Source organism: Aplidium turbinatum, chromosome 2 (assembly GCF_918807975.1).
Source record: "Aplidium turbinatum chromosome 2, kaAplTurb1.1, whole genome shotgun sequence".
In the NCBI taxonomy this organism is placed as follows: Eukaryota; Metazoa; Chordata; class Ascidiacea; order Aplousobranchia; family Polyclinidae; genus Aplidium; species Aplidium turbinatum.
The window spans coordinates 52,040,508-52,101,457 of record NC_137473.1 but is presented as its reverse complement, the minus strand read 5'-3'; the positions used below and the strand labels follow the sequence as shown (position 1 = coordinate 52,101,457).

General features: G+C 37.6%; 2 protein-coding genes across 2 annotated transcripts; one reads left to right on the top strand and one right to left on the bottom strand.

Moving 5' to 3' along the window:
* The first annotated feature begins 28,738 nt into the window (after nt 1–28,738).
* Nucleotides 28,739–34,718, top strand: LOC145764401 (uncharacterized). Its single transcript, XM_082576017.1, has 4 exons — nt 28,739–30,112; nt 31,176–31,387; nt 31,951–32,083; nt 32,786–34,718. The coding sequence occupies exons 1-4, from the start codon at nt 28,739–28,741 to the stop codon at nt 33,797–33,799; spliced, it is 2,733 nt and encodes a 910-aa protein (XP_082432143.1). The 3' UTR covers nt 33,800–34,718.
* A 3,913-nt stretch (nt 34,719–38,631) lies between these two features.
* LOC145787602 (beclin-1-like) lies at nt 38,632–47,872 on the bottom strand. Its single transcript, XM_082599376.1, has 9 exons — nt 47,663–47,872; nt 47,252–47,458; nt 46,118–46,254; nt 45,277–45,384; nt 45,065–45,157; nt 42,934–43,080; nt 42,274–42,484; nt 40,898–41,037; nt 38,632–40,023 (listed from the first exon to the last, which is right to left on the bottom strand). The coding sequence occupies exons 1-9, from the start codon at nt 47,837–47,839 to the stop codon at nt 39,858–39,860; spliced, it is 1,386 nt and encodes a 461-aa protein (XP_082455502.1). The 5' UTR covers nt 47,840–47,872; the 3' UTR covers nt 38,632–39,857.
* Nucleotides 47,873–60,950: the final 13,078 nt, after the last annotated feature.

The following is a 60,950-nucleotide window of genomic DNA, read 5'->3' as shown; positions in this document are numbered from 1 at the left end:
ACCTTTCAAATTTTGAAAAAAAAAAAAGAAAAAAAAACTGTAATAGTTAAATTTTGCAAACGTTTTATGAGGAAAAAAATAACATTGTTTCGTTGTTTGGATCAATATTACTTTTACTGCTGGTTGTAAAATAATTGCTTCCATTTTGCCATGAAATTACTTTGTATGAAGGATTATACAAAAGCACATTGAACCGGGATTTACTTTTATGTCTCTCTTAATGGAGCAAGTTGTGATATAAAATGAATGGCCGTTTAAATAATTCAGAAAATAAAATGTAATATCACTTGCAAGCAAGAACAGGTGAACCAGAAAACGTCGTACCCATAATTAATGCCATTAATTATTGAACGGTACAAAAATGCATTGCTGTACATCGCCCTTCCATTAATAAGGCAAATTTCTAATTATATTGCAGTATAAAGTACGGTATTTTGCTTGATGCCGCCGATGCTAATTTGAGCACAAATAGACAGTGTAGGTTCGAAGATGCTGAACACAGTTTGACTTGCATTGCATACCCAACACACACTTTATGATGTTTTGGCATTGATTTTACATCATTTAATGTTGTGAGTACAGATGCGAATGTTCGCAAATAAAAAGGTCGCGATCTCGTAGACTACAAGTCCACTCATACATGGAAGAAATTATTGTTTAACCTCCTTTTTATTTACTTTTACTTTTTCTATCCATTGGTGGGTCTTTAATACAAAAACTGTAAAAAAAACAGCTTTGTAGAACAATGCCGGATTTTTAAAATTATATATTGTGGGTTTTATACAATAAATAAGCTACTGTTAATACTACAAAAAGTGTGCAATGCCGAGCAAAAAGATTAGCAGAAGAAACTTCTGATGATCCTCCTTTTAGGGTGAAACAGGCTGTCAAGGGTTTACAGAGTAAACTATTGTGGATTTTATGTGAATATTGAGCCTTTGGCATAGTTGAGAAACAATATGTTGTTTTTCTATTACAGGGCTGAGTTTCGAAGATTTCAGAACATTCATTTAAAACACATCACAAAATTACAGATAATTTTATTTACAGTTAAATCTAATATGTATCTGCTGGAAGTACAAATTAGAAGTAAAACTTAATCACAACCACAAGTTCTTCGCTGCCAAGCAATCGTAATTCTAAATGGCTAATTCTTTTAACAAAAGCCTTGTTCTCCAATAAACTCGCAACAACTAATGTAACATTTCAAACAAAATAAAACAACTTAGCTTCTAAGTGCGATTGAAATGTTATGGTGACGTACATATATTGGTATTCGAGGCTCTTCATGCATATTTAATTCCACCACTGAGCCGCCTTTTTTACAGTTGAAGTTAAAAGTTTAAACTAATTTGCTATCATGACGTCACAATTTGCAACAGAGCAAATGTAAACGTCACTTTAAAACAACTTTGGTAAAAAATTGCTTTTAGTTATTTTGTCTAAAGTAAAAAAAATGCTGTGAAGCTTCGTAGGAAATTGTCTTCAACAAATTCCTTGGTGATTCTGATGCTGTCCGCAGTATGTTGAATTTAAGGAACATTATTGAAAGAAATTAACAGGCTAAATTTATAAAATTCTATCGTTTTCAGAACTGTCTTTATACAAATGTTGCAAACAGTTTTGAATCAGCCTATAAACTGACAAGTCGGACTTAGTCGGCCTATAAACTGACTGATTTTGTTAAAGCATGAATTTATAAAGATAGGTCTACTTTTAGTGTTTTTGCTTCGTCCTTTATGCTAGCTTTTTTTTTCTTCTCATACTAACTTACTTTTGTAGGACATGATATTTTTTGATGTTACAATGAAACCACAGGAATCCACTTTTTTGTTTACATTTTTGCGGAACTTAGCCCATGCTTATCTTGTTTGCAACGTAATGCCGATGCTTTACATTTGTCACATTAAAAACACGGAAGCAGCTGACTCGATGACTAATAGCCTATAGTCTTTCGCTGCTTCCTGTCTGTTGTTGAATATATTTGTACCGGTTTATATTTGTACCGTATACTATGTTTCGCAGCAGACAAAATAAAAGGTTTCTCTCTTTCCCTCAGCGTTTACCGAACACGTCATTGTTGTTTGGCCGCATCAATGCCATGGTAATGAACTTCCCTCTTAAGCCATGTTTTCCGCTGACGTCACGTCTGCTACGTATCATTTTATGAATTGTAGAGCACTTCTTTGTTTACTACCGTACTTTCAATGTAGCCTACCGTACAAAAATTTTAAGATGAAGCGAAAAAAGCAAATCAATTGTTTATGCAAGACACATAACGTAGGCCTATTCGGCTGCTCCTCGTTTCTACCTACGGTACATGCGCCTCTGTGATCAACCAACTACTATGTAATCCTACCGAGGACAAAATTGTTCAAATTCCTTGCAGTGAACAACACTTCAACTACAAGTGGAAACGCCACACGGTAAATCTTAGTAACCAGAAGCTATGACCCGTGTTAGCGGTTCACAGCTTTTACCAGTAGCCTATCCCGTAGGCTACTATTTGGATTAAAAGGCTTAGATTTTATTTTATATATACAGTATGTCCATAACATTTACCTCAAAAACTGACACGGACTAGTTTTGTTTTACAAAAGATTTTGTGTTATTCTATTTGAATAAGTTTTACGCGTGATGATTATGTTTAACATAAAACGCTAGATAGCGCAGACTGGCAAAAACATGATAGTTTTTGTTCTAATATGTTTAGCTCTGCTTTCTGCATTGAGTAGGCTACTTTATTTGCAACAGCTGCATTTTGTCTCCAGAATAACATATACATGATATATTTAGGTTTGCTTCGGAAAAATATTTGAAGATATATTCCTGTTTACTTTAATTCAAGTATACCGTTAATTGTATTGCCAATACACAGCAGCCTCATGCTTTCATGAGGCGTAGAATTGACGCTCTCTTGAATGTCAGGCAAACGCTTTCACCACACGTCATGTATATAGGCGTTAATGACTTGAATGATATTTACATACTAAACTTCAGCATTGACCTTTCATAGGCGAATGTATAAGTACCCTACATATAATCCTAAATTATAAGCTCATAATCCGTTAAAATGTAGCCTACTCAATGTTGAATTTTCACATTTGTGTGAGTGATTTATTTCTCCTAGTCTGTTTTGTTACATTAGAAGGGTATCACGAATTCTGATTTCTAACATTGCTTACTGATTTAATATTCTCACTGCAGTCATCTGCAATTCCACATTATGACTTTCAGACTATATCAATTAGAAAACTTTCTAAGTTTTTCTCCAACAAAACAAAGTCACTACGGTAAGAAAAGGTCACAAACCTTACAAACACTTCCTCAAGCAAACTGCAAAGCTTTCTAGCTCAGCAACAACTTCTTAGTATTTTATTGCGTTCAACTCAGAAATGGAATGGACAACAGTATGGTCCTGTTCAAAGTTATGGTTAATTATTAATGAATTTCTAATTTCCAAAGCAACATGCTTGATACAGAAGCCTAGAGAGGCCTTGCGTCAGCAGTTTATTGACCAACTTCCACGTACGCTCAACAACATTCATAGCGGATCGGAAGAGATCACACTTAGTCACGCTCACCCACCACCAAAAAGAAAACAATAAAATCATGAAATTGTTTTTCACGTTTTGCAAATTTTCTCAGTTGCTTAGCTGGTTTAATTACTTTTATGAGATTGGAATTTGGTCATGTCCGCCCCAATAGCTCAATGATTAGTGCGTAACTTTAACGAAGAAGCTTCAAGATCAAGCGGAGCTGGTTCCATTCTCGGGGTGTGCGCTTTAACAACGCACGTTAAGGACTGCTCTCCATTCAGCGGCACCTAATGGATGGAATAATTCCCGGCAACAAGACTTCAACAATCGGAGACTTCACTCTGTCAATCTCGGTGACGGGCCTGCGTCAGTGATTCAAAGCCTCTACAAGTATGCAAAACTGCAAGGATTAAGCTCTGCAAGAAGCTTTCCCAGTCCGAGGATAAACATTCAATCAATCATGTGCCCTACAAAACAAAATTGGTAGTTCCGAATCGTTGATATTGAACACTCGGCTACAACAAGTAAACATTGAACTAAGGATAAGAAAGGTATGACGTAGGAGATAACAAGCTATACTTTTGTATCATTGGACAGAATTTTCAATTCAACTTCTAAGGTAAGAACTATGGTACTGACCAAACTTTTTTAACTTTACTGCTGACTGGATATCGGTAAAGCATAAACAAAATAAAGAAAACGCTTTATTACAAAGATTGTAATTTCTTGAATTAAGTTATAAGCTTGCAAGTTGTTTACATACAGAAGTTAAAAAACAATGAAAACTATTAATACTACAAAAAGTGCTCAATGCTAAGCAAAAAAGCAAAGCAGAGCGAATTAAACCAAATATAGTTATTACTATCTAAAACCTTTACAGCCTGTTTCACCTAAACGGATCATCAGAAGATTCTGAAAAACGTGCAAAAGAAAAAATCGGTAATTCCTGAAAAGATATTAATATTATATATTAATATCTTTTCAGGAATTACCGATTTTTTCCGAAAGCGAACCGAAATCAATTAAATTGGCTTGATTTTAGCATTTTTTGCAACAGCTGCACTTTGTCTCCGGAATAACATATATATGATACATTTAGGTTTGGCTCGGAAAAGTATTTGAAGAAGGATAATCTTCCTGTTTTTCTTCATTCAAGTATACCACTGTTAGCATTTTTTTAAATAATATAGCGCACTGCAGTGAATTTCATAAGCAGTGGCCTCAATAAATCCAGTGTTAACAAAAATGAATTATCAATTAAACTGGAATGATGTGATACATTAAACAGTCAGTGTACAATAACAACACATGAGTGATACAGTTTGGGTCGTGTGAATAGAAGATATTTCACCAATTTTGGATTCGAGATCAGCTAAATTTTGCCTTGATTTCGCTTTAGCACAATTAGTGCTGAATCACAATTAGATCTTTTAGCGTAAGATTAAAAGCACTAATGTTATGTTAAAAGACGAAAAATTGATGTTCTGTCGATCTACATGAATAGTATTGGTCCAAGATTGAAAGGTAATTAAAATTAATAATAATATCAATAATATTAAACATAATTAGAAAAGACAATTTAGAAATGAGGTTATCAGAAACAAAACACATGTCAAAGATGTCATTGAAACAGCAAGAAATCTGAAGTGGCAATTGGCGGGACATGTAGCAAGGATAACAGACAGCAAATGGGCCAAAATAACCACAGAATGGACACTAAGATATGCAAAAAAGAACTAGAAAGAGACCGAAAAGAAGATGGCGGGGTTGCATTGGAGAAAAGATTGGCATCACCTGGTTGAAAACAGCGAAAGACAGAATAGTGTAGAAACACAAGTGGAGGTCATCTGCCAGCAGTGGCATGACTGGTGATGATGAATATAAATTAGCCGATTTGTCACGGTAATGCAAATGCTGAAGCTTCTGGAAAACGGACTTTTTATTTTGTATCATTTTGATGACGTAACTGTGGCATTACTTCAGCTCAATCTTGGTGCTCCACGCAAGAGAACACAACCGGTCTCATATTCCAAGTTATTGATGTAGCCCAACCTGGAATCGAACCAAGAGCTATAAGAAGCAATAAAAAATACACACATCACCTGATTGCTAAGTTGAGGCAGACTGCAGGTTTAGCACGAATGGTCGCCTCATTTACAATTACTTTCATTCCTGATAATTCATTGTCGGTCACCAAGCGTTTGTCTTTCATTAATTGCCAACTTTTCTTTAGACTGAAAACCACAAAACAAAAACGTACCCTCAGGCTTATTGAGCGGATAACATGCTTTTAAATAGAGTTTGAAATGGTTGATCTTTGAATGCTAATGCGATTAGTTGGAACAAACATTTCTTTTCTGTTACATTTTATTTTCATAGATAATAAGCAGTAAACAAAAGAGCCAAAGTCTAAAAAAAGGATGTAATTTCAGTGCAAATTTAATGTTTCTTGACCTTAAAAACACAAAAAAAATTTAATGCTGAGGTTGTACTTTCATGGTTATCGACTTTGTTTACATAACCGTCAACAAACATGGCTATCAAGGAAATAGTACCGATGCAAGCAGGCGCGAATCTAAGAGTTTTTTTCGGGGGGGAGCCAGAAAATTTGAAAATCAATTAAAAAGAAAGAAAAAGCTAAACAGATATGAACAATGATACTACGACATATACGATATGCTAGAAAATAGACATTAAAACAACCATATTCATCAATTGTGATGCCGAGAGACTAATATCAGCTGTTTAGAAGCATATCAAACCATTTGATGCGGAAACATACAACTTTTCACAAAATTTCGGGGGGGCCCGGGCCCCCTGGGCCCCCCCCATAAATCCGCGCCTGGATGCAAGGGCAAGCAATTTTTAACAGTAATTAACCAGATTGTTCATGAAACACCATGAAAAGATGTTGAACTTAGAAATTACTTATAGTTGAAAAACTCTTTGCACAAACCGTTTTATAACTAAAATCAAAGCCTAGAAAATATATAGTAAGTAAAAACAAAAAGCATTTGTTTACAAATCAGCAAATTTGAAATAAAGTGTCATATTTACTAAAAAAAGCTGACTGTTGATACAAAGTATCAATATTGCATGTAGTAGTAGACTTCTAACTTTTACATACTGTAATCTGCATCTTGTTGAATGACTAAGCATGGGTTAACCTTCAACAGACTTTGATTGCTTCAACCTTTCATAAAGCAAAATCGTAATAAAATCGAAACAAGCAAGATTTGAAACAATTGCAAAAGTGATTTCTGTGCATTTATACCCAGACAGCAAAATTCGTCATTTTTACATTGATTAGACGTTGTATCAATGTAAAAATGACGGATTTTGCTGCTTGGGCATGGCAACTTCAAGACTAACATTAAAGAATTTAATCGTATCCGTTTGACGAAACGTCAGAATAAATACATGACCACAAATTGTTCTTGTTTACTACATCTACTGATAGCGTAGCAGTTGAGCTCATATACATGTATAGTACATCAAAACAACATATTATGCTTATAAATTGATGACAAATTATTACAAGAAAACTACTTGGAGATTCATCATTGTGATGCTCACTGTGAAGCATGCAACTAATCATTTTGAATTCAATAAATATTTGATAAATTCTATTTCCTTTTTAGTATTCCTGTTATTTCCTGTTCCTGTTCCTGTTCGTTTTACGTATTTTTCAAATTTTCTTTTTTACATGTGCTAGCTGAAGATGCTATTACTATAGCGAAATCGATTCTTAACTTGATAAATTACACTAAGAGGTTAGATTGTTGTGCAAATGCCAGCATTTGATGAATGCAAAATAGCAGTACCATCCTTGTTTACAATGCAGCAAATAACTATCTCCCACTAACTCTGTGTCATTCTACTTTACATTGCTTAGGTTCTTAACCTTTTTGCTTTCTTTTCCCTTTGCCCCCTTCTTAAAAGTAAATTTACCGCTGCCAATTGTGTCCGATTAAATGTTGGACATTTATTACGCAGTCTATCTTTTCTACTTAAGAAGGTTTCCTCCATTGCGGATCATATTTATCTTTGCCGGGTACATTTAACTCAGATTGAGAACCGCTACTAAACAAAAAAGTGTTATACTCAGAAGTTTGTGTATTTAAAGGGCAACAGTGTAGCTAAACAGATTTAACTGGGGTAACATGTTTTTGGTGGACTGTGGCAGGGGTTCTATCAACTTTTAGAATTCGGGGGGGGGGTGATTTTTGGATGGTGGGCTAAAATCGTCTTAATTATTCCAACCACTCCAATAAGTGGGGGGGTGATCACCCCCCTCACCCCCCCTTGGATAGAGCCCATGGACTGTGGTGTTAGTGTGATATTTAAGTAACAAAGAAAGAGCCGGTTTTCCTATTTAGTTTTGCGAGAAAGCGGTTTGCAAACTGCTTTTTGCCGGTTCGCTCTTCGAGTATGGCACACCACCTGTCGTCCATTTGAAGTTGGTGGTCCTACATGTTGCAGTTGCATTAAAACCTCAAAATCATGATAAACTAAAAATGTTTTTGCACTTTCACAAGAAAAGTACCGTACAGCGGTTGAGAACTATGTGGCAGGAACTAGTGGTGCGGTACTGATGAGCCCAGCCTCATGGGCGAAACACGTGTCTATCGCTGAGTTCTTGCTACACTTGACTGCCGAGAAACAAAAGTACGTTATTTGTGAAAGAAGAGTAAAAAAATACTTTCTGCTTGTGGAAATCAAAAGAAGTTTTTCTGACAGATGTCAAACCCACAGCAATTCTCGATCTGAACGACTTTGCTACAAGTGTTGCAACAAAAATCAAGTTGTTTTCACTCGAATAAGTTCAATCATACTTGTCTACCACAGGTGAGATTGGCTGATACTGATAGGCCATTTGTAAACATATTTTAATATTTCATGAAAACGATTCAAAAATAGTTGTAAAACTGTCTCGAACGAAAATAAATTCATTTATACGAAGCAATTTGTAAACATATATTCCTAACCTTTCCAAGCTTTCATACGGTTTGGAGCAGTATTTTTGACGGTACCACATTATAAATCCTTTGGTGAGAAAACCTACTGCTGTCAGTGCGTATGCATTAATTTGTATTGAAATATCAGGGTGCAATTGTACAAGTTTCTATTTTGAAAACGAATTCAGTCGCACTGCATGCATAACACGATTAAGCATATTATCTAAAGCAAAACCTTTTACGTAAACTCTGAAGTGTATTTAAAACAACATAATCTTTCTTGTTGTAAGCAAGTATCACTAGTGGACATAGAATATTTTTAGTACGTGTAGCATTGCATGCGGTTTGGATTTTTAAGAATTTTGTGTGAAATCCCTTTGGTTCATGTCTGCTTATGCGGAGGCCTGCCATTATTGATGCTGCCTACCTTTACAAATTGGACCGAAAATTTTAATAGAAGAAAATCAAGACTGCAAGAATTACAAACGTCCACTCCTAGTTATAACAAACTAACAAAGAGAGTTTTTTTATAATGTAAACGATGTAAAAAGCTCATGCACATGATGTACATCAGTCTCAGTGGCGGATCCAGAAGAAGGGGGGCGATTGGGGCAATCGTGTCCCCCTGAAACATAGAAAAGTAACTTTATTCACTGTGTATTTGCAAGATCGGATTAATGTAGCCCTGCACATTATTGTATTTTGTTGGAATTCCCCTCTCTAAGGTGTCTTGCTGGATCCCTGATTAGTCTTCTAAAACCATTGGTTTTTTACATTTATCAAACAATCTATTTTCTTCATACACCTAAGCAATTTTTGATTCATATAAACAATCATATCAGTAAACCGTTTCTCCCTAGCTTTAAAAACAAGAATTTGTCAAAATCACAAGAGCCAATATAATCTTTCCTGAATACCCTGCTCGGAGGATGCAGTTAGAAACAGTATTGCTCGAAATTTAGAAACGGCTTTCAGCTTTTATTAGCTGGTTAAAAACTCAATACTCGGATAACCAAGCATCAATCCTTTTACATTGTTTCAACGTTTGCTTACGCTGTTGTCAGCTTTTTAAGCGATTTCCCAGACAGCAAAATTCGTCATGTTTACATTGATTCAACGTCTGCAGTCATTGAATCAATGTAAACATGACGAATTTTTCTGTCTGAGTTTATGCTCACCTAGCTTAAAAACGACTTATTCTCACATACTGAACTTATCAATAAATGAGAACATGAAATTGCGTCAACGTTTTTTGCACTTTGCAGCCTGAGGCTACGGTTTTAATTGTGTTAAAATCCTTGAATGTTGTGGCGATTAAAGGATTAGAGATGTATTGACAACATGAGCAGCTTTTGACATCAAAAACTTGTGTTTTGTTTTTATGTTGAGGAATGTACATATGAAGAAAATTAAAAGAACACAAGCATGGTAAACAAAAACGTTTGAATCGAGTTAATCAGGTATTTAAATGACGTGTAACATGATTGTTCGTGGTAAGACGTCAAAAAGTAACATTCTTTAGAAAGCTGATTACCCGTTTCCTCAAGTTATCGAGTAGGCTGCGATAACATCACTGCATAAAACTTTACAGGCTGTTTTGGATATTGCTGGTACTGTTCCGCTCGGTGGCGGAGTCAGTGGATTTTTTACATTAATTGTGAATGATTTTGTCAAACGCCTTTGTCTGCGTCTACCTAGTTTTCGCAGCAAACTCATCCAAACAAAAGCTAATCTCCAAAAGAGCAAACTCATATCTTTCAATGTAGGCAATTCAGTAGAGCAGTTTTAATTTTTCGAATCCTAAGTCAAGAAAATTGATATCTCCGTCTGCTTTGCCATAGCTACCGAACCAATCTTGCATACTGTTGTCATCGTGGTAATAAATATTGCATATGTTCATTCTTCTGCATTCAAAGAAGAAAACAACAAGAACTGTAGGCTATGATTGTTTTGGCTTTTACTGTAACGTGTCAATCATGACGCTAAGACGGTGAAACGTAAATTTAAAATAACAAACTAAAAACTGTTTTTCTGATGTGCTCACTGCTCGATCGTAGATTATCGCAAAATGAGTCAGATCTTAATTAAGAAAGTTGCTGGAACTATCGCGGTATTTCTACAGTCGGCTTCTGATGGGCACGTTCTACTGCATTGCCTTGCAAACTCTACAAGCTCGTCAGTTCAAAACTAACTGAGGACAATAATAACGGAGTAAGACTTAATAATTTGAAGAAAATAATAATTTTATTGCATTTTTATAAATATTTTCAGATTCCTGCTGGGGCTTAATAGCCGAAAACGTTCAACTGTTAAAACTATTTGTAAATATGTAAAATATAAGTTTCTGGGCAGCCGATTGTAGCATCGAATAGACAGCGATAGACACGTGTTTCGCCCATAAGGCTGGGTTCATCAGTATCGCACCGTATTCTTGCCACTTGAGTAATCGACCGCCGCTTTACCAGTCAGTTTAACTCTTATAGCGAAGCGTTACTGCTGCTCGCTGTACTAGCGAGTGATCAGCCTTGTGCTGATAGCCGGGAAGAACACCCCTTCTTCATATGTAAAATATATTGTAATAATGCTCAACCCTGTTGTATTGTTGTGTCTTGCCTGTCTTTGGTACAAGAAAACAAACTCTCTCCCGAAACTATAATAACGGTGTAGTCAACTAACTTTTTCCAAGTATTCTGTTGAGATGAAAATACTCTACTTAGTAAACCTCTGCAAAAAAGAATAAAATTATAACCGCTATCGTAATAAAATAGAAGCTAACCAAGTACTCATAAGCATGCAAATATGAAAATGGTGAAGCTGAACGTTTTGATAGCTAAATAAACCTTCCTGTTGAGCAACACTCCACTGAAATGCGTTGTCTGGTTTATCACGGGTTGGCGTAAACTCAACGTCATCCCACATAGCTGGGCTTGCTCTCATGCGTAAAGATTGTTTCTGTTCACGCTGCGCAAACGCAAGGACTTGTTTTCGAGCATACGTGAAGACGTGTTTGCCATTGAAACCAACATAACAGACGTTACCACTTTGCCCAGACAGCAAATCAATCGATTTTTTACATTGATTCAACGTCTGCAGACGTTAAATAAATCTAAAAAGCGACTGATTTTTTATGGGTGCTCACCAGTGACGATCGGTGAGGGAAAGCAAGGAAAGCAGTGCTTACGTGAGCGAAAACTATGCAAAATATAATGACTGAATTCTAGGTTTAACTTCTTATTATTTTTATCACGTCTATTTTAACTTGAAAATTACTGTGTTCGTGACTAGAATTACTCGTAACGCTTGTGAGTAGTCTAAGTCCTCACCAAACCGCATGTCTTGCCTATAAATGCCAATTAACGCAAACGCTCCTGTCAGAAACAATCACTGAGGCACCAAGGAAAGCAACTTTCAAAGTTGCTTTCCCCACGTTCAAAAACGTCAAAAAACTCCTTCGTTTTATCCAATCCTCACTCGCTTTGCAAAACGTCACCAGCTGCTTAACCAATCAGATGTGTTATGGTAAGAGTTGCTTTCCCAGTGACGTCAATGCGTACAATCGTAAGACTATCTCGTTTTTTTTTTTTTTTTGTCGTATCCAGGCTTACACCCGGTGGTTGAAGATTTAGATTAAGTGAACGGGAAGGCAAGGAAGCCAATCTTCGTGTCCACCTTCAGGCATGCCTTTAAGTGTCCTGCCACAGACACAGCCGCATGCTCTTGAGCGGTGTCGAACCGGCGCCCTTTCGATTGCCGTTTCAGTGTTTTCACCACTCGGCTATGCAGCCGACACTATCTCGTCATACGCACAGAATGGTCTCTCGTCACGGTACACAGCACAGCATCATAAAGGCGAAAAGATTGTTGCTGTTTTTTGATGTCTCCTCGCCATGTACTTTAGCCTACTAGCTTTCATGGTCATGCCTTTGCCCTTTTTACAGCGTTGATATAACGTTACTTCGCCAATGAACGTTCAGGTGCGGATGCAATATTTAGTTCGTTAAGCTTCTATACGCAGGAGGCAAACGTATCCAGCTTTTTGTACAAATTGCTTGCGGTTGTAATGTTTAGGCCTAAGTGTTAGTTTTTGTAGTGTAGGCCTAACTGAATATCTGAGAATGAACATTCATGACGAATTAAATATTTAGACAACTATTATTCCATGTCTAACACTGGATTTTGGTCCTGCAACGTTAAAATTAAGATTGTTCATGACTTCTAAACATTAAATGGATGTATGATCACGACATAGGCGAAGCACAATTTGACAGATTTTTATTTTTGATTTGTTTTGGAAATGCTCTCAAAGCGCTCCAAATTGGAAGTGTTTTTCAAAAATTTCTGGGGGAGGCCCTCCAGACCCCCCGCTGGAAGTGTTGCCTTCGGGCTTCGCCCGACGGTTACGCCTTTCGTGCCTACTACGTTGCTGCAGCATATTTCCAAGTTGCTTTCCCAACGGTTTAAGCCACCGAACGTCACTGGTGCTCACCCCAAAAAATCTCACCACTTTTAGTTTGATTTATTGTTAACAAAAATTTACATCCAAGTTTGGTAACAACACAGCAAGTCCATGGTAGGCTGTCATTACTAATAGCTCAGTTGTAGCTCAGAATTCAATCGTGAAAAATACACTCTCTACCTCAGTTATTGAAGCAGCAATTATAAAATGCGGTCGCACAACTCTACAGTGGCCTGGCTTTCCACCAGTTGCCCTGAACGTTTCAAAGTTTGTCTCAACACAAGAATGAGCAGCATCACATGTTGCCACTGTTCTTGCCAATGATTCAATGCCCGCAGACGTTGAATCAATGTAAATGAGATAATTTGCTGACTGGGTTGACGTTTTGCTGGATCTAAACAAAGCATATTGTGCTTCTGCAATGTCTTCTTTGCTTTTTAACCCAAGTTTGATTTACGGAATTTTTCTCTAAAGATGCAAATTTAGTTACCCGGGCGTTGGCAACACATATGTTCATTTTGTAGACAACATTGAAAAACTGAAATAAATTTACGAAATATTTGCCTGATGCAAACAAAGTAAGCAGTAAAAGTGACACCCTTGTTTGTTTTGTAATTTAACACCTCATTGAGCAAATGATCGCTGTTACCCTCATTGCATGTAAACATCATCTTTTTTTTAATTTTTCATTTTTTCTATGATCTAAAATTCTAAATATATCAGTTTAAAAAGCGCACCAGATGCGAATTTAAATTTGTTTATTTTGAAAGCTCCTGTTGTTTACAAGTAACAGAAGATCTAGCGACTAAAAAGAAATAACCATTTCAAAAACAAACATTTTTTGAGTATTTTGGTTAAATATTACAAATATTTTGGGTGTTCAAAATGTCTCATTTTAAAAAAACGTTACGAACAATAAAAAGATTATTTTCTGAGCTTAAAATTGGCTTATTTAGGAACAGCAAAACTAAGGTGTAAAAATAAAAAAACGAAACGAACTGTAACGCATTTCAAACATACATTTCTGTCCATTCGCATAGCCGATAGATTATCTATTGTTTGTAATAGCCTACTCTCTCTACAGTTCCTGTGTGAGTGACATTCACAATTCACCAGGGTTTCCACCTGATTAATATTTTTATGAAAAAATACAATTTGTTAGGAATACCAAAGATTTAAAGAGAGGACAATTATATGAGGGTTGTCGTCGTCGTGTGAGCCTCTGGGGCCGAGGGTCTATCCTTTTACCACCCCAGATTCACGATGTTCCCGGACTACACTGGAAGGCTGCTAGAGAGCAGCCAGTCTTTGGTTTTATCATCCATGACACGCAGACCTTCCATTCCGATAGGTGGCTTGAAGAAAGTACAGTCATTGATGATGTGGTCTGCGGTCTGTTCCTTGGCACCACATTCACAGGATGAGGAAGAGGCCATTCCCCATTGGTGCATGGTTGAGCGGAAAAGCCCGACGCCGTACGGAGACGGTTGGGGTGCACTGTATAGTGTATAGTGTATAGGTTATAGCGCTTATAAGGGTTAGTGTACTGTACCGAATGTATCAACAGCGGATCTTTTAGGCAGCTGATTAAGCTGATCGTGTGATGATCAGTTTCTGTAAAGTTAATCTGAGAGTCAATAATCGGCGATTCAAATCAGCGGATTACGCTTGGTCAATAACAAAAAAGTACTCAGCACATTAAGCAACTTAATCAGTGCATTTGCTTAATCGGTAAATTATCTGCTGTAGACGCATGCAACCAAATCATTTAACAATCAAGTGCAGTACAATAAATGAAAAACGCATTCTGCTGTATTGTCGTGTGACGTGATGAAAACATTGGTTTAACTTCTGTGCTTATGGTTGAAGTTACTTTTAGGGAAGGCCACACAGAAGCTGTCTTTATCTTTCCTGTAATACTAAGTTCTAAGGCTAATTCTGCTGTATTGAGAAAGGATATTTGTTTAACTAATGTAACTTTCTTCACGTAATTTTACGTTGTGAGGCCAAACACTTGGGCGACTAGGTAAGCTACTGGTCACAGATAGGGTTTCCAGCTCATCGGAAACAATAACTTTTCGCCGTCCCAGATAATAATGTGTGAGCTTTTGTTGTTAACGTCCTTTTGTCCCAACTTTACGTTGCAATTTGCATTGTGACATAGAATGTAAAGTTGGGGCCCACTTACACTACCCCCGGGGACAGAGGTTTTCTTTCCTCTTTAGCGACGTCCCTAACTGGTCATAGATTTTAAATAAATTTCTGATATCGGACACTTGCAACGTGAAAACCATCAACAGACGTCAAAATTTTGTCTGTTTAGTTTGATACACAGTACATGTTGCAGTTTTACGCCTGAAAAGTCAAAAATATTTTTCTGCGTCCTTTTTTTGAAGTGTGATTAGTATCTACTCAATTGCCACTTGATACTTGCACATTTATTCTAGGCCGGCTAACTCCACAAAAACATACGCCAACTCAAGGATCAGCGTGTTGCTGGGTTTTTAGAAAAGCAGCAAAAATTCTGAAACTAATCAGAAATGACTCAAGAGCTTAATTTGTTTCAAAATTTAACGAGTCCTTTGCCTGTAAGAAAACTGTTTCAGAGAATTTTTAGTAAAAACTTTACTACAAGCAACAGATTAAATTCTAAAGAATGCGTTTTTCCAGCAATACACTGCACCAACTATGACGTGTGACCTTCATTATCTGCTTCACCAGGATACTGCAACAACACATAGGCTTGCACTAATAGAAATGATAGACTGATGATTTGATTTTGAAGGCTCCTTACTGTCACATCATCACACACCGGATATTGCCAGAGTATAGACCTTTTTGAATAGCTAGAGAGCAGCAAAAGTGCTTTAAAATCCTACATTGTATCAACAAACAATTGCACATTTTTGACCAACAGTTTTAACACCAAAGAAAAACGAAGAACAAACCAGACAACAAATCATGTGGTTTTCACATTGATTTAACATATGCAGACGTTGAATCAATGTGAAAAAAAGTCTGATTTGCTGCCTGACAAGAGGAAGTAAAACTTCGAAAAACACGCCCTCCACATTAAAACATCCAATTAACTGACAGCCATACAAGCAAAGCAACGTATGTCAGACCCCAGCTAGTAAAATCCGTCTTTTCACATCGATTCAACATCTGAAAACAATTTGTTGGTTTACGTAGGCGTAGAATCATTTAAAATTGATTTGCTGGATGAGGTCGGTTATGTAATAATTATGAAAGTATGCACGTATTTGCGGGGTTGCCTCTTCCTGATAAGTTACTAACATTAAAAGCAAACTAAGCTTATCATGAAACTTGGCCATTTCAAAACTTTAAAAAAGTTAACAAACGAGTTATTTTTTATTTCAAATTGTGAAGTTTGATTGAAAGACAGAGTTAGATTGTGTAAAAATTTTAAACTTAAAAAAAAAGTGTATTTTGGTAATTTTCTACAGAGACGCCTTCGACCAGAAAATAACACAATGGCTTTCAGGTTGCAAGCATTGACGTTTCGTAAGACAAAACTTAACGTTATTGTGCCACGGCTGGGAACGTTGTGACAGCTGAAAAGGAACTCGCAGCTAATTCAAAAACTTTTCTCATGTTGCCAAATCAAAATTGCTTTTAACATAATTTCAACTGACCGTGTTACAATACGTGCCTGATGGTTTTGCACAAAAAAAAGCTGCAGCAGCAAACAAACCTTAAACGTTTTGCAAAAATGTTTGTTTTGAAATTTTTTTTGTCTTTGCTGTTATAACTTTGGGTAGTGATTTCTGCAATTTCGTTATAAAAATGCTACTTTAACATTTTATTGCGTTTATGCAACCTTAGGTGTGAGTTAATTTAAATAGAAAAACACTTGCCAACTTTTTTATGGTTCATAAAGCAGAAAAGATTCTAAAAATAACATATTCGATATCACTAAAGCCGCCTTAAACCTTGACTATACCAACACGTGTCAGAAGAAAAAGTCAAATAACCTGAGTAGGCTACCGTGAAACAAGTTGTTTAAAAATGAACAAACAAGTTCTCTGACAAAAAAAATGTTCAAAGAAATCTGTCACCACAGCTTTAAATTAATGTCTTTCGCGATTGCAGTAAGGGCTGATAAATGTTTTATGGGAGAGGCATTTATCCAGCATATATCTTCCTTGACGTGTAAACCAAACATTTTATTTCGAGCCAATATAACTAATTAACAAACTGTAATGGAAGCACGGGGGCTAATTTCGTCCGTATATTACTGTTTTATTGGCCTAGAGTTTATACATAAGCTGACTGGCCTGGTGTAGCAGTCTAAAGGTTACATAAGTCCACAAGTTACCAGAGTTGCCAGATGTTCTATTTAATAAATTCGTAAAGAAGTATTGAATTGAGCTTAAATGTAACATTGAAAATTATAATTATATATTGATTTACAATAGAAAAATACGTTACTTTCATTCCTTGTCTTCGTATATGGATGACGGATTTTGCTGTCTATAGGTAACAAATACATCTGATGATCTGAAGTTGCCTCAACCTATTACAAGTTTTTCACTTACATCTGGTAACTCTCGCCGTAAATATAAGGTAACTGGCGTAACTTTCAGACCCAATTAAAATAACTTCTGAACTGATGCAGCCATAACTGCAGTTCAGTAGCCAACTACAGCGGTTATAATCTGAACAAACCCATTACTTCGTTGCGCAACATCAAGATTTAAATGAAAGTAATTTGCAGGTATGTTCAAATTAGGGTAAAAATTCAAGCAGTAGTCAAACCATGCGTATATTAGATTATGGTTAGGGATTACACTCAGAAGTGACACCACCTACCTACCAAATCACCACTGTTTTATTTTAGTGACACGTAAACTTACAGAACCTTTAACTTTGCCTTCACCTCGTTGCCAATCGGCGCTGTTGAGTTAAACTGGAGATCAATTGCCAAAAACTTCTTTCTTTCCTCAAAATATTTATTCACGTCGAATAAAGTTTAAGAGTTGAAATGTTTGATTCGGAGCTCAATTGCTTTCAGTTGAAATATTTCAGATTATTCCGGAAATTAACTGGAAATAAAATTTCACACCACAACCATGGCTATCTGGAGATCTGCTTCTAAGTAACCATGCCGCAGCATTTGGTTAGTTGGTATGAAGCTCTATCTTCGGAATGAGAAAGCCTCTGAAAGGTTATTCCTGGCAGTTTTGCATACTTGTAATTTGTAAACACTCTGAACCACTGACGCTAGCCCGGTTACCAAGATAGACAGAATGAAGATTCCGATTGCCGAAATGCTGTTGTCTGAAAATTATTTCGTTCACTAAATGTCGATGAATGAAAAGGCTTTTAAAATGCATCACACCCACACCCCGAGAGCCGAACCAGCGACGCTTGATCTTACTGATTTGTCGTGCACAAAGTCAGGCGCATAACCAAGTGAGTTGTCGAGGCTGATAGAAATCTGATAGAAATCCAAACTCCAAATTAAATTAAAAGATGCTTGCGTATTCATCTGCCAGAGAAGACGAAGAAAGTGACAAGAAACATAATATTTGGTTGTGCAAACAGATAGCCATGATATTACTCAATCTTGTCGATTTAGTAAAATTTCTGCACAGGCCAATTTAAATATCAACCAGCCAAATTCGGGCGCAAAATCATAGTGCTTCACTTGTTCTTGTCACCTTGCAGGCGAATTAGTTAAGTTATTGCCAAAGCCTTACCAAAGTAGCAACCGATCTATGTCCAAGCTAGCAAAAACTTGCAATTTTGACGTCATCGTGTGACGTTGTTAGTGAAGGTGACGTTGTTAGTGAAGGTGACGTTGTTGCCTTGGCAACGTTTAGCGACGTTAAAACAATTCTAGAAACTTCTGCTAGATTGGTGTTTTTTACGTTTTTCACAAGCTCACCACCTAGCCACCCAATTAGTGACATAATGATAAAGTACAGTAATAAAATCAAACAAATTTCCAGGATTAAGCTCTAAGTCTAAAAGAAGCTTTTTTCAGTCCGAGGATAAAAATTCATCAATCAATCCTTGCAAATTGATTGGCCTCTCTTGGTATAGCCTTCTAGCTAAGGTTCAGCCGCATTGCCAACAAGCACTACACTCAAGTCGACAAGGGAAACTTTATTTTGTCAATCTCGGCGCCAATGGTTTAAAGCCTCTACAAGTAAGTAAAACTACCAAAGCTTTAGCTTTCAAAGTCCGAAATTAGCATTTTAAATATCATTCAATTCAATTCAGCAGGCCATAGCCCTAAAAAGGGCCGTAGGCATTTCTCTCTAGAGCAGCGTACTGTTCATAATTATGAGAGAAATTAAGGGCTATAGTCGAGTGGGGGCGCCATTCCGCAATCGACGGCATGCCTTTAAGTGTCTTGCCAAAAATACAGCCACATGCTCTTGAGCGGTGTCGAACCGGCGCCCTTTCTAACGTCGAACCAACAGCCTCACCACTCGGAAAAAGGGCAAAGATGACAAGAAAATAGTGATTCAACATAATTTCTTAAAGATTTGTGGGCTGCTGCTACGACATATATGGGTTAAACCAGGGGTTTGCAAATAGTGGGTTGCAACCCAAATTTGAGTCGCGAGACCATCCACAGTGGGTTGCAAAACGATTATAAACTCATCATAAATATAACTTGTTTAGCAAAAATAGATACATAGGCTACTCTTTGATGTGCTAATTTTCATACAGTTTTGTACAAGAAAATTTACACTTTCTATGATAGTACAGTAGTCTATGCTTATTAAGCCCACGGTTAATAGGTCCAACCGCTTATGAAACCCAATTTGGTCCATTCCAGAATTACTGAATGTATGGGAGTGGCAGAAAATCTTCTCCCGCTTAATAGGCCCACCTGTTTAGTCAGCCCAAACTCGTCAGGTTCCGATGTGGGCTTAATAAGCGGGGACGATCGTATTGAAATTGATATTAAATTGCAAAGTAGTCTATTTTGCGCAAAACTATACGCTTCCGAAACGTTTGCGTCGCGAAGATATAGAACTATTGTTTTTTTTTTTTGTTCGCGCCAATAAGCATTTGCGAACTCATGGGCTAGACCAGTGGTTTTCAACTAGGGTTCCGCGGAGCCCTAAGGTTCCGCCAGTAAGTCTAAGGGTTCCGCAAGTTTACATTCAAATCCGAGAGTCTATTTTATTATTATTGTATAGATGCATTCTGCTTGTTGGTTGAAAAGGAATATCCTACAATTGCTCAGAAAGCGATGCGACTTATGCTGTTTTCAACCTCCTGCTTGAGTGAGTTTGGATTTTCAGCTCTGACTACCATCAAGCACAAGAGACGAGCACAATTGCTGTCTGTGGAAGATGAACTTCGTGTGTGTCTGTTAAACACACGACCCAATATTAAAGACTTGTGCAAGAAACACCAGGCTCAAGTTTCTCATTGAATTTTTTATGAGAATAAATGTAATCTTTTACAGTTTGTATTTTTATTGTACATAGCCTAAATAACTCTGAACATGAGTATTTTAATTTTATTTTATTAATTAAACGATGTTTTTTGTGCATAAGGCAATTAAATTATGGAACAGTGGTTTCCTTCATCTGTTCGTTCTGCTCAGCCAACAAACCTCATCCTTTTTACAATGATTCAGCAACTACAGACGTTACATCAATGTAAAGAATGACTAATTGACTGGCTAGGTGGTGAGCTTGGAAAAAACGTAAAAAAAACACCAGAAGTTGCTAAAATTGTTCTAACGTCGCTAAACGTTGCCAAGGCAACGACGTCACCTTCACTAACAACGTCACAAAGCGACGTAAAAATTGCAAGTTTTTGCTAGCTTGAACATTGATCGGTTGCTACTTTGGTAAGGCTTTGGCAATAACTTAACTGATTCGCCTGCAAGGTGGCAAGAACAAGTGAAGCACTACCTAGAAAGCCAAGTTCAATTGATAACTGAAAAAACGTTGCAAGAAATCGAGCAAATTTACGATAACCTAACCTCAACTGCGATTACCATGATGTAAAATGTACCAAGTCATTTGTAAACTTTTCCTATCTCGTATATCAAACTCGAACAGAACAGATTTGTGAGAGTCCTCAACACAGTGGAAGCCTGGGCAAACATCTTATCATATTACAAAACTCATGGTTCATTAACCCCTTCCTTTTCTCCTCGGAGGAAGTAGGAAGATTTATTTGCCTGACCTTTGCCAACTTTTCAATCACTTTGGTTCAAGCAATAATAAGCATACCTCACAAATTTCACACAGAGAAAAAACTCAAACAATTTCTTACACATTGCTTTGTTGAAATTATCCAAACAACATTTCATTCTTTGCTTTGGCGTGGTCTAAATCGTTTGTGATTAGCGAGCTTAGTCCAATTTATTGTGGCTTCGGGCTTAAAGTTGTTCTTTTCACATAGCAACACGCAATAGTAGGTTTACTGTATAAATAAGCAAGTTTACCAGCAAAGGATTGAAAGCTTTGCCTACCTTATGTATTATATTATTCAGTCAAAAGAATAGAACAGATTTTTACTTTTGTTTGGAGATGTTCTAGGCCAGCTATTCATCAGTTGTTCAGTGCACATCGTTTGGTATTGACATCAAACTTTTGTAAGATGATGTTTAAACAACAGCTCTTGAGGGGAAGGAAATATAAATTGAAGTTAGTTGTGATTGACTATTGAATGTCTATTACTATCGCTCTCAATGCATCAAAAATCAGAAAAAAAAAATTGGAATTTTACTCAAAGACAGCAATGCGCGTTGAACTAGTCCAAAACTAATTACCCAAACAAACTTCAAATGATTGTGTCGCCACTAAAATAATGATTTGTTTTGTGTTGAATCATAGTTCTTTTTTTCTTTGGTTTTTGAAGAACCGTGTGAACAAACCGAATGCTGCATAGAATTGCATTACAAAACCAATTAGTGGCTCTGTTTGTTTTTGAAAATGGACTTGCATGGCCCTTTAAAGCTTTTGATGAGGACAAGTTTTGCAGAGATTGTTTTGCGTGGATAATTGAAAAATATGAAAGTTATTTTACGAAATTTTGTTTTAATAAATTACTATTTGATTTACAAAAATCTAAGGAATAGCATAATCAATTAATGATTTGTTACGTATTAAATTAACGATTTTCTACGTTACAGAAGAAAACATTGGAATCGACCAAGCCTTTCAGAGAGACATGACCTAATGCTCCTAGATCCACTCCTAATGACTAGGCTACATAACACTTATTGAAAAGTAAAAGTAGAAAATCGAAAAGCAAGTAGGCTAATAAGAAACCACTAATCTGCTTGGAACTACTAAAGAAAATTGGATATGTCTTTCCATTCAAAACAAACAAGTCTAAAATCGTTGCCTGCAATGGTTGTGAGATTAAACGTCTGATCATGATGGTCAGAAAACTTAATCAACTACAGTACGTTCATTTTCAACACATTTTACGTTTTTGCCAAAGTATTTGCCTCGGAGCACAAAAAATTGATGAAGCCGAGAAGTAGAACTAAAAAACTTAGTTCAATATTTCAATAAACACAAAACGAAAATTGGCCTTTTTTGTATATCAATAAAAACGATTTATGCAGTAGGTAACTTTAGCTTTAGGCCTATGAGTTGTATGATCTTGCAACAGTAATAAAACATACTGCAAATATATATTAAGAATATGATAATATTAAAACAATTGAACAATTGTCTTTCATCAATTATTTCGCTTCCTCAGAACAGACTGCGCGCGATGCAAAGGGGAAAACGATACAAAAAAGAATATAGATCTAGCTCAGTGGTTCCCAACCTTTTTTTAACTTGTGGGCCCTTTTAGTCGATATTCAAATCTAAATTTCCCAATACAATCCACTCCAAGACTGCTCTCCATTCAGCGGCACCTAATGGATGGAATAATTCTCCGGCAAACACTTCAACAATCGGAGACTTCACTTTGTCAATCTCGGTGACCGGGCCTGCGTCAGTGATTCAAATCCTCTACAAGCATGGGCTCTATCCAAGGGGGGGTGAGGGGGGTGATCACCCCCCCACTCATTGTAGTGGGGGGGTGAGCAATGCAAAATCACCCCCCCACTCATTTGACTTTGAAAAGGTTGTGTGATATTTTAGTGATCAAATTTTTTTTTTAAATATTTTGGCTGTTACTATTCGGCTGTTGTTACTCATTTAGCGTTGAAAAGGATTGTGATATTTTATTGATCGAATTTTGAAAAAAAATATTTCGGCTGTTACCACTTTTTTGAATTTTTGATTTGACAACCCTGAACTACGAGCCAGGCGTTTACACTGTGGAGTTTTAACTTAGTTTGCAAACCCAAAAATGCCCTTCCGACAGTGATTCCGAAGTTAGTTGAGAATTGGGGGGGAGGGAATAAATCACAATTTTATCAAATTTTAGACGATTATGAACATTGGGGGGTATGCATACTTTTATACACAATTTTAGTGGTAGGCTACTGGTATTTACTATTAAATTAAACAATCACCGGACCTTGGCAGATTAGCTGCTAACAGCATAATATAGCCTACAGATAAAAAATTATGGAGATAAAAGTGCTACCAGTGCCCTTGTGAATGACTGCTGCAAGATTAAGAAACAAGCAAAGAAAAATTGGTACCTCCAGCGGGATTCGAACCTATGACCTTCCAATAAACACTTGGTTTTTCCAAAAAAAAACCGAAGATACTTTTCTTCTTGCCCTCTCTTTCACTGGAATTACTACACTTAGTGCACTATAGGACAAAGTCACTAGTCAGGAGACTGAAAACAATCGAAGCTACAGAAGAACATCTGCAAATTTATGACAAAAATAATAACTTTCAAACACATCACAAGAACTTGTTACAACCGAACATTTTGCGTCTTACGGTAGTGCGCATTGAAAACTCATTAATAGCACTGTCATTTATGCTGATGTCATTAAGAATATTTTGGTGAATGTTGCAAACAATGCTAGCATTCAACCTTTCCTGTCCCAAAGTATTTCTCAGCCAGGTTTCCAATCTACGAAGATTAGAAAACGACCTCTCACAAGCAGCAGAGCTTACAGGCAAACTAAGAAGATCTTAATCAGCTGGAGTAGTTGAGTATAGAAAGATTTTTCCAACTCGGACAATGCCTGGTAAGCTCTTTTAGCATCGTACAGAGATTTTGCTCCTGTTGCCTTGCTGAATGAATAAATTTGATAACTCATCGATTGTCTATTCAGCTCTGGATAATTTTTGACCATTTCAGGAACTAAGCCGGTCTTGAAAATTCGTGTAAGTTTTTTATACTTTGCCGAATCGGAATTCAGGCTACTTTTAAACCGTTCGGTCAGTTTAGAGATAACTCTGTCCATGAACTGATTGTAAAGTATTTTATAATGCAGTTAAGTGTCTGCAGTAGTTGCCACCGAGCCTCCACCCAATCTTTCAGGGACTCTTCTTTGCCGTGGTGCTGGCAAAGGCGTGATAAAATAAGCAGCAAATTTTTCCGGAAGTGAAACTGCATTTTTGTTATTGTTCTCAAACTCCAAATCACGATATTTCTCTCGAGTGATTTTCAAGGTTTAAAACAGCTCTTCACAGAGTCAATGTCAAGCTTTTCTTGCAACGTGATACTATATTGCTCTATAAGTGCAAAAGGCTTCAAAATCAGCACAAGTTCCAAATATGTTTGTGCAGTTTTTTCATTACTGCAGTGCCATGGCCAGTGGCATGGTCCAACTCGTCCTTAATACCTTCAATGAAGGTCCTGCATTGTCTAGCATCAAATCCAAGACAACTTAGAACTGTGATCAAACATCAATAAAAGAAAAACAACAGCAATGCAAGATGCTTGCAAACAACTAGATCGAAGTAGCCTACAACTTCATAGCAAATAATTTTTTATGAATTATTGGGAGAGAATGCTACCAAAATATTGGGGGGTATATCCCCTCCCCCAACTTCGGCACCACTGCCCTCCGAAACATACTTTTTGAAACGAATTGGAAACCCTATGCACGTGGGTGATCAATGAAGCTGATGCTACAATGGGCGGTCTGGGGGGCGTAGCCCCCCAGAAGTTGAAATGACTATGACGTTTTTAGCCCACTGTCCAAAAATCACCCCCCCCAAATTCTAAAAGTGGATAGAGCCCCTGTCTACAAGTATGCGAAACTGCCAGGATTAAGCTCTGCAAGAAGCTTTCCCAGTCCGAGGAGAGAGATTCAATCAATCACTCTGTAAGTAGGCTTAATAACCCCTCCTTATAAGGCCACCATGAATTGTCAAAAACATTAGAATTGTCAAAAACATTACATTTACAAAATAATGTCGATATTAACCGTAGGCCTACATAATATGCATTGTTGACCAATAATTCGCTGGGAAAGAAAATTGCACAATACCTTGTACAGTGCCAATCAATGCAAAATTCGAATTTCGTGAATTTTCGTATCTTGAAATCCTGACGTCATAGACCAATTCTGATTGCAGATTTGGAATCAGTATCCTAAAGTTAGTCTAGGTAATATATTTTCATTTGTGGAATAAATTCGATGTTGCCCAGTGTTATGAGTAGTATCAAAGTCACAGATGCTTTGTTTCCTTTTTTCATTACCTTTTCATACTCTCTTGAGCGAGAGGTATGAAGCCGCTAAGATTTAGTTAGTGTGTGAAAACATGTTAATTCAAAAATGACGAACACGCTCTAAAGCTCCAGTCTAAGCCAATGTACTACGCTTAAAAAGCTTTACAATCCCAAAACCAAATTATTCCCTGCAAATTGCAAAATCTCCCCCGAGTGCGGAATTCCTTCCCGGTTGGGAACCACCGCTAGCTGATTTTTTTCCCTGTTTGCACAACCTTGAATTCACCAATCAGTTTTCGCACCCTCTCTTGGAATGGTTGAAAAGTAGTAGTCACTTAAAATCCAGAATGCTGGTTAGAAGCCCATGGCTTATAACGACATAACGACACAAACACGGCCTATAACGACATTTAGTAATTATCTTTAATTTCCCAGCTTCCACGCGTCCTCTGGCATCAGTTCACGCACTTAAGTTCAATCAAGGTGTGAATCATTAAAGCAGTGTTTTTCAACCTTTTTAGGCCCAAACGCCCCATTTATAAATTGGCGAACTTTTACCGCCTCCCAACAAAACGATTAATTATTAATTTGCTGTGCTGTTTACGTCATAACTCATAATGGAACTCACCAGATTTTGTGATTGGCTATACTAAAAATTACTGAATTTAAATTTTAAATAGATAGCGTTCGTAAACGAAACGGTTGGTCAATCAAATACGACGATGGTGTAAGAGAAATTGTTTGGCTATCGTGCGAGCATGTAAAGTAGATTATCCAGACAATGATGTGACGAAATCGTTATGCTGGTCGGTAGATGGGTTAAACCAGAATGCCCCTAATAATCAAAACGCCCCCTTAAGCCGAGATAATGATACCGCTTCCTTCAAAATCAAAACACCCCCCGGGGGGCGGTACCGCCCCTGTTGAGACACACTGGTTTAAAGCATTGTTGTAGTATGGTTGTGTGATATGGACTTTCGCTGCAAAAACTCGGCATAGAATCGAAGTACCGTAGCTCAAACGTGGTTTCACAGAAGAATGCTCCGGAATCCATATACAGACCATATTAAAAACATATAGAAGTTTTGAACCGCGTAGAAGAAGACAGAGAAACAAACAACTAATGAACAGCACAACTCAAAGACAACTTGAGTTTCTTGGATTATTGCCAGAAAAGAAAAGTGCCTCAGTGGCCACTTTTTTGGAAGTCATCAAATTAATATTTTTATCATCTATTTTTATCAAGATAAATTTAAACCGACCAAGAACACTTTGGTACACTGCACGATACCGGATACGCTAGATAAATTTACAAGCATCTAGTTTTCAAAGATCGGCTGGGATAGATGCCACGAGTACCACAGCAAGAAGGCTCACATGGTGTTTGCACTTGGCTGGTTAAGCAAAAATCTTTTTTGCATCTTATTACAAACCTAACCCGTGCAATTGCGAGCGAAGCTTGTCAGGTCGCACGCGAACCTAATACACTCGGAAGTTAACACTTTGTTACTTTCCTGTGACCAGCGTCTTGCGTTCATTTCATAAGCCATTAATACAGCAGCTGCGCTGTGCATTATTTGAAAGGAACCCTTTGTCAAGCTGCAGGCGACTAACAAATGAGGATATTATGACGTTTGATGGAAAACAAAGAACGTCATAATTCCTATTTTTTTCCAAGGTGAAGAAACCTGTAGCGAAATCCTGTCAATTAATTGCATTCAGTGCGTAAAGTACAAGTTTCTCGTACGGGCAACAACTTTTCACTAGCGACAATTTTGTGATGGTTTTTACTGATTTTACGTAAATGCAACGCTTTTCTTTGTTGAGTTGATGTCAGCTAATCATTTTTGCGAGCTACGTCCACCACACGTCAAATACGTCAGACTCGCTCGCGCGCGGATTATGACGTCATGCGAAAGGATGGTCAGTGAATTTGGGAAATCGGAAGCATTTCGAATGGCATATTGCCCAAACTACGTCATATACACTTGTGATAAAAGCAAGACCTTAACAAGAGTTGAGTAATTGAGAAAATCGCTGCCTCTGTGGTGGAAGTCGATGAAAGCGATAGATTGTAACTTAGATTTACTCAAACCAGCCAAGTGCTAACAAAAGTCTTCATTTTTTGCGGTGTTCCAACTTTGCAAGACGTTGAAATAATGTAAAAATAACAAGTTTCACTGCTTAGTGAACATCGTTGACAATTTCTGAGGTTACACAAACCTAATTGTCAAAAACGATCAGATTTTATGATTGAAGTTTTACCTGTATCGAGCGCAGAGACTTGAGGTTATATAAATGCGCCTTGAGGATCACTGACCAACTTCTTCGAGCGCTTCTGCGAAGGAAACTGTAAAACAACAAAGTTTACTACTTTTAACTAAAGTAGTCTTTTTAATGAAAAAGAAGACTAGGTGATTTTGTAACTCTTTCAAACTTGAAGCACAACCTTATTGTCTTAAGATAACGATTAAATTATTTATTTATCATTTACTGTAGATGTAATGACTGACTCATATGTAAATTGTATTGGTACAGCTTCAGTTGACACAATAATAAAGCCATTGATTAGGGATTACAACAACCTGAGTGCGTTTCGAGTTAATTCTATTCTCAGATTTGATAAGTTTAAAAGGCTTTCTTTGGGCTTCAGACCGTTTTAACTGAGTACAGCAAACTAACAGATTTATATTTTCTTAAAAGTTTTTCTCGATAGCACACGAATGATTGTCATTAACATACACTCGTTGTTAAATTTAATTTCTTTATCAACAAATCAAAGGAGGTAGTATAGGTCAAAAATTAAAACCTGCAATTATGTTGAGAGATTGCCAGTTTTATCTTATAAGGTTACAAGTTATGAAATTTAACCGTGTAGAAAAATAAAAAAACATTAGAAACTTCTAAAATTTAGAACACCGAAAAAGCTTTAGACTACTTGAAAAGTATTAGGCTATCAACTACATACTTCACTTAATGATGTCACTGTTTTAACAGAACGTTTTTAAGAAGTGATTATAGTTTTGTAAACTTGTTTGTGGCGTAACATAAAACGCAGACTTTACCCTGAGAAAAACAAGGAGGAAGTTTTTATACCTGTTGGAAAAATAACGATCGTTTTTTGCCCAACGTGCAGTTTTGTGAAAAGACAGAAGCCAAAATCAAGAAACCACTTTTGTAAAATTAGACTTTCAGTTGGATTTGAGAAGATAAGCTATTTTGTTGCCGGCAAAATGATCAAGATTTTAGTTCTTCTTTTGACAGCAGTCTCGGTAAGAGTTGCATCACGGCCAGCCGTGGTCTCACAACAGAACACAAGTGCAAACGTTGCTGACAGAACAGTTAACGCCACACAAAAAAGTGAAGTCATCAGTGTTGGAAACATTGAAGCACTGGACTACGATTTACGAAATAGCTCTTCATTAAATACAAACCATGAGGACACGATTTCAATAACAATGTCGCCTTGCCCAGAATCATGCCATTGCTATGCGGAAATCATAGCTCATTGTGGATCAACAACTATCAACGAATTCCCCTGTGATGAAAAAGTTTCCGACTTTACCAGTGATTATGTGAATGCATTTCCTCAGAACGTTCAAAGCATATACTTGAACTTTAATGTTGTAGAAAACATTCCTCGAAATTGCTTAACGTCCAGTGGAAAGAACTTGATTGCACTTTCACTGAGAAGCAATTTAATCAATAACTTGGAAGTCGAAGCTTTTAACGGTTTGAACAAATTGGAGCATTTGGATTTACAAGAAAACAAAATCACATCAATCACATTTCGAAATCAAACCGAATCGGCCAACAAATCTGTCTCGGTGTTTCGAAGTTTGCGACACAGTCTCAATTCTCTTCAGCTCTCCTTCAACATGATTGAAAATATTTCAAGCGAGGCGTTTGCAGGTTTTGAAAAGCTTGAATTGCTCTCTTTAAGCCACAATGAAATATCTTGGATTTCTTTGACAGCATTCAAAGACCTTTCAAGTTTACGAATTCTCAATTTGAGAGGAAATCCTTTAAGTCAAGTTACAAAGTCTCAAATCAGTGATATTCTATCGTGGTTTTCTCAGCCCAAATTGTCGTACAGCGACAATATAGCCACAGCATCGGTAAAGCTCTCTCGCAATTCTGAGTGTGGATCGTTTCTTTCTTCCTCTGGGGATGACATCTCGCTACGAAAAAAACGACAAGCGGAACTTTTCTCCGATTATTACGTTGACGAGGAAATCAACCAGCAAGAAAATCCCAATTTAAAATTGGATACCCTGCAAACATTGGATCTTGGAGAACTTAACTTGACAAGCGTACCTGAAAATCTTCCAAACTCATTAAAAATTCTCTTTTTGGACAAAAATTCAATTTCAGAGCTGTTTATTGACAGTCTGGAAAAACTGAATGTTCTTGAAGCTTTTTATTTGTCTCACAACCGCATTAGCCGGCTCACAGACGGTGTGTTTGCCTTTCTACAGAATCTCAATATTCTTGACCTGTCTAACAACGCTATTGATTTGGTGTCACCAAATGCTTTTTGTGGTCTGCAAAACTTAGAAATCCTTCGAATGTACAAAAACCCAAACCTTAGAGAGCTTCCGGAAAAAGTAAGTCTTTGCACTTAAATGAATTAATTGAGATTGAACAGAGTATTTGTTGGTAACTGTAAAAACGTCAAGTCAGTGCAGCTTTATAAAATAACTCAAATGATTATATTTGTGTAACTTTTATGTAAAAAAAAAAATTTCAAAAGTACTTAATCGGTTATTTTATTTTTTTTTATTGTAAATATGATTTCCCGCCTTCGTTTCAAACAGACCTCTTGTTTCATACCAAAATATTTTAAAATATTTCGCTATGATGCCAAAGTGATATTTTTAATTTCTATTCCATTCAAATTAAATTGATCAGTATCAAACTTTAATCCGAAAAACTTTGTTTCATTTTATTTTGACCAAGAATTGACACCACTCGTTCTCAAACATCCATCTTGTTATCTCGCATCGGTGTGTTATTCGATGTGTGTCGGTGTGGTATTTCACGTGTGTTTTGAGTCTGTTTTTTTTTTTGATTGTGAATATGATTTCCCGCCTTCGTTTCTTCGGTTTTGAGTCTGTTTTTTTTTTGATTGTGAATATGATTTCCCGCCTTCGTTTCAAACAGACCTCTTGTTTCCTACTAAAATATTTTAAAATATTTCGCTATGATGCCAAAATGATATTTTTAAATTCTATTCTATTCAAATTAAATTGATTAGTATCAAACTTGGTGTGTTATTCGATGTGTGTCGGTGTGGTATTTCACGTGTGTTTTGAACTTCGGATTTTCTAAATATTGCTCATGTTTTTTTTTTGTCATGGCGGTGGCCAATTCTGCATGGTGGCTAATTGCTGCTGGTCTAACGAAGGAAAGCATTTGGCAGCATCTCGACTGATTAACCACAAGGTTGTTCGGTGCTGCCAGACCTTTCTACTGATGTGTTATTATTTTTGTGTGTATGTGTTTTTTCTCGACTCTTATTTGAAAGGCAAATAAACAATCATCCGCTCATCTCGCTGATCAACTTGTATACAAATTACCCCCATCTTTTAACGGCACAAGACACCGGTTATTGCATAAGAATAACAATTGCAAAATAACATTAACCAATAACAATTATATGTCATTTAGGTATTTCGACACACAAAATCTTTGCGTCTTTTATACCTGCAAGAGTGTGGGCTAGAAACTCTTCCTGCTGGGCCATGGGTATACCGAATTAGAGTTGCTTGGTTGTACGGCAACCCTCTTCGCTGTGATTGTGGGACAATAGTGCCGCTTCTCGTTGCGCTCAAGTACAAAACACAATCAAACAACAAGAGGTTATTGCTTGACCCTTACAAGTAAGTGATAAAACGCAGTTGAATGTGCTGTTGTTGTTGTTGAGCAATTTTTATTCGGTTCATTCTACTGCTGCTGCTGCCGTCCCGAATATCTCCGCTACCTTCTTTCATTTCCTCCAGACCTTGAGCGCCAATCGTGGTTCTTCTGTGATGGTCTCTGAAACAGACAACTGCCGGGCATCTAAGAATAAAGATTGATTGATTGATTGAATCTTTATCCTCAGACTGAGAAAGCTTCTTGCAGCTTAATCCTGGCAGTTTCGCATACTTGTAGAGGCTTTGAATCACTGACGCAGGCCCGGTCACCGAGATTGACAGCTAGTGATGTTTCCGATTGTTGAAGTGTTGTTGCCGGGAAACTATTCCATTCATTAGATGCAGCTGAATGGAGAGCAGTCCTTAACGTGCGTTGCTCAAGCGAACACCCCGAGAGTCGAACCAGCGCCGCTTGATCTTGAAGCTTCTTTGTTCCAGAAGTGACGCGCTAACCAATTGAGCTATCGGGGTATTGAGCTATTGTCTAAGAAAATGCTCCCAATTTATAACATTTTTATTTTAAACAGAAAAACCTCCATAGATGATCTGGATGTTTCTGAAGACATGAAGAAAGAAAACACATTTTGTTATTCACCTCCTTATTATCAAGAACGTCGTGTGATCAACTTACGACTTAATGAACTACAATGTTCTTTGGAAGTGAGTAGTTTATACAACTGAATCAAAAATTTGTAAATTGTTTTGACAACTGGCAACTCTATTTCTAATTATGTCTGTTTCTATCAAAAATTTGTAAATTATTTGGCAATTGGTAGCCCTATTTCTAATTATGTCTGTTTATATCAAAATTTGTAAATTATTTGACAACTGGCAACCCTATTTTTAAATAGCCTATGTCTGTTTCTATCAAAATTTGTGAATTATTTGACAACTGGCAACCTTATTTTTAAATATGTCTGTTTCTATTATCTCGTAGTCAACACCCTAAAGAGAAAACAAAAACCATGAAGCCGATGTTGGGGAAAATGTCTCACCAACTTAATAGGCGATCGTTAAATCCATGCAGCTATAGCGAGAGTATTGACTTGCAAATATTTTCTTGTTAAAATGCAGACCTAACAAACGCAATCTTAACACATAGATGTCAGGCTGCATAGCCGAGTGGTGAGAACCCTGGAACGGCAATCGAACGGGTGCCGGTTCAACACCGCTCAAGAGCATGCGACTGTGTCTGCGGCAGGACACTTAAAGGCATGCCTGAAGGTGGACACGAAGATTGGCTTCCTTGCCTTCCCGTCCACTTAATCTAAATCTTCAACCACCGGGTGTAAGCCTGGATACGACAAACAAAACAAAAACACATAGATGTTCAAAATTCAAACCGCCATCTTTGTTTTCCAGGAGTGGAAAAAAATCCTCGTGCACAGAAGATTGTCCGTGACGATGTTTTACAGTGCTTACCCAAACGACGATCCTTTAAGTTCAAGCACCTCCATCACAGCTTCCGCCCAGAGTCCAGATAATGATACTACACATCTTGAAACCAAAGATCACAATTATTTGAATTCGTTGCTGTCAGATTACGGCCTCAATAAAGATACTTATGCTGAATTGGATGAATCAGTAAGCGACATTCTCAAAAACGCGAGTTTCGACACCTACTACGATGGCACATCAGATCTTTTGAGTGATAATGATGAAGAACGCAACGATTTTCAATCTTCGGTCAAGAAAGATGACGTTTTCCAATATTATGACAACGACTATGGAGTTGATGACACAGATTCAACAATCAGTTCTTTTCAGACAGAAACTAATTCAACAGAAGATTTAAATCAAACGTCTTCTGCAAACACCGAATGGCTGATCGAAATTGCAGCTTCTGCTGAAGTTATTGATGCAATGGCACCATCTTCAGGAATTCAAAATGAAAATTTTGTACCGGGTGATATTGTTGCACCAAACAAGGATGAAATCGAATCTACATCCAGCAATATTACCAGTATTACAAATCCAACAGACAGCAATCACAGTAACGCATTTTTAGTAGCAACGTTTGATATCAATGATGAATATGAGGACCAGTATTGGGAAGAATACGATAAGCAGTACTTCACTGGTGACGTGAAACAACAATTAAATTTATCTCAAGTGGATAGTGACAGACATCGCGAACCTAAAAATTTATCAACAGATTTGAATGAACCTTTTACTGATTTTGAAAGTGATTATAGTTCCTGGTTGGACGCTGACCAATGGACTAGCTTAAAAGATTATTTGGGTACGCTGGATATGTATCAAGAGTTCGACTCGTACTATTACTCCAACGACGACACAGAAAGCGAGTACGGCGATCTATTTTCTCAGTTGTTAAACGGAACAAACAAATTGTCGCAGTTCTGGAGCAACGATTAACCATATTGACATGGACATTACAGGCTGCAGCCAGGCCCGGATTTAGGGGGGCAGAGGGTGCAGGTGCCCCGGGCCCCCCGACTGTTGAAGGGCCCCCCTACGTGGAAAAATGTGATTTTGTGTTATTTTTTCTTTCTTTCAGCCTTTAAAGTTTCTGAAAAATGCTGTGCAGTACTGGATTAATGCTACTGTAAACGTAAAATTTTTTTTTGCACGGAGGCCCCCCGATTTAAAAGTGCCCCGGGCCCCCCATCAGCTAAATCCGTCCCTGGCTGCAGCAAGACGATAGCCTATAAAACAGACCATATAGTTAAACCGAGTCTACTATTAGTCTCCTTTAAATTACTCCTTAACTTATTGTAGCGGAAGTGTCAATACTTAATTGTCAAAATCAAAGCCACTTCAGATGCCTGATTCTAGCATTTTTGCATGCCAGCAGAAAGGTCGAACCATTTATGCTGACCTGGTCAGCCACCAACATTAAAAAAATGGAGTTTCCACTTGTTGATGAGGTGTTGTTGTGTGTCAATTATTCTATCAACGAGATAGAGGTTTTCCTGAAAAGATCTCGGTCCAATTGCAGTTTAAATTATTCTCATACTGCCACGTAAAACCATCCAATTGTGAAAAGTAATTTCACCGTGTTACAATGAACTCCTTTTAAAAGCATTTTTGTGACATAGCCTAAGATTTTTTTAAATGAAGATGTTACAAAGCTTTTGTTTGTCTTTATTTTTCTATTGCACAATTAAGCACCACAAAGGCCTTTTACAGTAGAAGAAAACCATATTCCTATTTGTCATGATTTTATTGATTTTTGACCAGTAGGTTCTGGTTAGACAGACCCAATAGAGAGAAGACAATTGCTTTTGCTTAAAATGTGTTCGTTTATTTATTTATTTGCTTTATTGTCGTTGCTTCCCAATTAAAATGAATTGGTGTAACCTGCAATAGCCTATATGTCCTGTCTTGTTAGCTCTAGCAAACTTTGAGAAACTGAGCTGGAACAGACATTCTCTTGATGCTGAAAGGCGAAAGGACGCTAGTTCGACACCGCTCAAGAGCGTGCGGCTGTATCTTTGGCTGGATACGTAATAGCAGGCCTAAAGATGGTCACGAAAGTTGGCTTCTTTGCATTCCAGCCTAAATAATCTAATAAAGTCTAAACACCTAAAATTATTCTTGAAATGTTAATAAACCTCGAGAGTTTCGCAAAGGCCACAAGTTTTGAACTTGTCACACATCAAGATTGTCAGAGTGAAATTTAAGCTTTTTGTTGGCATTCAGCGGCACCTAGTGAATGAAATAATTCCTCGGCAACAACACTTCAACAATCGGAAAACTTCACTCTGTCAATCTCGGTAGCCGGCCCTGCGTCAAGAGCCTCTGCAACTGTGGTTTTCAACCTTTTGGGTGGAACGGAAACCAATGAAGCATTCCAAAAGCTCGAGGAACCCCTGTTCAATAGTTTAATTGCTTTATGTAAAAAACATCGTTTGATTAATAAAATCAAAATACTCATGTTCAGTTCAGATTTATTTATGTACTGTAGTGAAACCATCTACAATTCCTCTATTAAGAAGTTTATTACGCTAAAATGCAACTAGGTTGTTCTGACGACATAAACTGCAAACTGAATTGAGACTGAAAATAAACACCAGTAAAAACGACAAAGGAACTTAAGGCAACGTAACAAAGCAATCAGCAACGAAGCAATCAGCAACAACATAAATTACAATGCAACTTAAAGCAATAACATGTCATTCACCCCTTCCATAGATTATCAATAGGGATCAACAAAAATTAATTTACAAATCTGTTTGGCGGTCGCCTTGAACGAGATGAGCGCCGGGGCATGGGGCGCTCGCTGGAATCAGTCGGTATATGAGTTTCCGATGACGGGGCAGGTGCATCTTCATTGACAGACTCATTATTAGTTGTTATTTGTTCGGGAAATTCCACAGATGGATTGTTTATCCCTTCGTTTGGACTCCCGAGATCCGGCAAACTAAGAGTCGACTCGTCAAGGCCACCACGAGCAGTTGGAGCGATGTCACGAATTGACACTGTGGTTTCGCGTCCGTTCGCGAAACGAACGTGCGCGTAGTTCGGAGTTGCATGAGTCATTTCCACTTCTTCGACAAGCGGTTCATACTTGCTAGCACGAACGTGTCGTCTCAATAAAACCTTTTGAGGACATTTAACCCAAGTAGGTATGGAAAGACCTAGACTTGAACGACGCTGAAAATTAAAAAATCGCTCGTGTGGCGTCACGTTTGTTGCAGTACATAATAAAGAGCGCATAGAATGTAAAACATCAGGTAGAACACACTCCCATTTAGAAATAGGAAGATCTCGAGTTTTCAAAGCAAGTTTTACAGAAGTCCAAATTACGTCGTTGTATCTTTCGCATTGGCCATTAGCCCGTGGATTGTATATAGAGGTTCTGCTGGTAGGAATACGCAAACTGTACATGTAAGACACAAAATCCTTAGACATAAACGATGCACCTCTATCCGAATGCACATAACCACATTTACCAAACATTGCAAAAAGACTAGACATGCACGAGATTACAGTTTCAGTGTCTACTTTACTACAAGGAAAGGCGAAAGGAAATCGAGAGTACTCATCTACTACAGTCAGAATGTATTTGTTATTCGTAGCAGAAGGTAAAGGTCCTTTGAAATCGATGCTTAAGCGCTCCATAGGTTGCGTAGCTTTTATCAATGGAATTTCAATTGGCTTGTAGAACTTAGGTTTCAACTCAGCACAAATTTCACAAGCGGATGTCATTTTACGGATGTCATCAATAGAATAAGGCAAATTCTTTGTTTTAACATAATGATGCATGCGAGTTACTCCAGGGTGGCATAAGGCCGCATGAATTTCATACAACGAATTGTCCATCATAGTTGCACAATACACTCTAGATAAAGTGTCGGGAGCAGTATTATACTTCCCTGCTCGATAAACAATTTCATAATCGTACTGTGATAGTTCCAGTCGCCATCTCAAAATTTTTGCGTTTTTTACCTTGCCATGGTTGTTGCTGTTGTACATGAATGCCACCGATTTTTGATCTGTGACAAGTTTGAATCGGCGTCCCGCTAGAAAATGACTCCATTTTCGAATGGCTTCGATAATTGCCGTCGCTTCTTTCTCTATGCTTGAGTGAACTTTTTCACTTTTGTTGAGTGTCCTGGAAAAAAAAGCAACGGGTCGCCCGTTCTGATTTAAAGTGGCTGAAATGGCAATGTCAGATGCGTCAGTTTCTACTGTAAATGAAATTTCTTCATCTATCACCCCAAGCGTAACTTGAGCCAATTCAGCTTTCAACGTCGCGAAAGAGTTTAGGGCTGCATCATTCAGAGGAAAGGTAGTGTTTCGAATTAGAGGCTGAATCTTGTCAGAATAACGCGAAATCCATTGCGCATAATACGCAAATAAACCGACAATCCTCTGCTGTTGTTTACTACTTTTTGGAGGCGGGATTTTTAGTAAAGATTCCACTCTTTCGGGGTTAGGACTTAAAGTACCTTTAGAGATTCTATATCCAAGCAAGTCGATTGTATCTGCCGAATAAGTACTTTTTGCTTCATTGAAAGTTAGATTGCATTCTCGAGCTACTGCAAGAAATTTTGATAAATTTTGATCGTGCTCTTCTTGGGTTTTCCCGCAAATGGTAATATTGTCAAGATAAGCGTACGTACCTTTGCACTCGTAGTCTTTGATAATGTTGTCCATTATCCGTTGAAAACCAGGTACTGCATTCGTTAGACCAAACGGCGTTCTCTTCCATTGCCACAAGCTTCCATCGGCTTCGAAAGCAGTGAAATTTCGATCTTGCAGAGGAACTTCTACCTGGTGGTACGCACTTTTTAAATCTAGCGTTGTATAGATGCTGTTCCTAGCAACATTGTTCACTACGTCTGACATAAGAGGTAAAGGATACGCGTCCAAACAAGTGAATTTGTTTATGGTTTGGCTAAAATCGATGACCATACGCTTTTTGTGATTTTCTTGAGTGACCACAAGAGGTTGTGCTCGCCATGGCGAACGACTCGGCTCAATTAAACCTTCCTTATAAAGTCGCTGCACCTCTGAAGAGATAAAACTTCTATCGGCTTGAGAATACTTTCTAGGCTTTGTAGCAATCGGATGGCATTCCTTCCTTAAGTGTTTGAAAAGCTGTATTGAAGTAGACGCCGTAAAAGCTGTTGCGCCACAATCAAGTGAAGACGGAGTCTGGCTCGCAGTCATTTCGACACGATTGCAAAACGTTTGGGCATCATCTAAGGATCGAGCTTTATCAAAAGTTTGTTGTAGCGAAGCATTTTTGTCCTCTAGCAAGCGTTGTTTAATGTGATTTGACGAAATCCCAGCGATAAACGAGTCACGTATAGCTTCCTCTTTATGCGCAACTGCCGATACGGCCCGAAAGTCACAGGAGAGGCTCAATCGCTTTAAGGTCTGCATGTACTCGTCTAGTGATTCATCTGGCTTCTGCTTCCTAGTTTTTAAAACAAATCGAGAAAACATGGGGTTAGAAACCTTTTCAAAAAGGCGCTTCAGTTGTTCGATAGCTTCATCATAATTTGTTGTCTCACACACCAGTTCATATATTGAAGCGTCTATATGATTTATAAGCAAATTCAACTTGTCTTCAGCTGAAACTTCTCCGAGCTTTTCTAGATAAATTGTAAAAGACTTGTACCAATGCACCCATTGTCGTTTAGCGTCTTTACTTTGCGGGTCCGCAGCTAAGAGTCTAGGGCGCAAGTCTTTTAGATCCATACTTTATTAGCGTAATAAAATGTAGTGAAACCATCTACAATTCCTCTATTAAGAAGTTTATTACGCTAAAATGCAACTAGGTTGTTCTGACGACATAAACTGCAAACTGAATTGAGACTGAAAATAAACACCAGTAAAAACGACAAAGGAACTTAAGGCAACGTAACAAAGCAATCAGCAACGAAGCAATCAGCAACAACATAAATTACAATGCAACTTAAAGCAATAACATGTCATGTACAATAAAAATACAATCTGTAAAAAAGTACATTTATTCTCATAAAACCTTCAATGAGTAACTTGAGCCTGGTATTTCTCGCACAAGTCTTTAATATTGGGATGCAAACTTGCGAAACCCCTAGACTAGACTTACTGGCGGAACCTTAGGGTTCCGCGAAACCCTGGTTGAAAACCACTGCTCTACAAGTATGCGAAACTACCAGGAATAACCAATCAAGGCTTTGTCAGTCCGAGGATAGATTCAAAACCAACCAACCAGTTCTTTCTGGTTCTCAAACAAATTATCAAATCCACTTTCCAACGACACGCCACAATACTTTTAAAAATCAGTTTTGGACACAAAAAATAGCAATTATGCAAGTTCGATAACATGAAAAATAACAACCCGAAGAGCCGAAGCTATTGCACAACACGTCATGAATCACGTCCTCGTGGGAACGTGAGCCAAGGCAAGCGATTGCAAAACTGAAATGAAAAAAATAAGTTTTTAACTGGGTGGTTTTGGTACCAATGCTGAACTGGCTTCCAAACTAGTTTGCCTTTCGATGCGGCGAAATGAACAATGGAAGAGCAGGACGACTTTATTACGTCGTTTCTTCGTCATTGTTTCATTATTTATGTCGATGCCAGATTTACATTTTGAAATGGCCATCTATTACTAGTTGGGTAGGTAAGGGTTAAATGATAAAGCTGCTTGTAGGTGTAAACATTGCGATCAAAAGACGAGCGCCGATAGGTTTCGCTTGAGTTTCATGGTTGCTGGTCGCAGTTACCAATGCATCCATAATGCTATCACCTTGTCACACAACCGCGTGGCGACATGGTGGGGTGAGCAAAAATTTTACATGAAGCAATTGAAATGTTGAACGAAGCAGTTTTAACTGCAACACCAAACCGCAAAAAATGACAACGCAACAGTACAACTGTGAATTAGCCAAATGCTAACAATGTGTCAAGATCCAAAAGATGTTTTCAAAATAGAAAGCGTTTGGTGGCACAAAACAGTGGCCTCTACAGGGAGCTAGGGGGTGGCAGCAAATTGTGACGACACCCAAGCCAACCCCCATTTTAAATTTGTCAACATAAACTTCAGCGCCTTGGTCCACTGTTCCTCAGAGTTAAACTGCATCTTGATGGAGTATGACGCACCGGATCCTCCAGTATCTTCAATCTTCCCTTTCTCCATCCTGGTGGAGGAAACAATCCTTGTTACTTGTTCCGTCATTTTTAAAGTTAAGTTAAATTGCTCAGGATAAAAACAAACAATTATTCATGCTTTTTTTTCCAGCCCTATAGCTATTGCTTAAAAGGCCATATTAGGTGTCCTTTGACCCTAATTTGGATAGAGCATTGAAAGTCTAATTTCTGACGATATTCCACCATTAAAAAGTTATGGCTATAAGCAATTATTGTAGTGTATCTTCATCGGAACGGCAGTTGCCGCATAGCCGAGTGGGGAATGTTTAACGGTTCGACACCGCTCAAGAACATGAGGCTGTGTCTTTAGCAGGACACTTAGACAATATAGGCAGGCTTGAAGGTGGGCCAGAGTGGACACGAAGACTGGCTTCCTTGCCTTCCCGTCCACTTAATCTAAATCTTCAACTACTGAGCGTAAGCCTGGATACGACGAAAAACATTGTAACACACAACTAATCACAGATCAAATGAAACGCAAAGCAAGCTAAACAGCTTGTAAAAAACACACTCCCCAATGTGTATCGTATCTGCTGAAAAATATTTTAGGATATAAACAGGTGAAGAAAAAACTAATACACTCCCAATAGTTAAAGTAACTTTCGTTCTTCTGGTGACTATAGGCTACTAGGTTACCTCCTGATGTTAAAGATGATACCTAGCTTATATTACCTACGTTTCGTCAGTCAGCACGACTGACTGACACGACTGACGAAACATCGGTAATATAAGCTAGGTATCATCTTTAACATCAGGAGGTAACCTAGTAGCCTATAGTCACCAGAAGAACGTAAGTTACTTTAACTATCAAATGCCTGATGAACAGTTTCACTCCGTTTTTACCCTCCCAATACATTGACTTACTTGTAAGGCAAGGAGAAGCCACTGTTTCCTTCAACTTCCTGCTTGAATTGTTGCAGACAATCGAGAAAGGCGACCATGGCTTGGTCAAACTTGGTGTCCCAAAGAAATCGCAGGCCACCAGCTCCGTATAATGGCAACTCCTGAAAAGGAAGGTTTAATATCTCCTAATTACGTAACATAAATTAAATATTCAATCAACGTACGAAAAGCTGGAAATAAGTTTCTGAACTGTTATAACATATCTAACGTACAGTACTATAAATCAATCTTTGTGTTTTTACAGAATAGTTTATCAAAAACAAGAGCGATGATGTAAATTTGAAATATGTAGACACAATCATAAAGATATGCACACGACTTGTGCCATTTGTGATGGATTCCAAGTGGGACATCGTTAGGACAACGTCAGATAGTGCACAGGGGAGGAGGCATTGTGGTTGAAAAAGCGAGAAATTATTGGTTTACATCAGGGGTGACGAACCTTTTTGCGGTCGCGGGCCACTTTGTCAAATTACACATGAGATATCGAGCCACACAACTTTTTAATCGTAACCTACTATGAAATGTTTTAGAAGCGACTCAAGATATTATTCATGAAAAGTAACAAACGGAAAATGAAAGTAATAAAACCCACACAGTTGAAATTATCTTACGCAGAATCGAAACATACTGTACAACAGTAAAAATAAAAACAAATTAACTTGAGCAAAAAGGATAGAGCAACAGTACTTGATAACGAAGACAGTTTAATTTTCTAAGTTTTATTTTCCAGTTTAAGCGTTTGCTTTCATATGAGTATGATTTCTTTTTTTTTTTTTTTGGCTCTATCCTTTTTGCTCAAGTTGACTAAATGTTTCGACCATTATGCTCCGAAACAACAAATCAGTTAAAGAAATTTCTTTTTGAAACAACAAACAAAAGCCCATGCGAATCATACAGCTGAAGCTATGTAATGCAGCATTGAAGCAGCATAAAATATTAAAAAATAACATTGAAGCATTGAATTTTTTTGCTTAGTGGAATTTTTGGAAAGTTTTTTGCTTGACTAAGCGTTCAATATTAGGTCGAACAGACGATGTGGCAACTCTCAAGTGCACACTAAGATTTTCATGTCAGCCTCGACCTGTAACGACCTGTAGCAAAGGAAAGGAGTACCAGTGAAGGCATAAAACAGTTTGAGATGTCTTTTGTCTTTAATGCATGAGCGATTGTCACATAGTTTTGCGGGGCGCACAAAATTCTTTGACGGGCCGCATGCGGCCCGCAGGTTCGTCACCTCTAGTTTACATACTCATAGTGATGAAACAAAGAATTATCACATCACAACACCGGTATAAACTGGTTCCAACTGAACTAACCAAGCGCAATCCACCCACCTTTGCCTTGTCATCTAAGGATTCTAAATAGGAATGGTTTCCAAACGGAACAAGTTTGTACCGTTCAAAGGTCAGGCCCATTTTCCTAGCTAACGACGAGAGCAAGAGTACGACCTGGCCCCAGGCCGCATTGATCTCCGCCCATTCGATGTGGGCCCCAGGGAGTCTTCCCAATCGAAACCCGTTGATGGTCCCAAATGGCCCTTGGTGCCTTGGAAATACATCTCAGTAAGTTACAAACGATAAAGTTAACAAAACCAACCGATGCAGATAATTAGATCTGCATCGCCACTGAATAGGAAATTGCAAAGCTGGTTTCCGTCACTACGTCATCAGCTTCAAGTATGTACATTGTACAACTTGTACGGTAATTCAATAAATACAAAAATTTGACTCCGAGTCAGCACACGCATGCAATATGATTCCATCGACTCGAAAGAGCGGTCAACCTTATGCCACAAGCAAGGTTAGAAAGTCGCCTTTGAAAAAACTGCGGCTGTTGGCTTAATACAATCTTAGCCAGAGAGTTATATCTTTTCCAACGATAAAAACTTTGATTTTATATAAACAATAAACATTTTTGGTTAACACTTTCTGCTACAGTAGATGAAACAACTTCCGAATCTAGCAAACCAACAATAAAGTTTGCTGCATCCCCACCAGATGTGAAAGGTCGCGTTGAAGACGTTAGTTTTCCTTAGTTTGTTCAACATCACTTCTGTATGCTGGAGTTGCTTGTCAGCACTGCATTGCTCTTCTTCTAGCTCAAGCTGCTGAAGTCGCAAGTCAGCGTATTCCTGCAGATGCCTGTGCAAAAAATCGTTTCCTGTCAATCAGCTACAGTGGACAACTGGACATTGAATATTGAAGTGCAGTGGACACATGAAGATGGACACCAAGATGGGCTTCCTTGCCTTCCCGTTCACGTTTCAACTAAATCTTCATCTACCGGGCGAAAGTTCGAATACGACATAATTATACAGTAATAAGCTCTTGCATATTTCAACTTATCCGTCAAAATGGCTCATATGGTCAAGAGCGTTATTTTGTGAAGGTAAGAGCAAGATCACGGCACGCTGGTTCGACTCTCGGGAGTTGAGTAACGCACATCACCGACAGATCTCAGTTTATCGGCACTTAGTGAAAGAAATAATTCACAGGCAATAACAATTGAACAATCGGAAACTTTAATTCGTCAAGTGACGGTAACCGGGCCTGCAAAAGTAGTTCGAAGCCTCTAGTCCAGTGGTTCTCAACCTTTTAACAGTGGGGGACAGGCAAAATTTTAAAAAATTTTTCGCGGACTGGCAACCGAAGATCGTAGTGAATAGAATGAATATTTGTAACGTTTCGTTAACCAAAGTTGTCGTTGCGCACCATAATGCAAGGTTTTAGCATATGATTTGTATTCAGGACAAAAATTGGAATAAAACGGCAATCAAATCAACTCAAACAGAAAAATGTCAATCCATTTGCATACAAATCAATGCCAGCGGGAAATTTGCTACTGTTACGCTGAGTAGCCTATGTGGGGAAAACGAGATATCAAAGAAGTTTCTAAAACACGCAGCTCTGTTTCGGCATCCAAGCGATTTCTTTGCGTTGTTTTAATTAAAGCTAGAGATGAAAAAGAATTGTCGTTTCTAAATAGCTAGTTGAATCAATTACAATCATGGCTGATTACAAGCAAATCGATTGTTTTGAAAGTTAGGCACGAATTCGTTTCAAGAGATAACCCGAAGTGTGACAATGATGTTTTTTGAATCTGGACTGCAAAGTAAAAGCACAACATATTGTAATTCAATCAGACTTTCTTTTTTATGAAGATTAAGGTCGCACGCATGTGTTGACATCCAAAAGTTTCCATGTCGAGGATCTTCATGTTACGCAAAATGATCGTCAAAAATGTTAGCCAACTCTTTTAAGTGTTGACTCACAATGCTCAGCACCTCTTTTTACTTTTTTCACCACTCCATTTCACCAGCATTTTCCACAGCAAATCGGCTTGTCTTCATTCCATTCCGAAGCGCTATTTTCCGCATAGTCTTTGAAAAACGAGATCTTTGCTTTCTCTAACTCCGGTTCTGGCAAATTTCTATTGCAGGCCTGACTTTATCCCGGAACTTAATTCCAATTTTCGTCTCCAACGACTTTGAAATTTTGCAAAATCACGGACAAAATTCCCTATTTGGTTATGTGTTTCTGTGTTTCAAAACTTTTTGAAAACTACACGCAATTTGTCACAAAAACATTATCAACAGCACAGAATTTGATTATCAAAAAGTTCAACTTTATTATCAAACAATTTTACGTGGAGATATGTCAGTTTTACAGCTGTGCATGTGTCATAGTGCGATCACAATTTTACAATATGATAATGACTTCACATTAAAATAAGCTTTGCAGAAAGTAAGATCTTCTGCGGACCGGCAAAAAAATTACACGGACCGGCGGTTGAGAACCACTGCTCTAGTCTATAAGTCGGAATGGCCCGTTTCGGTGAGTCCGATTCGGTGAGTCCGATCCTTCAATAGGGGATTTTTTCAATTTTTTTTTAAATTATCGGGTACCGTAGTCCGTAGCCTAATTATCATTGCCGTTTTAGGCTAGGGGTTAGGGGTTAGGAACTCACCGAATCGGACTCACCGAATAGTAGCATACCCTCTATAAGTATACGAAATTGCCAGGATCTATCTTATGCATAGACTTTCTCATTCCGAGAATAAAGATTTTCTCGCAACTAATCAGTCACATAAAGGTACCAATGTTATCGGCAAGCAAACTGACATACTTTTCTTCTTCCTTGTTCAGATTTTCTCTGTGCTTTTCAGTTGAAAGAATTTCAGTTTTTAGGCTTTCTCTTTGCTTTTCTGTCTCCTCCAATCTAAAAAAACACATGAAAAATATGAGCAGACCTATTTCTAAATCAAATTGCAGATCTAGAAATTTATCTTGAATCTAAATAAACACTGAGAAAATTTTTTTTTTCAAGTCCTAACTTACTCAACAAGAAGTGCTTGTTCTTCAGCTTTCAGCTTTTCAAGTTCTTCTGAAAGTTTTGAAATTGCTTCATCATCTGATTTCTTAGACTGCAATGACTCCAAATAGTTTCTAATATAACATACAATTGTTTAGTCAATATATGAGTATGAGTACTATATGAGTACATGGAACATGGAGTGGCAAAACAACACCTCCCGACTCCGTGATTTCCTACCCGACGTCGATCCCCACCCTCCGGGAATGTCCCTCGCAAGACTTGCGTGGGTCCGGCTTAACCGCCTATGAACCGGCGTCGGTCGCTTTCGTTCAGACATGTGCAGGTGGGGCCTGGCTCCGTCATCGGGATGCGAGTGTGGCGCCACAGACCAGACAGTAGATCATGTCGTCCATGACTGCCCAATCCATCAACCACCACATGGAACACTTGGACTGAAGGCCCTGGATGACGAGACTGTCGAGTGGCTGATGACATCATGCCCAAACATATAGTCCGGAAGAACAGCTCATACGACGAAGAAGTACTTAAATAGGCTACTAACAACAAGCAAAGAACAAATACAATATCACACAATACAATTTGTAATTGTAAGCAAAAACAGCAGTGCAGCAATTTATCTTTGTAGTACCCGTCCAGCAAAGCAGCTGTTTTTAACTGATCCAATGTCTACAAATGCTCGTAGAGGTTGAACAATGTTAAAAAGGCTTAATTTCTGGCTGGGTGAAAACTGTTAAGCCACTACTTAAACTTCTATTTAAGCAACATATTTTTGATAATAAAGCATTTAATGTAGTAATACTTAATACTGCCGCAGATTTAGTATGACAAAGAAGTAAGACAGACTTGTAGAGAGTGTGTTCTTTCTCTGATTCTTGCATTTGTTTGGTAAGCTTGTTCAATAGAGTTTCAGTGCATTCTTCACATAAAGGATGTTCTAACTCAGAATTTTCTGACATCAAGTCAAATAATTTCACCACCGTCTGCAAGTTTTTGGTGAAGTTAACGCCACGGCAGGAATGCATAACTTGATACAGTGCATAGACCATAGGCAGCAAGATAACAAATAAATAGGTGACATGAATGCATCTTAATGTTCATACGATGGAACCACCGGAGATACCATATCGTGAAGAAATAGTAGGCTATAAAACAAATGCAATTCAAACACATGCTGTTGAGCAATATCTCTGTCATCTCTACACGATTATCAATTATCTCAAACAAACTTCGATAAAAAGTTAATTTGATATGGACGTAACAAAATCTGGATGAGGTGGGGGTAAATGCATTGAAAATATAATATTAGAAAGATTGTTTTAACATCCACGGTCAATTCATTTACATTCGAATGCCTTTTTTTTTTGAGTATGAGACCAAAACTATTGCGCCAAATTTTTATTCACAAAGTCAGGATGCGACTTGTATATACATGAATAATTTTAAAGTGCAACATTGTATAAATGAGCACTAAATAATTTCATAAAAATCTTTCAGAAAACACACATATTGCAGATACGTTGGGTAAGCAATCGGTGGAAATAAGCACCAAATAACAAAAATGAAGAAAAGGGTTGCGTAATGCGTATGTACCACCTTTCCTTCATGGGATGTTAATAAAGACATTTTGGAAGAAGATTGGGACAAAGTGATTCGTTTGTTGACTGCACAATCCACTTAACAACAGTGCAAAGAGAAAATTTGAAAGATTCTAATACAATAGGCCTACTGCACTATTTTCCTACAACACATATTTACCACATGTGTACAACACAACACTACAACACATTTCCTACAACACATGTGTATTTTTCAATAAAAATTGTGAAAAAAAGTTGTACCATTAAAAGGGCCACAGGGTGCAACTTATACTCGAATGAATAAAGTATGATTATGTGGCCTATGATGCTTTTTCTGCGAAATCCACTAAGAAATCATGCAATGGCAATAAACTACAACTTGATTTAAACAAAAATTTACCTTCATCTTTTGACTTAATGATTCCATTGTGCCTCCATTTGTGTCACCAATAAAAGTAAAACTATTGGAACTTTCATGAATAGTCATCCCCGGAGTAATCAAGTTATCCTGACTATTGCTCAACTGGGAAGATGAGTGATCTGTTGTCAATGTTTCTTTTAATGAAGCTGCATCATTATCTTCTTGCAAAGTAGGTTGAGATTCAATCTTATAAAAAAAGACGTTTTGTAGTAAACAAGAACTTGACACACAAATCATTTATCATAATGACATATCATTATAATGACATATATTATAATGACTATTGTAGATTAGAACAACAGAAAATAGGCTATTTGCAGACAAAAAGCAACAATAGACTAATTGGTAATTGAGTGAGTTGCTCTCAGAATGATAAATAAACTGGCATACCAATGAAGGGGTGGCAGAAATGGCTACTTCATCGTTGTGATCCTCTTTAACTTGAGAAGTTTGAGAGGAAGATGAAAGGTCATGGATTGTTTGATTATCAATTGATTCGAATGAACTGTCTAGTTTCACCAACTGCTTGCAGTGTGCACACATGAAACACACTCTGTCATCATCCATTTTTTAATAGTTATCAGCTAAGCCTAAACTTATCAAATCTACCAAAATGATGAAAATATAATTAATATACAATTGGTTCATTTTTCCATAAGTCTTACAATACTGCATTGAATTTATTTTGTTTCAACAGCGCTGACTGGGTACAGTACTTCAAGTAGAAATGTTTTCTTTATTTTCCTTTTTATGTACCGTATTTACTTGATTGTAAGCCGCGGCTTATAAAGTTTTTTTTTCCATCATGTTTGCGACTTAAATTCAAGGGAGGCTTACAATCAAAGGCGGCTTACATTTTTTCTTTTTGCCTTTTTCCTTGTCGACTTTGCTATAGATGTTTTGCCGTACTGCGTTGTCTGATGCCGACAATTGTAAAGTTGTGACGTGCATTTTAAATTGTCACATGCATTTATGACGTGCATTCGAAAGAAAAAAAGGAGTTGTCAGTTTTATTTATGGTACTTAATGAACATACCGGTAAATTTGGAGAGTACTGCAGTTTCAGCTTTGCGTGTAAACAGTATTTGCGGCTTACATTCAAGGGCGGCTTACATTAAATTTTTAACACTACCACATGCAGCTTACAATCAAGGGCGGCTTACAATCAAGCGGGGCTTACAATCAAGTTAATACGGTACATATGCACATGAAATTCTTCTTATTGTTAAGGCAGTGGCTATTTGACCGGCGCCGGTCTTTGAATCTGAAACACTATTTGACCGGTCATGACGTCACTATATAGGCATTTTTTTCTTTTTCAAAGCAAAAGACGAGAAGAGTGCGTATATAAGTTCTAAATTCGGCAGTTATGTTCAACTGATTCGGTGGCGCGTAGAATAGACTAAGTCTCCGGCTGGTGCTCCAGAGGGAATGAGTTCGATACTACGGAAGGAAGCATTCTTTTATTTTTAATTTTTATTATTACATTTTTGCGTTTTACATTTATTTTTAATTTTTATTATTACATTTTTGCGTCGTTCGGCAAAAGCCAGGACAGCTTCCGGTTGCAAATTATATGGATTAATAAAAGTGCACAAGCCAGGCAATCCCGCGAGACCAGTCGTTTCCATGATTGGCACTCCGGAATACAAATTGGCAAAATTTTTAGACAAAATTATAAAACCGTACATACCCAAGACCTACATGCTTAATTCAACTAATCAATTTATGGAAAAGTTAAAAGATTTTAAGTGTCCACCCAATAGTCGCATGGTGAGTTTTGATGTTGTGTCTCTGTTCACTAACGTGCCTCTGAAAGAAACTATTACTATAATTGCTGACCATATTTTTAGTGAAAACCAACCAAATCGACCGCCCATTGCGAAAAAATACTTCATAAAATTATTACATTTAGCCACAGAAGGCATGTTCCTGTACAACAATAGTTTGTTTCAACAGATAGATGGCGTCACCATGGGTTCCCCATTGGGCCCAACACTGGCAAACTTTTTCTTGGCACACATCGAAACCAAAATATTTGAATTTTATCGTGATTTTTATCCCAAACTGTATTTACGTTATGTTGATGATATTTTCGCCATTTTTGATGATGATGAATCGTGCTCAAAAATTTTTGAACCTTTTAAATTCGCAACATAAAAATATCAAATTTACACTTGAAAAATCCAATGATACCATCGCTTTTTTAGATGTTGAAATTGAAATTAAAGGCAATTCTTTTGACACCTGGACTTGGCGAAAACCTACCAACACTGGCTTGCTTTTAAATTATAACGCTCTATGCCCTAGGAAATGGAAATCTGGTTTAATCTTGTGTCTGTTATCTCGTGCTCGTTTGGTGTGTTCTGATGATCAGTTGTTTCAGAAAGAAATCAAGAAATTAAAAAACATGTTTTATTTAAATGGATATCCTTTTCACTTTTTCAATAAAGTCTTAAACACCTTCATGGCTGATGAACCAAAAGACACGCCTGAAGAAGTAGATTTTAGTTATTTCATTAATATACCCTACCTAGGAAAAGATTCAACAATTTTTGCGAAAAACCTAGCTAAACTTATAAAAAAGAAATTTTCATGTGACATTCATCCTGTGTATAAAACATTTAAAGTGCACCAATATTTTCAATTGAAGTCGCCTACCCCCTTTGCTCTTTCTTCAAATGTTGTGTATAAATTTAGTTGTTTGCGTGACGCAAACCAGACATACATTGGTATGTCAACCAGACATTTGTTGACAAGGGCCGGGGAGCACTTAAACCCAAACCTAACAACTAAAAGTGCAATTAAAGAGCACATCGCCTCTTGTGAAACGTGCACTGACAATGTCTCGATCGACCCATTTAAAATCATCTCTCGAGGCAGATCTGATTTTCAGACTAAGATCATGGAAGCCTTAAGAATCAAACGTAACAATCCATCTCTCAACCGGCAGTTATTCGCCTGTGGCTCATCGTTCCTTTTGTGTGTGTTCTAATTGTTTTGTCCAATGCCTGTAGTCTACACCTCACGTGATCTGTTTCCCACCGCATAATTTACTCGCAATCATTCTCGTATCATTTGTTCAGTTTGTGCTTTCAGTCCAGAGTGTCGTTACAGTTACAGTGCATAGTCAAATTTATCTTACGATTTTTCATTTTATGTATTGCAGATTTAATTCCTGATGAGGACACACGTACGTGTCGAAAACGTTTGAGTTTGTTTTATTTAATTATGTTATATTTTGTGTGAAATAAAGTATGCTAAACCCGCTAAAGTTACTATGTTTTATTTCTCTATGGTTCAACAAAGCAAACTCTCTACCAAAGCTTTAATAATAATTGACCACAAAAATGCAGAAGCCTAACGATTGAGTCACTTCGGGTCAAAATTTAGTTAAAAATTAAAAAAAAAAAGCTTCCGCGTAGTAGCGAACTCATTCCCTCTGGAGCACCAGACCGATACGTATAATATCCTACGCGCCACAGAATCAGTTGAACATTGATGTTGAATTTAGAACTTATATAGGCACTCTTCTCGTCTTTTGCTTTGAAAGAGAAAAAGAAAAAAATGCCATATAGTGACGTCATGACCGGTCAAATAGTGTTTCAGATTCAAAGACCGGCGCCGGTCAAATAGTCACTGCCTATTGTTAAACTCCTTATAGCCTAACCTACCGTATCATATGTCAGACTGAAATTGCTTTGACCCAAAACTTTATTAAACAAAAATTATTCTTGTCTCAAGTGAGTTGTTTATTCTTGCCACTAACCTTTCATACCCTGAAAATTTTAATTAACTTGAATGCCGGCATAAAATCATAAAAGCTTTGTCTTCAAATGAAATAATTGTGAATAGTACATGTAATTAAACAATTCACACTCACAAATGACAGTGGTATTATTGGCAGGATGCAACCTAGTTCGTACCCTGAACAGTTCGGACCCTCAGTTCGTACCCTAAAAAGATCGAAAGAAAAAATTAAAAAAAGCGGAAGTCGCTGATCGCAGTTTCCGCAAACATTTTAAAATTTTCCCCCTGAAAAGATCGAGAGAAAGATAGCACAAAGCCGAAGTCGCTGATCGCAGTTTCCGCTAACCTTAACCATAGGCTAATCTATGCTCTAACCCTAACCCTCGCTGATCGCAATTTCCGCAAACCTTTTCCGTAGATTCCGCTAACCGCAGTTTCCGCTAACCTTTACCCTAACTCTAACCATAGATTAATCTATGCTCTAACCTTAACCCTCGCTGATCGCAGTTTCCGAAAACATTTTTCCGCAGTTTCCGCTAACCTTTACCCTAACCCTAACTATAGAGCAATCTACGCTCTAACCCTAACCCTCGCTTATCGCAGTTTCCGCAAACATTTTTCCGCAGTTTCCGCTAACCTTTACCCTAACTATAGAGCAATCTATGCTCTAACCCTAACCCTCGCTGATCGCAGTTTCCGCAAACATTTTTCAGCAGTTTTGCTAACCGCAGTTCCGGCTAACCCTAACTCTAATCATCGAGTAATCTATGCTCTGCTCTAACCCTCGCTGATCGCAGTTTCCGCAAATATTTTTCCGCAGTTCCGCGGTTTCCGCTAACCCTAACCCTCGAGTTTGTTTGCGGAAACTCCGATCAGCGACTTCGGCTTTTTTAATTTTTTCTCTCGATCTTTTCAGGGTACGAACTGAGGGTCCGAACTGTTCAGGGTACGAACTAGGTTGCACCCTTATTGGCATACCGGTACTACACCAGTTTACAATGTTTTCAGTTTTCACCTTCCTTGGTTAACAGAAATAATAGTACCAAAGACAAGCAAGACACAACAATACAACAGGGTTGAGCATTATAACAATATATTTTACATATTTACAAATAGTTTTAATAGTCGAACGTTTTATGCTTGGCTTATAAGCCCTCATCAGGAATCTGAAATCAAGTTAAGCCGAAAACGTTCCACTGTTAAAACTATTGGCAAATATGTAAAATATACATATTGTTACACAGCTCAACCCTGTTGTAGCCTATTGTGTCTTGCTTGTCTTTGTTTTTTTTTCGGTCTTTGGATTGGTTTCTTAGTTCAAAGAAACTCTCTGAGTCTCTGCTCTCCACAGACATCTTATTATAACTAGACTGCGCTTCTCGTATTTCGATTGAAGAAATTGAAAAAAGGCGGCGGCCATTGTTAGTGTCTCAAACTCGCGTGAAAGCTGCGCTGTTAACGATAACATTTCTGAGCTGGTTGCGCTTCTGCAGAAAACTAACTTGTTAACTATAATTTAGAACTTTGGTGTAATAGAGGTTTTAGTCATCTATGAAATGAATAAAAGCATGTATTAAATTGCACAGTAGCTTGCATTGATTTTAAAGTTGTATAAGCATAACGTTTATTAAAACCAAGTCTCATTTTTCAAAAAAAGTTTTGAAGTTACATCGTTTTAATTTTATAAGCATAAAATTTACAAGCATACCAATCGTAATTTTTTATGAAAATATTATCATGTCTAAGCATCCCAGTTTTCAAATCACATTATTTCAAGTGAACAAGGATTCCGTGACCGGTTTCGCTCTTCTTAGAGCACATCAGACAGACTCAGGTTTCGAACCTAGACCTCCTGGTGTCTACAGCCAGACAAGTCTGATATTTTAACTACTCGGCCCACCAATGTTCCATGTTTCAATGGTGGCAGATTAGGATTATGTCTGCTTGAACCCCTCTACTCGACAGAGCTTATGCGATCTCATAGTAGCCTATAGTATATACCCAATTAAAATTCACAATATGTCACTCTACAAATAATTTTATTTATTTGGAGTTATGTTTATGCGTCTTGCATAGCCTACAAGTCGCAATGCACATAGGCCTAAGCGTCTGTCTTCATTAAGCAGATACAAAATAGGCTACAAGGTAGGCTATAGGCTGTTTGAAAACTGGAACTAAATTCAAAAATAGCCTATCATTGGCCAACAGTGCGCATAATCATAATAATAATAGGCTAGTCGTGTTTTTATTTAAGCCCATGCGGCAGTTAACTTTTCGTATGTTTTTCAAATGATTACCTTGTTCAAATGCTTTGGAAATGCCTTAAAACGAGTGGGGACAGCGTTGTCTCGTAAAGTCACTCGCTCACCACAGCGATACATGAACTCTTCCTTGAAATGATCAGAACAAATAAATGTGTGTTTAGAAGGTGTCCAATTGGCACGCTTGACGTTCGCAATCCATAATTTTCTTCGTTCTTCATTGGTTGGAAATCTAAGCAACGTAAAATAGCATGATACGTTATAGGCTAATGTAGTAGCTAGGCTATATATTGAAAGCCCGATTTCACATTTGTTTTGTTTTTTTATAAGAAAAGCGCCACAATTTTTGTCCAAAATATAACAAAAAAAATTACAAAAATATCCGCCTAGAAGGAAAAGAAATTAGTCAGTGTCAGTCCGAGGATAAAAATTCAAAACCAACCAACCAGTGTTATCGTCACAATAGTAGTATTTTCTATTTTCTCATAGCTCGCTAAAAGTATCACAATATTTCCATACCTGTGAAATGAACGCGGAAATGTTCTCTTCGCAATTGTCATACTATACTATAGGCCTAGCCTACTATATTATATGTAAAACTTGTTTGTGCGGAGGTATATAAAGCACTTTCAAAATAAAAGAAAAAGCAAGCAATTACGTACGGTAATTTAAAATTAACAAATTCCAACAATATGTTTGCGATTGTAGAACAGCAAAGGTGAAATCATATAAAGATTTCGTCATACTAGGTGAATTGCGGAGATATTTATTAGTTGTTATCTCACAGCAACTTGAAACTGAAGCTATTTCTTTAAAAGTTATTGTTGATGAAATCACACGAATTTACGTCATAATGCAACGTTTTGCTACAACGGAGAAAATCGAAAGCCATCAATCTCTATTGAACAGAATCCTGGTAAAAAGCTGCGGTTGTGTTGTTGCATAGAAAACTATTTGTTTTGTCAATTATTTGTTCACAACAACTGAGTTTTTTAAGAAACGCAAATATTATAGGAGAATTACATTTTGTAAAAAGTTAAGTTGTGTTCAGTCGTGTTCTCATTGCTGAATTGGCGCTCCAGTTGTTTCAGGAACGAGGAGGCGACTGATTCTTAACTAATTAATTCATCTACTTCTACTTGTTTTAAAGTATCAGGTTTGGTGGCCGTGCTTAACTATACTGTATATTTATCGATTCATATACCGCAATATTAGATCCTTTCATGCACGTCTTAAACCATTATAGTTTTGCCACCTTTTCCTTTTGTTGGTTTTGTTCCTGTATTTCTTTTTCACAATATCATTTATTTTGCATTCTGACAAGGAAAAATAAATTGAATTGAATTAAAAACAATGAAAATTCATTACGGGTCCCTACAAAAGCATTGGCAAACGCGCGGAATAGGTACACTAATAATGGCTGACGTCTGAACCTGCTTTCTTCAAAAACCGTAAACGAGAGAAGTGACGATGCGCGGTCTAGTTATAATAAGATGTCTATGCTGCTCTCCCAAAACTATAGAAATAATAGTGTTGCCAAATAAAACCAAAAAAATTGGTAAAAATATATTGTTGCAGCTTTGGTTTTATTCTCCACTTTTCCATGAGCTGCAAGTTCATACAGTCAAAATACCACGCGGTGCTCGTGAGTCGTGCGCCGCGGTGGTGGAACAAATGCGTGCGCGTTCGCATACACTACGTGGTTGACAACACTGGTAGCCACTTAACCATGACAATTCCCTGTAAGACCCGATGACACCGAACAACTAATCAGAACATGTTTAAGTGACTATTGGTTCTACTTTGAACTTTATTTGGAAATCTGATAATGAAAATCTGATAATGAATAATTGGTAATCTGATCTGATAATTAAATTTTCTACGGTTCGAGAAAAAGTTTTCTCTGCCTATAAAACGTTGAATGGTAGTTTAAAGTGAATGTCATCTGAGACACCGAGACCTAACCCTGGCACGCCGTCAGCAAGAAGCGGTTGACTTGATCACATCGAAATAAGTTGAGAATTAAAATGAAGTGCAACCAGCCGCATGTTTAAAAAGAATATATATTTCGCTACATAGTAATGAGCATCTTCAGCTCTTATTCAAATAGAATTATACATAGGGACTGCAAATAGAACAGACCCTGGTCAGGGATTCCAACTTTGGTTCTCGTCAGGGATATCTAAAACAACTGTTAACGCCCGAAAATGAAAAAAGCGAAAGCGCGTGTCAATTACGCTGTTGAGAAGTCGCCTTTTCTAGATATCCCTGCTGTGAAGCTAAAATAAGGTCTTGAAAGTGGGCACTCCTAGGCATCTTCCCTAGCAACGCCCATAGCAACAACTAATGACTGGCCTTGTCTATCACTTAAGATCATCATTTTAAAGCAAACTTTTGCTGTTAGTCATCCAAGACTATTGAGTATTGAACACAGCTTTAGTTTTCATATTTAATTGATTATTGCATCACTTTTGGGCAAGTTTTAGTCATCAAAAATAGGAAATAAAAAAAAACATGAAAAGAAGTAAGAAAATTCAATTTCGTGGTATTGTAGCGATCCATTATTTCATCGTATAAGTTTTCCTGCCTTTTACTAAAGTTTCTGTAATTTTCCATGCAACTGCTCCCAAAGAAAATAGAAAAAAGGGCGCACACAATAAAATGGTTTGTTCGTCCTTTGACGAGAGCTCTATCAAATCGGACTAGCTCACATCAAACCAGCTCAGTTAGACCAGTTCAGCTCTTAGAAAAACATTAAATTGATTGTTTAATTAAAATGTAATAACTCGTGATAATGTTTCACTACCCTGTAATTTCATTATTCTGTACTGTTTGAATTCAAATTGTGTTATAGACCTACAACATTATACGAACACCTTCTGATAACTTAAAATTATAATTCGAATAACAATTGTGTGGAAATTAGTTCATGGAGTCAGATATATAAATTAGACAAATGAGTGTGAATATCCTTGAGACAAACAGAGGTTCATTAGACAGCCAGTTACCTAATAAATTAACATTTTAAACCATCGCTTAACATTCTCACGCGTAAAATATATATAACCACAGTATTGCTAAACAAAGAAAGTTGGATAAGGTTGGTTGTAAGTCTAACAATGGTGGTAGACTTGATGAACTGTTACTGTAACACAAGTGTAACCTTTCCTGTAACACCAGAAAGCCATCCAACAACATAAGATCAAAGCCCTTTTTGCCAACCTTCTACTTCAGCAAAAAAATTTAGGAAAACAAGACAGTGGCAAAATCTCTGCATATTCAGAAATCTGCCAAATACTCGACAAGTTTTGACTTGACAAATCAAGAAAAAGAAGCTTTGACACATCCAAGGCATGGGCGTCCGCACATAGGGGCAAATGGGGTCAGCTGACCCCCCTGGAAAATTGTTGGATAAAAAATGAAAAAGCGAGAACATGCAAAAATAGGCAGTTTTCTGAAAGGGGTGGGAGGGGTGAAGGTGATACGAATGATGACTGGCTGGTCAAGCTCTCCGATTGTGATATCACCCTTCTTCGGGAGTACCCCACTTTCTCTATTAATTTACGAAGATAGCTACGAGCTACCCGTAATCTCAAAATTCGACAACTTGAGCTCCTGTACTCTCAGAACCACATTACTAGTGCGGGAACTGGCTTTATCTCACATAAATCTGAAGAAGGATATTCACAGTTTCAGATAAAATCATCTCGTATTTCGTGAATTCAATGAAGCTGTTCGTAACATTGAATCATACAGAAAAGAACAATCATCCACCAGTTTAGTTAACCAGTTCTTGAATAAAAAGTGAAATCGACGTGGGTCTTTGCCGAATTTTTCGATGACTTTTTGGATGAATCTCTGGCCAATTTTGATAAAAATGCGTAGAACTGTAAACACTGATAAAATTGATAAATTGTCTTGATGGTGAAATGCATAGGCGTAGCCAGGGAGAGAGGGGCGAAAGGGGCCATGCCACCCTCCGCGAATTTTCAAAGTTTGGATTCCGAAGTTGAACCCTTTGTTGAAAATATAATATAATTTGTAGAAATTTATATCGTTTTCCAAAACATCTGGCTATTAACACCCCCAGGGCTTGTTTTAGACACACAGAAAGACACCAATAAATTTTGAAAATCGTAAATCGCGCAAAGTTTACGCGATTTACTCTTCTTTTAAATAATCTGTGGAAGCAATTTCAGAATCGCTTACTCTGTTGTGTTTATGTGTATTTTTTGCGATCTCTAATTTTAGCCGGAGTTTTTGCTCGTTCCTGTGTAGCAGCTACCTTTAATAAGTTAATAACTGTTTATCTTCTAATAAATTTCATACAAATATTACCCTGAAAGTGTTTCCAGAAAGCGCTATAATCCATTATTTGAGTGTAATTTTGCAAAAATTTTCCGGGGGACCATGCCCCCGGACCCTCTAGAATTTGCGTGCCTTCGGCACGCTCTAACCCCCCACTACCTTTATTGCTTCCCTTGCTTCACCCACCAGGATACGCCACTGCACATCAGGTGGTGATGTCTTAAATCAAACACTTTGTCTTTCTCTTCAATTCATCAAATGTTTGCCCCACCCCCCCCCCCCAATTTTTTTTTCTGGCTATGCCACTGGTGTAATGGTCAAAATTTAAAAAAAAATTTTTCATCCGGCCGAAAAGGGCAGAGTGAACCCACCTTGACCCCCCTAACCGAAAACCTGCGGACGCCCATGATCCAAGGACAGGAGAAAAACATTAAAAGCACATTAAAAGCACTTTCACTGCCAAATGACTAGATATTAAAAGCACATTAAACAGTAAAAGCACATTAAAAGCACTTTCACTGCCAAATGACTAGATATCTAGTCAATTGCGATGTAATTTCTCACCCCATACATCATAATGCCCCAAAAATCCTGATGTGTTGCCAATCCTGGGGCCTGACAGGTTGCTAATTGCTTCAATTTTAAACTGAAAAAAAAAAACGTTTTTTAACCTATTTCCCCGTCAAATCTTTAAAAATTAAATAGAAATCAAAACACCAATCAGTGTGAAAAAAGCTTGAAATTCAGCAATAACTTCTAGGTCTGATGCCAGAGCGATGATGCCAGGCTACTAGTATAAAGTTAGGCTACTAGTCTTCATCTTCATTCTTCATTTTATTTTTCGTCATTAACGCGTCCGGGACGAAAAAGATACTAACTACAAAAATCGATATAAACCTACCAGCACGTTAACGAACGGGAAAAGGTGGCAAAACCTTGAAAGGTTTAAAACGTGCCTGAATGAAAAATTATGTAGTAGGCTATATATCAGTAGTTAGCACTGCCACAAAACCCAAAAAAACAAATAGCAAAAAATAAAACAAAAACAGAGAGAAGCACACATGTAGTAATAAATGACAGCCTAATGAAAAGTGTTGTGGATTGAATTTGCCAGTTCCAATATTGATGTGGATGAGCAGTCATAATAATAATAATAGGATGGAGAAAGAAAACCGGACATAAAAGAAACCCATCCTCAGGCAAAAGCCCGTTTCAATGTGGCCCAGGAGAGCAGGTGTTGAGCTCTTTCTATGGTTAGACTGCACATCACACAGTAGCCTACGACGATTGAGGTTTGATATCCAGTGTAAGTTATTGTTTCTTGTCCTGGTGGGTGATGGAATGGATGAGCTGGTAGATGATGATGTCCTGATGTTGTTGATGAAGCTTTCCTCCCCTTTTGCAAAAAGTCAAAAAAAGTGTATTGATCAATGCACATAGGTCATGTAAAAGAGCTTACTTTTTATCTAGCAAGGTAATTGAAATATGCTATTATTTTTTAAGGTATAGACTAATTTACCTATTCATTTAGGGTCACTAAACTGCTTACCGATACTAGCTATAGAAGCCCTGTAGGCTACCTAAACCTAGTAGCTAAAAAAATCCAAGCAAACATTTTCTTATGAACATAGGCCATGACCATGCTATGATGTCAACAAAACTTTTGAATGTAATGTAAAGGCTAACCAAACGTGGTAGCCTATAGGTTTCATCGAACGGAAATATGTTTGCAACCGCCTAATTGGTTAAGTTAAACTTCGGTACAGTAGCCTAGCTACCGGCTAGCTAAACTTGTCATTTTTACATCGTTTCAACGTCGCGAGACGTTGAAATCGTATAAAAAGGTAACTTTTACTGACTAGGTAGGCTATAGGTTGCAACTGAGAAACATTTACAATTAAGCCATTCAATTTGTTCAAAGAACCGAATTAGCCTAGCAGTTTGTATTTAGCCTACATTGATTCCATGTCTGAATACGTTGAATCACTCAGTTGGCCTTTTGTTTTTCTTTACAGTGATTTCACGTCTGAACAGGTTGATTCAATGCAAAAAAAACTAGAGATGTACCGATATATCGGTATCGGTGATATCGGCCATTTTTTGAGTATCGGTATCGGCAAAATTTGGCCGATACTGTGGCCGATACTAAACATGTAAAAAAAGGTGTTTGCTGCGGATTTTCTGCAGAAGCAAAGATATAGATTTTTTAAAGTAGTAACTAACGTCACATTGATGTAGAAAAATAACAACCTGTTCAAACTTTTGATACCTCACACTCCCATGACTTCATGCGCGCACCTTTTGGCATTGTTTACTTAGTGGTTCTTTCATTCAAACAAAACGTTTTGTTTCAGCAGTTTTGTGTTGTTCGATTCTTAAGTTGTGAAGGAGACTCAATTTCTCCAATATTTATTATTTGTGTTTCTTTTTTACTCTCAGCAAAGGAAAAAATCAGGCCAAGACTACCCTGGTAGCAAAAATGTATAATTTTGCATCGTTTTTACATTGCTAAACGTTTAAAAAACCCATGTAACTTTGTTGTTTTTAGTAAGCTGGTTCTATCAGTTTGTGATTTAATTTCCACCTTTCGTTGTAACAAACTCACCAAGCTCAAACAATGTCATGGCAGAATAAGTAGGCTCAAAATGAAAGCAATGGGACTACGAATCCTCACTAAACTAATCAAAATGGTCTTGTTGCGTCTAAGATGACAACCTCATTGTGAACAAAGGAGCGTTTTTCCCGGCTATCAACACAAGGCTGAGCACTCACTAGTACAGCGAGCTGTTGTGATTTGCTAACCATAACGGTGTAGCTTCCACGCTAGCCATTTAGACCATCCAATCAACTATATGTTTCTCGGCAGCCGTTTTGTAGCAAGAACTGGCATCGACAAGAATTGAAATGGCTACTGTGGAAGCTACACCGTTGTGGTTAGCGAATCGCAACTGCTCACTGTACTAGTGAGTGCTCAACCTTGTGCTGATAGCCTGGAAGAACGCTCCTTTCTTCACAAGGAGGTTGTCATCTTAGGCGCAACAAGACCATTTTGATTAGTTTGGTGAGGATTCGTAGTCCCATTGCTTTCATTTTGAGCCTACTTATTCTGCCATGACATTGTTTGAGCTTGGTGAGTTCATTACAACAAAAGGTGGAAATTAAATCACAAACTGATAGAACCAGCTTACTAAAAACAACCAAGTTACACAGGTTTTTTAAACGTTTAGCAATGTAAAAACGATGCAAAATTATACATTTGGCCTGGCAAAAGCTTTGCAACCAAATGACAAGCGCCCTTAGGTTGCACATTACTTGTGGAATAGTTTTTGTACGACTACTAGGGTGTGTCGTGTGCCCCC

What these genes read in the sequence shown, in the direction of transcription:
- LOC145764401 (XM_082576017.1), top strand. Translation starts at nt 28,739, where the DNA reads ATGATCAAGATTTTAGTTCTTCTTTTGACAGCAGTCTCGGTAAGAGTT. An exon ending in TTAGAGAGCTTCCGGAAAAA is followed by an intron (nt 30,113 to 31,175) that starts GTAAGTCTTTGC and finishes TATGTCATTTAG; the next exon opens with GTATTTCGACACACAAAATC. An exon ending in TTATTGCTTGACCCTTACAA is followed by an intron (nt 31,388 to 31,950) that starts GTAAGTGATAAA and finishes TATTTTAAACAG; the next exon opens with AAAAACCTCCATAGATGATC.
- LOC145787602 (XM_082599376.1), bottom strand. Translation starts at nt 47,839, where the DNA reads ATGGATGATGACAGAGTGTGTTTCATGTGTGCACACTGCAAGCAGTTG. An exon ending in AAAGAACACACTCTCTACAA is followed by an intron (nt 45,385 to 46,117) that starts GTCTGTCTTACT and finishes ATGTTATATTAG; the next exon opens with AAACTATTTGGAGTCATTGC. An exon ending in GAACAAGCACTTCTTGTTGA is followed by an intron (nt 45,158 to 45,276) that starts GTAAGTTAGGAC and finishes GTGTTTTTTTAG; the next exon opens with ATTGGAGGAGACAGAAAAGC.